The sequence below is a fragment of the Rhagoletis pomonella genome, unplaced genomic scaffold (assembly GCF_013731165.1).
Source record: "Rhagoletis pomonella isolate Grant_MI unplaced genomic scaffold, Rhpom_1.0 Rhpom_scaffold_00010, whole genome shotgun sequence".
In the NCBI taxonomy this organism is placed as follows: Eukaryota; Metazoa; Arthropoda; class Insecta; order Diptera; family Tephritidae; genus Rhagoletis; species Rhagoletis pomonella.
In genome coordinates this window covers 10,450,538-10,510,298 of record NW_023458564.1, presented here as the reverse complement: position 1 = coordinate 10,510,298, position 59,761 = coordinate 10,450,538, and the positions used below count along the sequence as shown (strand labels likewise).

The following is a 59,761-nucleotide window of genomic DNA, read 5'->3' as shown; positions in this document are numbered from 1 at the left end:
TTTGTACGTATGCAAAGCAATTGACGTTTTGGAAGTCAGCCATACTTGGAGTTATAAAAACTTTGGTTATGCAAGAGTTAAAAAAAAAATAGTAACTCGCGAATTTTCCGCGACATTTCGCCGCAAATTTTTTAATTTATTTGTGTCAAAACCTTCAAACAAGATGGATGCCAGTGACGCGGATGTAATGTTAATGCCTTTTATTTTCCTTGGCGAATTCTTCTCAAATATTATGTTTCTTTACATACAATTTTCTTCTTGAATGAAATGCATTTGAATATTCACTCACAATTGGAAATCCAATTACTTCAAGTTAAAAATATGGTACGAAATGTTATGTCGTTCCGCTAGGTATACCGCACTATGCGCACTATGTGTCAAAACCTTCAAACAAGATGGATGCCAGTGACGCGGATGTAATGTTATTGCCTTTTATTTTTATTTCAAGGAATGAAACCGAAACCCAAACCGAAACCGTATCCGTTTAAAACCGTTTCGTTTTTCAAAACCGAAACCGAAACCGTAACCGTTATCTTGACCTGAAAAGGAACTATACCGAAACCATTTCAATCACAGGTTTCAATCTGTTTCCAGAAATTTACAAAAATAATAAATAAAAATTTATTTGAAATAAGTGATTTACTTAACCCAAATCAGCAACATTTTGCTAAAATTCTTGTTAAGTAGTGAATAAGTATGGCAAGGTAACTTTTCGCAAAAATCTGCTGATGACTTTGTTGTTGTGAATCGATAATCGATTAATTATATTTAAGTAGTTTCTTTCCCGTACGCAATGCGAGATCCCGCGTGTGCCCAAAATAGCCCAGAAATCATGCCTGTACTCAACAAAAGGGGTAATAGAGAGCGAAAATTCGAGCGTATTCGATCGTAAGTGTATTCTTCTTCCTGCCCGAAACAGCCCGAAAATTTCCCGGAGTAAAAATGGATAAAGTGTCAAAGTGCATATCAGCTGTATTGTGTTTACATGTTGCCTGCATTTACTTGGTGCTTTTAAGGAAAAGTGAATGGCCTGTTGATGTATTTTCAATCTATGTACTTAAAATCAAATTTGTGAAACCAAAATTCAATTTCCAAGTGTTTGCATTTAAAACCATGTTCTGACCGACAACCAAAACATTTTTCCGTCATTTTCTTTTCATTTACAACCTTTAACTTTCATTCTTATTTTGCTTTGGTCAGGCAATTAACAATAAATCCGAAATGGCGTATTAAAGATGATAAAATATGACTTCCACTTCGATAAATAATCGAAAAAAACTAGTGACAACACCGATTGGAATGAGTGGAAAGTGAGTTTTCAAGTAGTTTTCAGCGAAAACTGGTTTTCGTTTAACAGATTTTATATGGACGAAAACACAAGTTTTAGGTCGAAAACCAGTTTTAGCAACGAAAACATGTTTCCGATGTCGGTCAGAACATGGTATAAGTGACAAAAACAAGAACAACGGGAATCAGCTGTTTCTCGACTTGTGGGCATGAAATGTGAGTTTTTGCGTTTCCGTACTTCTGAACTTTGTTTCATTTTTGAAAGAAAATGTTTCTCTTATTCTCTAATTACCAAATCCAGTGCGGATTGTTAGGGAAAGAACGTAGTGTTGATATTATCAGTGAACTGTAATTTTCGATTTTCTTTCCTCAACGTTTAAGACATTGTGATTTAAATAATATCAACAAAATTTCTGTGAAAAACCGGAACGAAACCGAAACCAAAACCGAAATAAATTTTGAAAAACGAAACCAAAACCGAAACCGAAACACTTGGCAAAACCGAAACCCAAACCGGAACGTTATTTTTAATCGGTTTCATTCCTTGTTTTATTTTCCTTGGCGAATTCTTTTCAAGTATTATATTTCTTTACATACAATTTTCTTCTTGAATGAAATGCATTTGAATATTCACTCACAGTTGGAAATCCAATTACTTCAAGTTAAAAATATGGTTCGAAATGTTATGTCGTTCCGCTAGGTATACCGCACTATGCGGCACCGGAACTGCGCGACACCACGCGGCGCGACATTTTTGCCTAGTTGATCAACTTTGCCGCGCAGCGTCGCGTCGCGAAGCTCCGCTGCAACGTAGTGCGGTATGCTCCATAAAAATACATGCAAAGAATATTTTACCGCGCTGTGTGGTGTCGTGTCGCGTCGCCTAGTGCGGTCGTACCTTAAGGCCATTAAAGTTTAAGAAACTAGTGTTAAGAAAAATGTCGCTTACAACGTTCTTCGCGGCGACCATTCAATTGCTGAGTATGCAAAATTGCACTATGAATCTGAAAGATACAAACGGTAGAGTGCAATAAGGCCCGCGGAAATAACACTGATGGGCTTTGTTTCCAAAAAAAAGAGAAATAAAGCCCATGGGCGTTATTTCCATTTCGAAGGGGAAATATCGCCCACCAATAAAAGGTAATAAATCCCGCGGGCTTTATTTCCTTTGCGAAAGAGCAATAATGGCCGCGGGCTTTATTGCCCAAAGAAACGGAAATAACGCCCGGTTGATTTGTTTCATACAGTGTACTTTTGCATACAGTGTACTTCTGCGTTAGATTTCCTTCTGCAGTATACACATATAAAAAAATCCCAAAATTTTCATCTTTACACATTCATGATTCTGGCATGCGGTGGACGATATGTACTTGCCGATTTGTTTTACAAAAATTATTTAAAAAGCAGACGTCTCGGTTGCTCAGCAAACCGGTTAATCGTTTCTGCAATTATTTCACATTGATTCTCTAAAACAAATTTACGATATATTCTTAAAATGCATAAATAGGGTTGCCAGATTTTTTATGCGCGAAATCAGTACATTAGACTTTTTCATGCTAAAAAAATCAGTACTTTTCAGTACATTTATATTCAAAGCAAAATTATGAATGTAAGTAACAGAAAATAATTTAAAACGCCTGAGTTCTTGTTTTTAACAATATTTTGGTATATAAATAAAATATAGTTAAAAAAAAATAAAAGTGTTATTCATTTTAACATGAGTGTACACATCATTATTCACAGGAGCCAATAAATTATTTTATTTTTGTGACTTTTTGAATAGTAATACCACTGTACGGCAAAATCAACTTTTTTTCTGGGTATTGGACCAAACTAATTTTTTTTGAGAGATTGAGTCATAGGTAAAAAAGTAATTTCTCCGTTTTTCGAAGTTAGCCTCCTAAATCGCGATATGGACCTTCAGAGTTCGAAATTGTACCTTTGGTAAAAAATTATTTTTAATTACTGTATGTAAACTACTAAAAAAAGTACAAACATAGTCGCCCTTTTCTCTTATTTAAACGATATATAACTTTTTCTATGTTACAGATACTATAAAGTGGTCAAAGGACGGGTCTTCGAAAAATTAAAAACCTTATATTTCAAACAAGTTTGAACTGATTTTTAAAAAATTAATATCGTCGTAAACGTGATTAAACCCGCTTTCTTCTGATATGCAATTTGTATACTTCGTATGTATAAATCTGAGAAAAAACATTTAAAAGGGAAAAATACCTTTTTTTATAAAAAAAAAAATATTTTAAACAAAAACGCCATACGGGTCCACTAGTAGTTCATAAAATATAAAAATGTTATTCATTTTAACATGAGTGTACACATCATCGTACACAGGACCCAATAAATTATTTTATATTTATGACATTTTTGAATAGCAATAATGAGATCATTCCCATTTTCGGTGTTTAAATAGTCAACGAATTCTATACATTTCATTTTAAAATTACTTTTAATTTGAAGTTCACTTTCAAAAATTTATATTAGAAGCCGGTTTCTCTCTTTGCGCCAGGAAACAAACTTTATTCTTAAGATCCTCTCACACTGTAAAATAGTACCACTTGTTAAGGAGTTCATCGATATTTCCTCATGGCTTAAATAATTTTTCAACTACGCAAAAACTGTGAAAGACTAAGAATTCGCTAAAGAGAGTATCTAACTATATGCCTTGTATGCAAAACTCTTTTACAGCGTCAGTAAATTGAGAAAATGGAGTTGTAAGTTATAGGCAAAAGCCATTGAAATATTGAAATGTATTGTTATTAAACTGAAAGTTATTTTCGAGGTAACTAACAACACTCGACAAAAATTTAAGCATTCCTTTTAAATAATTTAAGCTCCATCATATTATCGCAACTGGTACGTAACGACCCGGCGATGTGCCCATAAAACGATTGATCTTTTTGTTGTATTAATTTCTTAGGCATATCAAACTATATCTAAAACATGTCAACTATAACTAAATTATATTCTTCTTATTTTTTACAGTTCAGTTTAAGGAAGTTCCAACGTTATGTAAAAATCTTAAGAAAATACTAAAGTATTTTGTTTGAATAGAAAATTCAGTACAAATCAGTACAAATTTTGAAAAATCAGGATATTTGCGTACTGAAGAAATGAATAAAATCAGTACAAGAGTTGAAAAATCAGTACTGTACTGATAAAATCAGTACGTCTGGCAACCGTATGCATAAAACTAGAGGTTTATAGGAAATTAAACTAACAATTTATTAAAACTAGTAGTAACCCCCGAAATACTGGTGAGTACTTAGCTCAAAATTTACTTAAAGAACTTCGTGAAATTAATCTTGTACTGCTATACACCTAATAACCCAGGATAATTTTTAAGTTCTTAAAATACATTACTCTACTCTAAGCTTTGTGCAGTGGGTCATGAGAAAACCGTCATCTTTAAGGTAGAGTCCAACCTTTCACAATATCTGGTATTAGTCCTAATCTGAAACGCAATAATCATTGAAAATTGGCGCCGTTTATGGTGAAAAGCATTTAATATCACACTTTCAAACCAAAGCTTTCTTAACCCTAGAAGGCTAATTTATTTGGGAGTAACGTAAAGCCTCAACCTACGCCGTATAGGCTTATGTACTTAAAAGATAACCTGTGAGCTAAAATATACTTAGTCCTGGCTTATTTTTTTAAAGAATGTTGAAGTTGTGAGTTTGACTAATAATAAAACATAGTTTTATTAATAAAAACGATAACCACATTTAGTTAAAACAACAAAATAAAAAGTAAATTTTGTGTTAAAATTAAAAAAAAAGAACCATTCCGAACCCGAATTTTCGTAATTCGTAATTCGAAAAATCCACATGCTGCAACCCTTGCGGAAACATGTGCAGCATTGCCAGCTATCAGTTGTTTTTCGAAGATAGCTGAATGAAGGAAAACAAAGTGGAAAGGAATTAAAAAAACACTCATCATGTGCTTGTTTATTGTAAAATTGTTAATTTTACATATTTTGAGGAAAATTATGGATTCTGATGTATTTGCAATTACAGCAGCAGAGTAAGCGGGCGCTATGGCAATGGATTCACAAAGGTATGCGGAGCTGTCGGGCATAGTAACCATGGGCGCATCTATGTCAGCTTCTGGTTGAAGTGTTGAACCACAACTCAGAACTCCTCCTTTGCCTGAAGCTCTGGTTCTCAATCCAGTTAATGCAATAACAGCTTCTTCCAAGCCATTGAAAACACCACCTGTTGCGCTTGCTTCTGCCTTCGGCCGCGCTTAGGGATTATAACCCTTACTAAGTAGAATTCTCCTTTCTGTTACTACGTTTATACGCACGTATTATTTGCAAATAACAATTTGCAAAATGGTAAACTTTGCCGTATAAACGCTGAGTTAGTTTTTTATTTGCAAATAACTAAATCACGCAAACAAGTATTGATTAGTGGTACTATTTGCAAATAAGCGCAAGACGCCGCCATTCTTAGGTTTATTTTCTCTTTCGATGATAATTTTATTTACTTTTTATAATCAAGACATTGCCATTTTTAACTATGTTTTCTTTTTTCGATGGTAATTTTATTGCCTTTTATAATCAGGTAATATTAAAAAAGAATTTTGCACCATCGAATAAACAGTGGGGCTGACTTCCAAAACGTACCAATACAATGTTTGGATACTGTTCTACTGCGGTATTTAAACTGTTTGCATATTTGGAATCTATATATTAATACGCTAACATAAGTTTTGTCGCCGTTCGTTTGACGATTCTACCGAACCGATGGAAAGGCATTTTTCCGTAGTTGAGCAGAGTTTTTATGGTTTCACAATTGGTTGAAAATTACGGCCAAAACCGCCGTTTAAACATTTTCGAATTGTGCATACATGTTGCTGCAACATGTTCAATTTGACATGTTTCGCCGGTTGCTTCACTACACAATATGAAGATGAAGAAATAAATGATAACGATGAAGTCAAAAAAAAGAAGGCAAAAGTGAAGATAAAGTCGAAAATGGAGACAATGACCGATACATAAGAATTAGGGTAACTGAAATGGTAAGAACATTTCTTGAATTTATGAAGTGAAACCTCTTTAGCGGCAGTTGGTTGGGAGTAAATCGTCAAATTCGAGGGGAATAAGGCACATGGAAATGGTACTCAGCGGTTTAACGGTTTGAGAATAAAAACCAAACAAAGATTCCTAGAGGTTCTGGCAAAAACGACGATCAAAGTAAATTTAAACACTTTAAGGTAAAGGTGAGAGGAATATGCAAAAATAAAGATAAATATGAAGAAAAGGATGACATCATATTATATGGCATGACATCACATGAATTGACATCACATGATATGACATCGTATGGTATAACATCATATGACATGACATCACAGGATATGACAACACATGACATGACATCCTATCACATCACTTAAAATCACGTTACATCTTATCACCTCATCTCATCTACGTGAGAAGAAAAAGAAGAGGATATAAGCAAAGATGTGAAAGGTAAAAACAAAGATGAAGACCAAGGTAAAGTTACCGATTTCAAATCCAAAAACACCGTTGGAACAGTAATTTTCTGTAGATGACGAGAGTTTTTATAGTTTCGAAATTGGTTGAAAATCGTCGTTTAAAAATTTCCATATTTGATTATGGTTGTTTTTGCAACCTATTCAATTTAAGCGCTTTCGCATTTGGTTTTACTTCGTATTTGAAATTAAACTTTGAAATAAAGATAAATATGAAGATGAAGAAACAAGTGATATCGATGAAGACAAAAAAAGGCAAAGATAAAGTCGAAAATTGAGATAAATTCGAAAATGGAGACAATGAGAAATATATAAGAATTAGGTTAACAGAGCTGAAATTTTCGGATAGGAATCGAAATAAAATCAGCCATAAAGGTTACTAAAATTTATCGAATCATCGAAGTTTATAATTATCGAAATTTATCCATGCTTATTAAGTTATCGCACCGTATCGAATTATTCAAACCGATCAATGTTTACTGAGTTGTCGAAATTTATAGACACAGAAACTAAGTTGTCCAAATTTATGGATAGTTATCGAGCTATAAAAACATGTGGGATTAACGAAATTTGCCAAGTTAAAGAAATGTATGAAGTTATCGATATTTATTGAATGATCATTATTTATAGACTTAACGAAATATATAGAGGTGACGTAATGCATGGAGTTCTTTCAACTTACAGAGTTATCGATAATTATTGATCTACTGAAATTGGTTGGTTCAACGAAGCGAAGTTTATGGAATTTTCAATATATATCGATTTATCGAAACTTCAAGATTATATAAGCTTATCGATTTATCACTGCTTATCGAATTTTATCGTGCTAACAGAGTGTAAAGAGATAGCAAAATTTTTCGATAGCTTTCGAAAAATGTGGAGATGTCAAAAGTAAAAATTTATAAAGGTATCCAAAGTTTTTACATTTTTGAGTTATCGAAATTTATCGAGCCATCGAATTTCACATTTATCGAAATTGGTCGAGTTAACGAATTTTGTTGAGTTATCGAATTTTAGTGTTCTTGAAATTCATAGAACTATCGATATGTATCAAATCATTGAAATTTATCGATAAACTTGAATGTATCGGGTCAATTCCAAGTCCTGCCGAGGTCCTCCAAAGACCAACAGAAGATTTTCCGGTTAATTAATTTGTACCGTATAAGTTTTGCTACGTGTTAAGTTAGAAAACCTCTCCAAGGCTTCTAAAACTAGAAAAACTGTCGAATTTCTGGCACTCTACTATTTAATAAAACAATAATCACCATTTCGGAAATTTGCATTTTTAAAACACCAATGGTAACCAATAACAAACGAAGCATCAACTTTGTTTCTGATGCGCTGATTGCGCTAGCGATGCGTTTCGATAACTTTTCGGATGCGTTTTGGAAAAGTATACATTGTCAACCAATTGTAGTTCGGCGTTATGGAACATTAAACTTTGTACGTATGCAATGCAATTGACGTTTTGGAAGTCAGCCTGATTTCGGTATTTGCAAATTATTTTTATTTGCAAATAGCTTACGTATAAACGTAGTATGTGGTGCGGGGAAGAGGGGCTTCCGCATGTCAAAGGTATACATTTTTTGTGCATATCACTCCGGCTACGCCGTCAACAGTATTTTTGCGCAGAACCCACGTCGAAATTTTCAAAAAAAAGGGCATAGTGCAAACCGAGTTTATTAATAAGCTATGGTAGAAAAATTGAAACATTTGTCTTAAATAAAATTTGAATCCTTTGATTACACGTGTGTGTTAAAGTTTTTGGATTCGGGTTATGCGTTTGGACACAACAACCGAAAATCGTTGTACAAATAACTAAACCCAAGTTTCTCGATAAGGAGCAACAAAGATTCTTTTTTTGCTCGTTTATATAAAGCAGTGGATAAAAATATACGTATATGCGAAGGGCAAATTTATCTGTCTAAATGAACACCACTAATATTTCCTGCAAACACACATGGATTTACGTATTTTATCTCGCCTCCGACACAGAATTGTTTTTGTACAAAATTACGCAAAAAAGCGTACTCGTTCGTTTTTAGGCATGCCATTGTTACGAATTTCGATAGTTCGAAAATTCAGCAATAAAAAAATAGCAAAATCCGAATACGAAAGAGTTGCAGAATAATAATAATAATAATAGATTGGCGCTTACACATATGTTAGTGTTTGGCCGAGCTTCTCCTCCGATTTGTAGCGTGCGCCTTGATGTTGTTACACAAAGCGGAGGGACCTACAGTTTTACGCCGACTCCGAACGGCGATTGTATTTTTATGAGAAGCTGTTTTTCATGGCAGAAATACACTCGGAGGTTTGCCATTGCCTGCCGAGGGACGACCGCTGTTAAGAAAAAACCTTTTTTCTATATTTTTGCGATGTTGCTTTGACCAGGGTTTGAACCCAGGTGCTGCGGAGTGGAAGCGCGCACTTCTTACCACTACACCACGAGCGACAGAGTTGCAGAATAGGGGTGTATACTTTTAGGGTTAACCCTTTCAGTACAAAAATTCAACCACTGGTTCTAAAAAATTTTAAATATGTATACCGGCTAATTTTGGATCGTTCATTTTAAAAATCACATACAAAAATGTGTAATGCTTTGAGGTTTGCGGTCATTCAGGGTCCTTTTTAATGGTCAGTGATATCCTAGGTGTTTAAAAAAAAAAAGGATCTCAGCTGTTTTTATTTTTTGCTTTCGTGAAATATATTTTAAAACACTGAATAATACCTCATAACTTATCCGAATCTCAATTCCACGGAAATATGGTTAATATTTTTCAATATATTATATTACTCACTATCGACTTTTCTGCCGCTTTTTACTTTTTTGACAAACACGGTCAACTGTAACTGCAGCTTGCACTTTAGTTTGATATATAGCTCAATTCTGTGGCTGCTACAGATCGGCCTAACTAAGTCGTATGACTGAGCAATTATATATAGATACTAAAGGCTTGAACTACAAAACATAGCGACATGTAACACATCATGCAAGTGCCAGTTTATACCATGTCGCTTATACATGTTTGAAAGTGATATATGAAGACATTGCCGAATAAATTCAAATCAAATCATGCATCAAAATTTATGCATGTCAACAAAAGGAACACATGCGACATATTCAGTATTATTATTTACATTGTATATACGGGAAGAGATTTTCCGAATTTTGCAAGCCCCTACTATAGTAAAATTTATTAAACATTTATCTAATTAAAAACCTATATACCAACGGTGGGCAAACGTGGCTCTTTGAGCCAAATGAGGCTCTTTGCTTAGCAAAGCGCGGCTCTTTATACTTCCTCCTTGCTTAGAACATTTTTGCTCTTTTTACTTTTTAAAATACATATTACACATATACATATGTACATATTTTACATACATACATATTATACATATAAATACATATTTTAGCCCACAGCAATTCGCCAACAAGAAAACAGCTGATCAAGAGGAGCTGGTTGGAATTTACGCAAATCCCTAAATTGAATTTGATGGTTTGGAAGTTGAAATAGTAAAATGCGACTAATTAAACTTGTAAGAAATAAGTAACTATTCGTTTAGTCAGTGAACTGTGTCAGGATAAGAATTCAGGATTTGTTTTCTTACGTTTTCAATTTCATACTTTTTACAGGTCTATTCTGCGCTGGTAACATAAATTTTATAACCGGTAATTAAAGTGTCTGTCAATTTGTATACCTTTTACGCATTCTGTGCTCTCTTGTAACCGGTAAATTTGGTTACAACATATTGCCCTGTGAAATATGCAATACAGCTGAGTTGCTGAATATTTTCACCGCTCTACCAACGTACCTAGAATCGCGGTGACTAGAAGTGGTAACATTTTTATACCCGAGCGCACTTGTGCACAAGGGTATTATAACTTTGTTCACATAACGGTTGTTTGTAACAGGCAAAACGAATCGAGATAGATATAGACAAATGTATACATAAATGATCAGAATGAAAAGAGAAATCGATTAAGCGGTGACTGTCTGTCCGTCCGTCCGTCCGTCCGTCTGTCCGTCCGTCTGTGCACACGATAACTCGAGTAAAAATTAAGATATCTTAACGAAACTTGGTACGTGTACTTCTTTCGGGCGTAGGACGGATGGTATTGAAAATGGGCAAAATCGTACAATAACCACGCCTACCTTCCATATAACGGTAATTTTCAGAAATACAAAAACTGCGACATTTTAGTAACTACTCAAGATAATTCACTCAAGATTGATATTTATAATAAATTTCAGACGAAAAATAAGAATATTAACATTTTTTTGAAAATGGGCGTAGCCAGCCCACTTATGATTACATGTGTATATCTTGGTAACCGCTGCATCAATTTATTCCAAACTTGGCACAGTTGTTGGCCCTGGTACAGCATACCAAATGGCCGAAAATTTTTAAAATCGGACAATAACCACGCCCACATCCCATATAACGGTAATTTCGAGAAATACGAAATCCTCGATAAATCAGTAAATATTAAAGCTAATTTATTCAAAATGATGGTTGCAACAATTCTTTACCAAGAAATACGTTTATGACAAAATTTTGGAAAATGGGCGTAGCACCGCCCACTTGTGATCACATATATGTATCCCGCTAACCGTTCTAGCAATTTGTACCAAGCTCGGTATGGTTATTGTGCTTGCCACATAAAAGTAAACCATTGAAAATTGTTGAAATCGGACTAAAATTACGGCCGCTTTTCATATAACGGTAAATTTCAGAAATGCTTGAAATTTCAATATTTTGAAATTTAAGGGCGCTAGTTTACTTAAAATTTATACACGCCGGCTTATCATGTAGCGGTAGCTTTCGGAAAGATGGAAAACATATATTTAATACTTGCGCCGGGTATTTAATGTTCGGCTCCGCCCGAACTTAGACTTTCTTACTTGTTTGGTATAAAATTTTCCGGTCACAAAATCTTCGGTAACGTGCAGAATAGACCTGTTAATAGGTTCTTTCCCTAACTATCCGGACTGGATCCGGTAATTAGACAATAAGCGAAAAGTTTGCTCTCAAAAATGGAACATAATCCAGAAGTACAGGAACGCATAAAACATTTCGTGCCCAGAATTTGAGAAACAGCTTTTTGGCGCTGTTTTGTTTGTTTCACTTAAATGCAAACTCTTGGAAACTGAATTTTTGTTTCACAAATTTGATTTTAAGAATATAATACATTCACTATTCCTTAAAAGCACCAAGTAATGCAGGCAACATGTAAACACAAAACAGCTGATATGCAGTTTGACGCTTTATCCATTTTTACCCGGAGAAAAAGTCCGGGCTGTTTCGGGCAGGAAGAAGAAGACACTTACGGTGGAATACGTTCCAATCTTCGCTCTCTATTGCCCATTTTGTTGAGTACGGGAATGATTTCTCGGCTATTTTGGGCACCCGCGGGAACCCGCGTTGCGTACGGGAAGAACCTATTTTAAAAAAATTTTCTATCAGCTGTTCGTCTAACTTGCAAGTTTCTGCAAATTTTCTGTTTGGATATTTTTTCTAATAATAATTTTATTTAAAAATAAAATTTTTGTTTTTCTTGTTCTTTTTTGTGGCCCTTTGTAGCATTTAGAACTTAGATGTGGCTCTTTTCGACCTCGGCCTTACCCACCTCTGCTATATACATTTTCATACAAGGTGGCATTAAACAATATTAAAAATATACTGCAGAAACACAACAGCAAACAACAGCTGAGCTAAGAAGCAATGACATGATATAACAGTATGTTTGAGATGGAATGACATGGCATAGCAATGCATGAAATTTTTGAAAATGACATTTTAATAGATACGCTGGGAAGAAGTTAAGAAAATGTTTAATTTTATATTTTGTTACCTACTTCACGGATTTGAAATCTGAAAACTATACCTTTCATGAGCATGAAATGGTATTATAACTTTGGCCCGATATTTGAAAGTACCAGAATTAGAAGAGGTAGACTCATGAAAATGTGTACTTATGTATGTGACCAGAACATCGAGCGACTTATGGCAACGGAACTTCAGTTGGGTGGCTACTGGCTGAAATGGTTTTACAGATGGCAAATGCAAGCTGGCAACTGAGTTGCTATATTGGCAACTGCATTTTTGTGGTCGCTGCGGTAATAATCGAAGATTGTATACCTACATATAAGGTAAGCTTCAAAGTCTAGGGGGGGAGGGATCGATTTCCATTAAAGATGGTAGAAAACATTATGTTTTCTAAATGTATTAAAAATCACTACCAAACCGTGAAATTGAAGCATTTTGTTCTTTGTGAACGAAGAAATGAACATATGAAGAGATGCCACCAAAATAGGAATAAGCAATTGTTTTAATTATCTAGAAAGGGTGCTTTAAGAAACATCTTAATATACAGGGTGTCCCAGAAGTAATGTGCCAAACTTTAGGGGAAGGTAGGTGGGGGGTGAGCTCACTGATAAAAAAAAAGTTTCAGGTAAAAGTGTCACCGTTTTTGAAATATTTACATTTTTTCGAATTTTAAAAAAATCGTGCCTTTTCATGTGTTTTTTTTTAACTGCAACTACAAACCGGGCAATACTTAGTAAATTTTTTATGTAAAATACTTCCAGATAGTTGCCTCTCCGTACTCAAATGCAATGTAGTTAAAATATATTAAGGAACCATCATAAAATTAGGACTATTTCTGGATTTTTAACTTTTTGATATTTTCTTCCCCAACTTTGACTATCTCGGGTGAAAAAAATGTACTGAGCTATAACTTTACATTACATAAAAAATTGCTCATTTAATAAAGATTTCAGAAAGGTGCCACACTAACTCTTTTGAATAGAAAAAAAAAGTTATAGCCGCTTTTGTGGGTAAAGGACTGAGACACGCTAGAATGTATTTAATAGATTTAAATTGAATTTGCTCTTGTTACCGTCAAATGACATGCTAAATAGTACAAAGGTACATTATTACTTGCTGCTGACATTATTTCATGTTACTTACCGGAATTCGGAGTAGAGTCTATAACAAGGGCTATATCTATCAATATTTTGTGTGAAGGATGCGCTAATGTGAAATAAGATATACATGAGTTGTTTGAAGAAAAATTTATTCATTTATTGATAAAATATGCTCAAATTGGCGACCTTCTACTCCAATACAAGCTCGGCACCTTTTAAGAAAGGCGCTTTTAGAGATCTTAAACTCAATTGGGCTATCTCAGCAGCAGCTCCATTTATTTGTTCCCGCAAATGCTCTTCGTTTTGAATTGTTTTTGAATAAATTTTGTCCTTAAGACAGCCCCAGTAGAAAAAATCTAATGGATTCAGGTCTGGCGATCGAGCGGGCCACGTGATTGGCCCGTATCGTCCAATCCATCTGCGAGGATAAGTTTCGTCTAAATGAGCTCTTACTTCATGCCCGTAGTGAGCAGGGCACCCGTCATTTTGCAGCCATAGTCTTCGCAGCAGGTTTAAGGGTACATCTTCTAAAAGAGTTGGAAGCCTTTCCTGAAGGAACTCTAAATAACTATGGGAGTTGAGCGTTGGCGGCAGTTCCACAGGTCCCAGTATCTGACAATTAAAAATGCCGCACCATAAATTTATTTTGTACTGGTACTGCGAACGATCTTATCTAATTTCGTGAGGATTGTCTATCTGCTAACTGTGAAGGTTATGTAAATTAAAATAAGCATCACGTTTGTATGATGATTCATCGCTCCAAATTATTTTATTAAAATCATGCATTCGCAACATTTCACTGCAATATCTAACCCTCGACAGGTAATCTCTCTCTTGTAGATCCTGAACACGTTGAATGTGGTAGGGATGGTATTTTAAAGCTTTGTGAACTGTAGTTTTTGGTATTCCAGTCCGTCTTCCCATCATTCTCCCTGAAGTCGATGGACCTAGTTCCACTTCCTCTAACACAACTTTAACATCTACCATTGCAGAACGTCCTGTCTCGCCGCCACGCCTTCCAGGTATGCGACCTTAAAAAAGTTAAAAATGATAGTTAAAAGAAGAATGTCTTCAAACAAGAAAGGTGTAAAAATCACTTACCTTCATATATTTCTCTATGGTTCCGGGCGAATACTTCACAGCCCGGATGCCGACGATTGGGGTACCGCTCTGGATAAAGTCTTTGAGCAGCTCTGGCACTACAGCAAGCTTCACCGTAAATTAGGTGAATATCCGCATATTCATGCGACGTATACTTACGGTGACCATATTAACCAACGTAAAATAAAGGACATTTTTTCCAAATGATTTGGGAATACGTACATACAACTTGTATGATAGAAGTACCTTACCCATATCGTAATTTATATCAAATATTTATCAGTTAATTATATGATTTATTTGTACAAGTTCCGTGCTGTAGCGAAAAATGAAGCCAAACCTTTTTCAAGGACTTCGCAATCCTTTGTTACCAAAAGCGTTTATCATAATTCATACTGCGCGACGAAGCCAGCACACAGTGGTTCAAAATTGGAATTTAATGTTCATAATCCACCTGAGCCTTCATTTTTCAACCAATTTTTACTAAAAAGCAAAAAAAAATATTTTGGTGCACACTTTTTATATCATTTCAAAATCTTTTTGTTTTGGGCGAACCATAATAAAAACACTAGAAGGTAAAATCATTCTCTCAATTCGTCGGCCATGATTTTGTTCTGACGTTTTCAAACATTTTAAAATCATATAAAATTGTAAAAAAAAGGTCACGATTGTTGTTGTTTGAGATTAAAAATGAGAATGTGTGTGTGAGCTTGAGTTCGAGTTTTAAATTTATATTGCTGGCAAACGTCAACCTGCCTCTCAATGATTTTACCTTGTAATGTTTTTATCATGGGGTGAACCATAGGATTGTTTTCAACTAGTTTCTGTTATGTAACATTCATTAACCTCAACAGGAGAATACTTTTTCTTTAAAACTGGTACTTTTTCTGCATTTTGCACAAAAAAATTAAATATAATCAAATAAAAATTCAGAAATCAAGATTAACTGGTCTATTGCAAATATTGTAACCTTTCATAAAAAAAAATTTAATTAATCAAACGAAGTGAAAAATGCAGGCTCCGGGGAATTACGAACACTAAATGCCAGTTTTGAACCACTGTGCAGTAGGAGGCTTATTGTTCTCTTTCAGTGGAACTGGAAACTCAGCGTGCAAGATGATCCTGGGCACAACTTTCCCTGTTTTATAGATTGTACAAAGATAGCTGAGTAATTGGAATCCCATAAGTGGGGTGCGAAACAAACTGGCGAAGGTTGTCATTGTATTTTATAAGGGGCATTTTTAAAAATGAAAAATGCAGAGCCGATTTAAAGGACAGTTTAAGAAATAAAGGACAAAAGGCGTCCTTTATTTAAAAAAAAAATTATAAAGGACAGGGGGTTAAAATAAAGGACTGTCCTTTAAAATAAAGGACGGATGGTCACCGTACGTATACTGCGTGTTCTATGTCATAGTATTAATAACACAATGTTCGAAGGGTCCAATTCCACAAAATCCACTTTCATTATTTCCGGTAAGTAACACATAATAATGTCAGGAGCAAGTAATAATGTACCTTTGTACTATTTAACAAGAGCAACTTAAATTTAAATCTATTAAATACATTCTAGTGTGTCTCAGTTTTTTACCCACAAAAGCGGCTATAACTTTTTTTTCTATCCGAAATAGTAAGAATGGCACCTTTTTGAAATATCTATTAAACTAGTGAACCCGCACGGCGTCAAAACGCCAATATTTAATCAAATTTTTTAAACAGGTGAAACCCTATTCAAAACCTCTAAAAATATTCCTAATGGCTGCGTTTCTTTATACATTCCGGATAATCCCATTTCACAGCCGGAATAAACAGAATGCGTTTGAAATATACGTTGACATATCATCAGGAACGTTCTACAGAATAAGTAAACCAAAAAGTGTATTCCGAACGTTCAGAATGAATAAAGAAATGCAGCCAATGATTAATCTAAACCATTTCTCAGTGATGAGAGGTCTCGCATGGTGTCGGTTTTCATTTCATCAAATTTCAAATCTCCCTGTTACTTAAAAAAATAAAACCTGTGCACATCTATGTAGAATCCCAGTACCTTAATTTGACTTCTCATTTCGGAAATTCGAAATGATGGTGCAGATGTGATGACCTTTAAAAAATAGATGGCAACTCTAGTTAAAAATATTATCAGCCTATAGTTTTCTTAAAACTCTTTCGTTTTTCTATATTTCATTTATGTATCTTTCGTATAAGTAAAACAAATTCGACTTTTCAAACAGGTTTTAAAAGTATTTTAAAACTAAAATTTTTCGTTTGGCATTGTTATACATATTTCAATTAACTGATGAACTAAATTGAATTTAATTTTTTTAAGCACATGGCAACTCTCCTACAGTTTAAAAATAAATTATTTTCAAACCCATTTCGATTGATACCGATCTTTTGACAATCCATTTAACTTATTTAATAATTTGAGCTTAATTTTTTCAACAAAAAAATACCAAATGTTCGGCTTAAAGATTTCTTAACACTCTTTCTTTTGATAACCATATTTTAAAATTTCAAGTAACTTATGTATAATTAAACGAAATACCTCTTTCAAAACAGGCGGCAATCCTCTTAAAAATTATTTGCGAATTAAAATTTTCTTAAATATTTTTCGTCTGACATTGTTATAAATATTTCATGTAACTGATGAATTAAGTGGAAATTAATTTTTTGAACACGTGGCAATCCTCCTAAATATAGTTCTTAAATAAAGGATTTTAAACCCATTTCCATTGATAAACATCGGTTAGTAATTCATTTAACTTATTAAATCATTTTAGTTTAGCCCTTTAAACTGGGGCAGCCCTCAAAAACATCAAAAGTGTTCTAAATTGTCAAGTTAAGTATTTATTGAAGCTCTTTCATTTGACATCCATAGTTAATATTTCATATAGGTGGCATCCCTATTCAAAACCTTTTTTGTATGACACCCAGGAATTACCTAATTCCTTTAATTAAAATTTAGTTACATTTTTTTAACATGTGGCAACCCTCCTATACATAATTAAGTTATAAAGCCTTTTCAAAACCATTTCGATTGATACCCATATTTAATAATTGATTTAACTTTTTAATTTATTTGATCTTAATTTCTTAACAGGTGGCATTTTTTTCGAAAAAGTAAAACCTTCTTGAACATCCACACCCTAAGCCCTTTAATTTGGTACCTAACTTTTGAAAATCGAACGGACGGTGCCGATCTGAGGGCATTGATTAGAAAATAACTTGAGTTTAATTATTTAACAGGTGGAAATCCCTTTCAAAAAATAAAACCAGTTTGCACATTTATAGGCCAAGCGCTTTAATTTGACGCCCCATTTTTGAAAATCGAAGGAACGGTGCAGATCTTTTATGCTGCACAAAAAATGCCTTCGGATATTATTTTGGACTTAATTTTTCAAAAGATGGCAACTCTTTTCGAAAAAGGGTAGCCTTATTGCACACCTAAAGGCAGAGCCCTTTGATTTGACATCTCACTTTTAAAAATCGAATGAACGGTGTCGATCTGATGGCATTGATTTTTAAATTATTTGAATGCAGTTTTTTATCAGGTGGCAACTCTTTTGGAAAAAGTAAAACCTTATTGCACATCTACAGACGAAGCGCTTTAATTTGACATCTCATTTATGAAAATCGGGCGAACGGTACAAATCTTTTATGCTGCACAAAAAATCCGTTCGCGTATTATTTATATACATGAACAATTTTTTATGTAATGTAAAGTTATAGCTCAGTACATTTTTTTCACCAGACATAGTCAAAATTGGGAAAGAAAATATCAAAAAGTTAAAAATCGCAATATAGACCTAATTTTATAATGGTTCCTTAATATATTTTAACTACATTGCATTTGAGTATGGAGAAGAAACTATCTGAAAGTATTTTACATAAAAAATTGACTAAGTATAGCCTTTTTTGTAGATGCAGTTAAAGAAAATACATGAAAAGGCACGATTTTTCTTTAATTCAAAAAAATTTAAATTTAATTTAATTTTAATAAAAACGGTGACACTTTTAGCTGAAAATTTTTTGTTTATCAGAGAGCTCACCACCCCATCTGCCTTCTCCTCAAGTTTGGCAGGTTACTGCTGGGACACCCTGTATAAAGTAAATATATATTCCTTCTGTAGTGATCTCTTTCATATCACATATTTTCATTTCTTAATTAAACAAGTAACTTTTAAGCAAAAAACCCGACTTAAATTCTTATATAAAAATTTAAGATTATCGTTAATTTCTTTGATACAATGATTGGATTTAAACCAAACTAGTATGGGGCCACCTATGAGGTTACACCTTTCCTTTAAAAAAAAATATTGAAATCGGTTAACGTGGTCCAAAGATATGCGGTAACATATATAAAAAAAAAATTCCGACGAATTGATAACCTTCCCCTTTTTGCGAAGCCGGTTAAAAAGAAAAAAAGATCTGAGTGTTGTTTAAAATGCACTATTTAAAAAACTAAATTTGATTTATTTAAGGAAATTTGTATGGATTTTACCAAGTGGAGTTATCGCCATATCGAAAGGTAAATAATGCCCACCGGCAAAAGGCAATAAAGCCCACGGGCTTAGTTTATTTTTCGAGAAGGCAATAACGCCCGCGGGCTTAATTTCTTTTTTTTTAGAAAATAAAGCCTATGGCCGTTATTTCCGCGGGCCTTATTGCACTCTTTTGAGTGAGAACTTATGTATTTTTTTTTTATTTGAATAAAAAACTAATTAAAAAATTCCAAGAAAATCTCGCCGTTTGTGCAAAGCACATATAGCGTTGTAATATTGATGTTTTCAGTCCGGAAGGTTGAGGATCTAAGCCGAAATTGGACAGAGGTATGCAACAAAAGCGAGGGTTAACGCCAGATTTGAAAAAGCGAACACCAGAAATTAAAGAAAAAATAATAACAAAATCTAATTTTGCTTTCAAACATGAAGACGTCAGTTACCTGGTATACTTTATAGTTATTATTTCACTATGTCAAGCCCTATAATTTGACGCCTCATTTATGAAAATTGAACGAACGATACTGATCTGATGACGGGTTGTTAATATTTAGTGCAAACTTCTCCGAGCTCGATTAAGAAGTTTCATTAGAAACTTTCCAGAGTTTAAACGAGTCTAAAAATTTAATGCGGCTTCAGAAGACTAAATAGGCGCTGAGGATATTTAAAAATTATTTTAAGTATTTTTGAATCGTAGTTCATGGTCACACTGATGACGACGCCCACTTTAAGCCAATATACATACACTCAATGTGGCAGTCCGCAAAGTAAATAGTCATGGAGACATACATACATACATAAGCTCTACTCACACCGACTTCTAGAAAGCCGCCAACAGTCAAACATTCGCGGCATTAAGCAGCAACTTGTCTGCCGCAGCTTGTATTAGCAAGGAAGCAGCTCTATAAATGTCGTGTAAACATTTTAACGCAGATTGTAGGGTTGTGTAGTGGTTAAAAGACAACGATTCCTCACCTTTGGCCAAGTTAAACTTTAGGTCCTTATCGAATTTACCTCACACAATCAGAAGCAAAAACACTAATGGGTAAACATGGACTTCCCTTACTCGCAAATAGAGCTGCTTAACTGCTGGTAGTCTTCTTTTTTCGAACAAACATTTTACCGGCAAGTAGCTGGAATTTCGTACGAAATAGTATGATTTTTACTATGTATTTGCAATAACATCCGGTATTTGGTAATTGACATTTTTGGCTTGTTTCAATATTGGATGGTCTTAGCTTTAATTTGTATTTTAAAAATAGAGATAAATACATGCATACGTATGTACTACGTAGGTATATAAGGTGGGAGAAATTCACTTTGAGGCTTGTGACTCAAACTCTAAAACATTTTTAGCCAATTTACGTAGGGGAAAGTCGGAAATACTTTACCGACTCCATTTGGTGGTGCAGTGGTTAGCAGTGCGCGCTACCACTCCGCAGGGCCTAGGTTCAAGACAAAATCGCAAAAAAATAAAAAAAGGATCAGTCCAGCGCCTTCATCTTGACCTGCGAATTGTGTCGGAGTCACAGCCGCTAAACTTAAACGTAGAATACATAATATTATTAAGATCACATTCAAGTTAAAAACGGTACATGAAAAATTCGTTTTGATTGTATTGGATTGAATTTAATAAATCAATATGAATTGCAAAGTATTAATAATTACCAATAGAGAAGCAGATCCACATTAACTTCCAGGGATGTTGCGAATATTTGCATTAGCATTCGTTATGCGAATGATTCGCACCATTTTACACATTCGCATTCGCATCAAATGATACGAATGTTTCGCGAATGCGAATGTGTACATGAGCAGAGAGTTCACTCTAATTACGGTTGCCAGACGTACTGATTTTATCAGTACAGTACTGATTTTTCAACTCTTGTACTGATTTTATTCATTTCTTCTATCAGTACGCTAACGTCCTGATTTTTCAAAATTTGTACTGATTTGTACTGAATTTTCAGTTCAAACAAAACACTTTAAGATTTTCTTAAGGTTTTGACATAACGTTGGAACTTTCTTAAACTGTAAGTAAGAAGAAAATAATTTAATTATAGTTGACATGTTTCAGATAATGTTTCATATGCCCAAGAAATACAACAAAAATTTCAATCGTTTTTTGGGCATATCGCCGGGTCTTTACGTACCAGTTGCGATAATATGATGCGAGCTTAATTTATTTAAAAAGAAGGCTGATGTTTTTTTGTCGAGTGTTGCTAGTTATCTCGAAAATAACTTTTTTGTTTAATAACAATAAATTTGAATATTCGAATGGCTTTTGCCTAAAACTTACAACTCTTTTTTCACAATTTTTTGACACTGTAAAAGAGTATTGCATAAAAGATATAGATTTAGATACACTTTTTAGCGAATTCTTAGTCTTTCAAAATTTTTGCGTAGTTGAAAAAATTAGTTTAAGCCATCAGGAATTATATATGAAGTCCTTAAATAGTGGTATTTTTCCATACTTTGAAAAAATATGTAATTTTGTTTTTTTTTTCAATACTACACTCAAACGAAGCAACTGAGAGGATTTTAAGTATAAAGTCTGCTTGCTGGCGCGAAGAGAGCAACCGGCTTCTAATTAAAATTATTTAGAGTGAATTTCATATTAAAGTAATTTTGAAATGAAATGTATAGAATTCTTTAACTATTTAAACACTAAAGATGGAAATGAACTGACTATTGCTATTCAAAAATGTCATAAATATAAAATAATTTATTGGCTTCTGTGTACAATGATGTGTACACTCATGTTAAAATGAAAAACGCTTTTATTTTTTTTATGAACTATATTTTACTTACATACCAAAATATTGTTGAAAACAAGTACTCTGGTGTTTCAAAGTATTATCTGTTACTTACATTCATAATTCTGCTTGGAACAAAAATGTACTGAAAAGTACTGGTTTTTTGGCATGAAAAAGTCTAACGTACTGATTTTGCGCATAAAAAATCTGGCAACCCTAACTCTAATATTGTTGAAATGGCTCTAAGACTGTCTAACCAGGGTGCGGACAAAAAGCAGATTTAGCTTCAGGCGCTAAACGGTTAAGTAGTAGGTATATCAAGCAACATTGATGGGCCTTCAACAAGTACTGCTGAAAGTCTTATAAGTACGGTGACCATCCGTCCTGTATTATACTGGACAGTCCTCTTTTTTGACCCATTGTCCTGGTAATTTATTTATTTTATAAGGGACACCAAATATTCTGTATTTCTTTTAATGCCCTGTATTTGTCCCGTATTCGCTGTCTCGGTGCCTTAACAGCTCATTAAAATGGTATGCCTATGAACGAGTTTCAAGTGATGTTGGTAATGATCGTAATTTTCTTCATAAACATTTATTATTTTCTAATCTGACTGCCTCTGATTCGAATCGAAGAATACATACAGTGACCAAATTAGAAATTAGGACTCGACATTTTAGTAAGTTTTGGATATTTTGCCTAAGTTTATTTAATGTTTATTATTTATTTTATGAAAGTAAAGCTCGTTTCCAAATAAATGCAATATAATACCAAAATTCCAACTTTGTGCAAAAAGCTATAAAAATTAGTTCTGAAATGTTTCACCAAAACAACAGACTTTTTAATTATAATCTTTAGGAAAATATTTTATTTGCAGTATATAAAGTGCGAGTAGAAAGTGCTGCTCATTTGCTTTTATTTAAAAAAAATGGTCGAACATACTTACTTTGTATGAAAAAAACGCGTAAAACCGCAAAAAAAAAATAAAAAAATTGCCAAAATTTAATCATAGCCTTAGCGACTTAAAATTGCACTTTATTATACTAAATTTTAACGAGTTTTTTTTTAAACAAATTTTACGGGGTAAAAATCTAGGAAAATTATCCTACAAATTTGTGATGTTACTAAAAGGATACTATTTCAGGGCTAATATATCTAGGATCATTTAGAAGGCTTTATCTTGCTTTATATTTAATATCTATGAAATTTGGAAAATTACTTTTTTCCCCCCGTATTCGGCTCTCATAAATATGGTCACCGCACTTATAAGCAACCTAGAAATAATTATAGATTCCTCCAACGAAAGCGAAGGCTCGGATGTGGAATCCGGAGACATTAAAAAATATGAAATTAAAGCTCAATTCAAGGCCTATCTTAAAGAAAAACGAGCTCATCTCGGTTAAAATCCTCTCGTTTGGTGGAAAACTAAACTAAAATACGACAAATTGAATCCCACTACTATATAGGTTAAGCTTTCGTTCAATGTTCTAATAACTTACAAAATTTTTAAGCAATACAAACGATGACTTAAGTTAATTATAGCTTTTTTAATGTTATTACTAACATTCGCATTCGCGTTCCGAAAACTCGCATTAGCATTCGCGAATGTGAAAAATATGATATTAGAAACATCAATAATATGTACCCATCACCTTATAAATAGATATATGCCAACGGTGGGCAATTGCGGCTCTTTGCTTAGCAAAGTGTGGCTCTTTTATTTACAACGCTTTTATCAACTTGCAATGTTGTATGTCCAGCCCACCATATACTATAAATGTAGCAAAGCTATTTATGGCAAATTCAATATATCAACCTAGTCTAGATATGAACCTCGTTGTAGGCATCATAACAAGGAGATACAATTAGAAGACTCTAGATGTCGCCCCGCCAGAAGAAGTTAAATATTGCGCCTAAATATACGCACTATTTATATACGTCACAGCGGAAATGGACGACACGCCATTTCTTTATATGGAATAAATTGCTTCTATATGTATGTATGTATGTATGTACATATATATGTTTATACTAAATAGCTCTGACCCAATACTTTTCGTTAAAAATCCTGTAAAACTGTCAAACAGCAAAACTACTCTCTGAAGTGAGAGTAAAAAGTGAGTAACAACAAAAAGTACGGGAACAAAAAAAAACATTTTTCCTGTAAAAACCTCAACCAGTGATTGCTTGACACTTTTCATGATTTTACCAGAAGAAAAAGTTCGGGTAAAATCTTGCAACTTCATTCTCTACACAACTCTCCAAAAGTCGCTCTCATTTACAGGATTTTGGAGTACGGGAACATTTTTCCTGCAACTTCCTGCAAGTTTGTGTAAAACCTGTAAGTTCATGGAGTACTGGATCAGAGCTAATGTGAGCAAACAACATTGTGCTTGCATAGTCTTCTGTTCTCTTTCAGTGCAATTTCAATTATTTTAATATCTATTGTTAAATTTTGTACAGACAAGACTAAAAAGTAGGTTAGGTTAGGTTACACTGGCCGGCTGTTGCGCCTTACATAGACCCGTTGGTCCTTTGTAGTGCCAGATGGAGGTCCGTTTTACTGCGGTCTAAAGTAGTCGTCGTATAGGACGTCAACGCTTTTTGCGAAGTTCAAGAGTGCCTTAATATCCAGTTTTGAAACCTCCTCTAGTCCTTTAAACTGCGAAGCTCCGAGATAACTAAGACGATTTCTAGCTAAGGCCGGACAGAAACAGAGGAGGTGTTCCAACGTCTCACTCATGCCTTCCTCCCTGCACTTCCTGCATGCGTCACTGTTACTAATGCCCATTCTGCTTGCGTGGGATGCCAGTAGGTTGTGGCCCGTCATTAGGCCGACAACTGTCCTGCACTCCCTACGTGACCGTGTAAGCAAGAAATGGGTGTTTCCTTTGCTGCTATTGCACATGATCTTGGAGGTTTTGCATGTCGCTAATGCGTTCCATCTCCCCCTGATCCGGCACCCAGCTCTTTCGGAAATTTCATTGTAGATCGTTTTTAGCGACTTTTGTATTTCCCGTACTGGTTCGCTAGCAAGACGGATGGCACCTTTGGCAATCTCATCAGCTATTTCGTTCCCTAAAATGCCCTTGTGGCCTGGAACCCAGTATATATGCAGCCGTTTACTCTCGGCCGCCCTGTCTACTGCTTCCCTGCTTCTAAGGACATTTTCTGACGCAATACGATGTGAGATTATGGCCTTAATCGCCGCCTGGCTATCGACATATATATTGATATTTTTTATATAATTTCCTGCGTTGCTAGCTATTTCAGCAGCTTTCCCTACAGCGAAGACTTCCGCCTGGAAAATACTGCAGTACTCTGGAAGCTTGAAGGGTTGCCTGAGGTCTAGCTCGGCGCAATAGACTCCGGCGCCCACTCCATCAGCCATTTTTGATCCATCCGTGTAGATGTTATACGTTACGCCGGCGGGTCGCGTGCTCATGCGCCATCCGCCCTCCTTAACCGTAGCTTTAAACCTTCTTCCCCAGATGAAGCGTGGGGGTATGTGGTCTATTTTGTCCTCCATCCCCCTGCCTATCGAGCTGTGCCCGAAGGTTCTTGCGGAGAATTCACCTAAGGCCATCAATCTCGTGGCGGATTTCGCTGCAGTGCTCTCCACCGCGATGTCGATTGGTGGTAGGCCAAGTAGCCTTTCAAGTGCCGCCGTTGGAGTGGTCCTTAGCGCTCCTGTTATGCACAGTGCAGCGAGCCGCTGTAATCGCTCCAATGGTTTTCTATACGAAATTTTGTTTGCAGCGGTCCACCATACCAGAGCACCGTAGAGCAATATGGGCTTAACTACCGCTGTGTAACACCAATGCATGAGGCCAGGGGATAGGCCCCATGTGGTGCCCAGCATCTTTTTACATGCGTAAAGGGCACCACTGGCCTTTTTCACCCTTTCCTCCACATTTAGCTTCCACATCAGTTTGCTGTCCAAAATTACTCCCAGGTACTTGGTGTGATCCTTGATTGATAGCTCCGCCCCGTTGAGCCTCGGGGGTTTCCACGCGGGGATTTTGTACCTTCTTGTGAACAGTACCGCATCCGTTTTGTCAGCATTTACCTCTAAGTTGACTGTTGTCGCCCATCGATGTACGACCCTTAGAGCGCTTTCCATTACGTTACTGATGGTGTCTAGGAATTTCCCCGTAACAACTATAGCTATGTCGTCCGCATAGGCAATTAGTCTGGGTGCTTTCCCTTCGAATTTTCCCAGAAGCTCATTCGCTACGAGTAGCCACAGGAGTGGTGACAGAACACCACCCTGAGGAGTTCCTCTATGCGCTAGTCTGAGCAACCTGGCTTCGTTCCACTCCGCCTTAATTTTCCTGCAGCTCAGCAGGCTTTTTATCCATAGTAGGATGGCAGACTCTACCTGGGCTGCTTCTAGGCTTTCCATTATTGCCTCATAGGAGACATTATTAAATGCCCCGCTTATGTCCAGAAAGACCCCTAGGGCATATTCTTTATGCTCCAGAGCTTTTTCTATTACCGCGGTTAGTGAGTGAAGTGCAGTCTCAGTGGATCTACCCTTCGTGTAGGCATGCTGCGCCTTTGATATGCTGGCCGACGGCAGCTTATCCCTAATGTAGGCGTCCAGAATCTTTTCGAGCGTCTTTAGAAGGAATGAAGTTAGACTAATTGGTCTGTATTCTTTCGAATAGAGGGGATTTCCCTTGCCCGCCTTCGGTATGAATACGACCCTCGCCTCTCTCCAAAGGACAGGCACATAGTTTAGTCTTAAACATCCCTCGTATATTGTTTTCAAGTATGGTGTCAGCACTGCGGAAATTTTTTGCATCATGGCTGGAAAGATACCGTCTGTGCCTGGGGACTTAAACGGCCCGAAGCCATCGATTGCCCACCGTATTTTTTCTTCCGTTATGATGTCCGGGGGGACATTTTCCACGCTATCTCCTAGAAGTTGCAGATCTATGCTGTCTGTACACCCCGGAAAGTGTGTGTTGACTAGGTCTTCCAGTGAGTCCTCACTGCTTCCAGTCCACTCTCCACATTTTTTACGTAGTAACCTTGGATTAGTCGGGTTCTTGGATAGCAATTTCCTTAGCCTGGCTACCTCGGTTGTTTTTTCTAATTCGCCGCAGAAGCTCTTCCACGACTCCCGCTTGCATTTACGAATCTCTTTCTTGTATTCCTTAAGTACTTCCTTGTATTCCATCCAGCAGAACTCGTCATCGGCTACCTTGGCCAGTTTGAAGAGTTCCCTAACATTTTTCCTGAGTGCTCCGAGCCCCCTGTTCCACCAAGGTGGCTTTGAACCTCGCTTGGCATGTAGCGGAGGGCATGCGATGCAATAAGCTTTATTTAGAGTGTTGGTAAGTGAGACTACCAGTTCCTCCAATTCAGAGTGGGAGTCACTTACCCTATGCTTGGTTAAATTCTTCCTCACTACCCTTTCATACAATTCCCAGTTTGTATTCCTGTGATTTCTGAAGGTTTCGCTTTTTGTACGGGCTGAGAATTTTACCTGAAATCCTACATACCTATGGTCAGAGAACGAGGGTGTACTAAGCACCTCCCAATTCTGTACTCCGATTCCCCCACTAGTGTGGAGTGTTATGTCAAGGACGTTCTTCGAGGTAGGGCCAATATAAGTTGGTTCCTCACCCCGGTTAGCTATATCTAAATTACTTATTAATATAAAGTTTAGTAAAGACTCACCCCTTTCGTTGGTATCTCCACTCCCCCATACTGTGTTGTGCGCATTGGCATCCGCGCCTATGATGAGTGGGCGTTTCGCCTTCTCGGCCTCTCCCACCAACCTCCGGAGCTCGTTTGGTGGCGCCTCCTCGTCGTGAGGCATGTAACAAGATGCAAGGAGTATTGTATCATCCTTGCCATCCTTCACAGCTACCACCGTCAGATCATCTGAAGAGAAATTAAGATCAATATAAGAGTGTATACTTTTCTTTACCAGTATAGCTGTTCTTACCCTGTTTGTTGCACTCGGGATGTGCGTATAGTAAGTTTGCGACTTTAGTCCAGCTACCACGTTTCCCGACGCTATCCATGGCTCCTGGACTAACGCCGCATCGTAGCCGATCCTCTCTAAATTGAGGAGGAGCTCGGCAGAGGCGACCTTGCTTTTATGCAGATTTATTTGAAGAACCTTCACTGCAAGGATCAGGATTCTTTTCGGGGTCGGGTAGAATCTCCGGATCGCCCTTCTCGGTCTCCTGGAGCTTCAAGGTGGCCTCCAGGATCTCTCCCAGATCCTTCTCGACCTCTCGCTCCTCCAGCGTGTTGGCATTGTTATCGGCCAGGCTTCGCTTCTTCAGGCGAAGGTATACGCTACCTATGCCCCACGCCATCTTCCCGAACCTAGCGTATAGTATGTCTTCGGCCGGCTTGTTGATTTGGAGGATGTAATTTTGGCTGCCATCCTCCTTACAGGAGTTGGTGACCTTTAACACCCTCCAATCTCCCGTCGGCACGTCTGGGTTCTGTCTCTGCAGAAGCCGCAGCGCATTCTCCGGTTTTACCGTGCGGGGTATGAGCACCTTCGCTTTCGGTATGGATGGTATGCAGCTGCGGTCCACAACCTCCAAGACGGCGCCCTCCCACAGGCCTTGAAGCGTCGCAACAGCTTCCTTTACCCATAGTAGAGAGGGATCGTCCTTGCATTTTATTATTTTCACCCCATTTAGCCACCCCGCACCATCGAAAGTTGGCATGGTCGTGGTGGGGTCCCCATCCATTTTTGCGACAAGCGCATCCAGCAGCTTATGTTCTACTGCTCCCCAGTGCTCCTGAGAGATTTGTCCCAGCGGATTGCTCCGGTCTATGAGTGCCACGATAAGGTGTCTTCTGGCTACCTCACTGGCCATTGCCGCCGCTCTCGATGTAGTCGGTCTCTCTAGATCGAGCCTGACGTTTGGCTTTGCAGCGTCGTCTCTGCGCCTCGATTTTTTGGCTGGCCTTGCTGTCTCGCTTTCAGCTGACCGCTGCCTTTTAGCCGCGATTCCTTCCTCTATCCGGTTTGCGAATCCCGGATCCGTGGCAGTGAATCGTGGCCTTGCCGCGTAGTACGCCCGGCCTTCCTCCATTTTCTCCTTAGCCCAAGCCAACCTTTCCTCCTCTTCCTTCGTCCGGTTGGACTTGCAGCTAAGTCTCTCGTGGACTTTGACCGCCGCCTTGTATATTGCTTTTGCCTTCAACCCCTCCTTACTGGGTTTTGCCCTAGGCCTTTTCTTTGATGCCGAACAAGCACCTTTGGCATCCCCCGGAGAGCGTAGCAAGGCCTCCTCTTCTTGCGTGCAAACGCTCTCACCGCTTTCGAGGTCCGAGTCTTCGTGGACTGTGGCACCCCTGCGCTGTAGCGTCGCTTTGGCGGTAACACTACAACCGCTGTGAACCGCTCCCTTCACAGCGGAGGTGTGGCCGCTGGCGACACAGCAAGTAGACTCGCTGTGCCCGCCGGTGGTAGTAGCCACTTCTCCCACCGACGTTTGGGCTGATATCCCAGCCCGCTCTTCTTCCTTTCTGGCCTCCATGATGAGTTTTTATGTCAGGGAACCTCTACCCCTAGCGTTTTATACCTACCGCCAGGTACCTCGTTAGCAATGGCAGAAGTAGGCATACACCCCCCTCCCCCAGTTTCATATGCAGAGCAAAGCACTAGGAAGAGAAGGATGGATACGTATTCCTGCCTTCGCTAGACGCCGCCTGCTCCCACCGCCAAGACCCGCTCTAGGTACTAGCCTAGGTGCTAAGCTATCGCGGTGACAGCAGCGACGCCCATTGCCCAGTCGGCACCCGCGGGGAGGATTTAGCTAAGAGGATTTTTGCCGACCAAGACTAAAAAGTAGAAAATAAATAAAATAAAATAAAACATTTTAATATACAACGCTTTTATAAATGGACTAAAAAGTAGAAAATAATATTTCTCAGTCCCACAGAATTTGTTTTGATAACTTTTGATTTTGAAATTTTTAGCAAGTCATTATAAACAATTAATGACATTGAAAATGAACAGCGTGGGGCGCATGTAATACACTTGAATTGATATGAAAAGTAACATATGTATGTATGTGGGCATATGAATAACGACCGCTTAAAATCAATCTCAAATTTGTACTTTCGCTGTAGAATGTTATGTAGTTTGACTATTGTCAATGAAGTCGAATGCTTTGTCCTGCATGCGCTCCACGTTTTTCGTTTTCAATGTCATTAATTGTTTATAATGACTTTTGCTAAAATTTCAAAATCAAAAGTTATCAAAACAAATTCTGTGGGACCGAGAAATATTATTTTCTACCTTTTAGTCCATTTATAAAAGCGTTGTATATTAAAAAGTTTTTTTTTTATTTTATTTATTTATTTTCTTTTTGCTTAGAACATTTTGGCTCTTTTTACTTTTGAAAATAAATATTTCTTTGCTGGATATTATTTTCCATTGTGTTGTTTTCTTATTTAATCCTTTTTATATACACATAGGCAAATTAAGATCAAACATTACCTGCAATTTGGAGAATGAAAATAGCCTTTCTGGCTTAAGGTTCTTTAACGATGTGATGGAACATTTGCAAATCTTGAATTTGTCTCTACAAGGAGAAATTAAAAATGTTTTTGATTTGTCGCAAATTATTTTAAATTTTGAAGCTAAACTACGTCTTTTTATTCATGATCTCAAAAAAAGAATATTTCAGCATTTTCCATGGCTAGAAAAAATATTGCACATGATTTAAAAGTAGATTTTGAAACAAGATTTGCCGATTTGAAATTATTTGCCTACTTCATAAACCCTTTCTTATGTAACATAATTGAGGATGAATTTACAATATCCCAAATACTCTTTTTTACGGAAAGTGAAAGAAGACAAGTTGGAGTTTTTTGGAATTAAAAGAAGATAAGTTACTGGAAATGCAACATAAAGCTTTGCCATTGCTTGTAATCCGGCAACAAGTACCAGATTTAAAATATCCGCTGTTGAAAACAGCTGCGTGCCGTATATTTTAAATTTTTTGTACAACGTATAACTGTGAGTCTTTGTACTCTACAATGAAATTCGTAAAGTCAAAATACTGTTCACAATTAGTTGCATTCGCGTGTCTGCTAAGTATTGAAAGTTATCAAAAACTATCAGTTTTTGCGATCGCATACGCAAAAGCTTGCCATGCATGGAAAACTTTGACCGCTGTGAGCACTCCTTAAGTATTTTTTGATTTCAAAAAAAACAAGTAAGAAAGTCTAAGTTCGGGCGGAGCCGAACATTAAATACCCGGCGCAAGTGTTAAATATATGATTTTCACCTTTCCGAAACCTACCGCTAGATGGTAAGCGGGGTGTATCAATTTTGAGTAAATTAGCGTCCTTAAATTTCGAAATATTGCAGTTTCAAGCATTTTTGAAATTTACCGTTATATGAAAATAATAATTTTTCTACAAAAAATCATAACTCAGAAAAAAAAATCTTCGCTATTAGAGATTTGGGTTGATTGTAGTGTCTCTTTCCCGGTAAAAAAGTTTGAGAGAAAAAAAAATACACTTTTTGAGAAATTAAATTTAAAAAAAAATTTGCTCTTTTTGTTTATTGTTAAATAAAAAATTTTAAATAATGAAAATCAATAATTATATCATTATATCTTGCAGTGACAATAATTACTGACATTTGAGTAAAAACATTGTTGGAAGCTATTAAATTTTGACTTAGTTATGGGCATTTAAAAAAAAAATTCTCACTGTCAATTCGAATAATCAATTTTTGCCTGAAAAAAAAAATCGCGTTTAATTCGGCCGAAAAATTTTTCCGAGCCAAGAGAAAAAATACGTGTCTCATTATTTAGACCAACAAACAATGTATTTGAGTTTGATAGAAATTAAAAATCATGCTCGTACCTGACCGGTTGTCTGGAAATGGAAAGCATCAGCATAAATAGATAGGTTCTGCTCGTATAGGATAAATTAAAGCTGTTCAAAAATAGCAGATGTTTTAAGAAAAAAACGCCGGACTTAATATTTGAAATGTCTTTATTTGCCAATGTTAAAATAAGAAGAAGGAAGTATGTATAGAGATAAAAACGAAATATCAAAAAAGTTAGAGTTACCATGAATAAACAATATAATATGGGAATGTAATAAAGATGGTGATGCCATATTCGATTATTTCAGCACCCCACTTATTGAAGCATTAAAAATTCAGTTACAAAATGCTGTTGGTACAAGTTCAAGTTACAAATTCCAAGTTAAAGTTGAATTTCAAATTATTAATGCAATTCAATATACTGAGTAAATTAAAGTTTAAATTTTTAATCTCCAATATTAATTAAATCCATTGATTTCGCGCAAAAAATATTTTTCTCAGAAGGCACGGTTTTTTTTAGGCTGTTAGCCACCATTTCTTCAGTAGCGATGTAGCGTAACTTTACCGATTGGTCAACAATGCGCTCACGAACGAAGTCATGGCGGGTGTCGATATGCTTTGACCGCGCTCGAAAATAATCGGTTTCTGCAACAGCAATTGCTCTTTGGTTTTCACATGCATTCTCTGTAGCCTTGTTCACGTTATCTGGCTCAAAATCCTGACCAAATTTTTTAAGCCAGATCGCCTCCTATGCGGCCGATGCCGTAGCCATAAACTCCGCTTCCATGCTAGATAATGCAACGGTAGACTGGCGTTTTCTTGCCTCCAAGATATTGCTCCGCCACAAAGTGTAAGAACAAAACCTCTACATGAACGTCGTTTGTCAACATCTGATGCCCAGTCTGCGTCTGAGAAACTTCGGACGTCATCGTCATAGGGATAAAATAGTTTAAAGTTATTTGTACCCATAGTTATTATTGAAACAGCTTACATCGTTAACAGCAACAGCGATGTCTGGTCAAGTCCCTTGCGCCAGATATAAGAGACTGCCAACAGCTTCTTAGTAGGGTACGTTATGTAATTGTTTCCTTTCAGCGCACATACTGGCCGATAATTTTTTATTGGGATCACTCAGTCTTGAAACAGCTTTCGCATTACTCATGCCGAATTTCTCCAGGATTTGACGAGTGTATTTTGATTGATCTAGCCATTTACACACACAGTTTTTAACGACGCCAAGATCCTTCATCTTGAAATTCTCACATAATGCCTTTTTTAATTTATCACGTACTTGAGCATCCTTCCAAAAAACCAGTATATCGTCTACATCAGAGCTGCTCACTCCATAAGCACTTGTTCCACATTTGTTTTTTTTTTGCCCTGAAGTATAGGCACGTATACAAATTTACACTTTAAATATAAAAGAAAAATGTATTGCCCTCCCGTATGCCCGGACATATAAACACAATTTATACGAAAGTGCCTGAGTTTCATATGGGAGGGCAAAGCAAACGCCCTCGCATATGAAACTAAGGCAACTCCAGTAAAATGTATAAATTTACACAAACAATTATAGAATGGAAAAATAATAAAAAATATGTCAGCACTGAAAAAAATTTATATTACAAATTGATTTAATATTCGTATTTACTGAAAGTGAAAACGAAACTTATTGAAAAAAAACACATGGCTTTCATTAAAGTGTGGAAGCGCGAGATCTTTTTTGCAATTTTGAATGCAAAGCGTAACTAGTGTATGTTGTACTTTGTTATTATTAAACGAATGACGAAATATTACTTGCAACGTAATTTTGAAACTTGCCATCAAAACTTTTTGGAAATTTTCAAAGGGGAGATAGAAAATGATTGATTTCCAATCTGAATTCAATGCATATCCCTGGGAGCATCACACCGCGTAAAATTTATAGGATTGCAGATATTCTTCCACCGTCGGATTGCAGAAAAAATAAATTTCGCGACTTTGACGGAAAATGCCAACGAATGTCCGGCAAACTTCGCGCAAAAAATAAAATAAAATTATAAATTAATGTTGGAGAATCTCTTATCTCCTGTCAACCCTCGATTTAAGGTGCCCTCCTTAAATTTTATTGTATATTGCTTCAATGGTGCTAGCATTTATTAACCCTTTAAAATGGGACTTTTGTATGCGAGGAGTATCCCTATGATACGAATGAAAATGTAAAATTTGAGCTTGCGATATGTTTTAAATATGTGCAAAGATTCCTCCCACTAAATTTTGGGTCTTTTAAGCCACTGGGTCGCTATCATTTGTTAACTGTATTTTTCACAAATAAATATGTATGTAAAGACTCCCATTGCTAACAATTTTCATTCACTAATCGTACAATAAAAATAAACTTGTACTTTTTAGCTTGATTTAAATTATAAAAAAAATCTCGGTGTACACATAAATTTTGTAGATGTATGTGATTTCACTTCAGTATAAAAATTTTTCGAAGCACTGGTCTACATAAATAGTGATAACAAGTCACGTTTTGTACTGAAAACCCATTTGGACTTGATTGCCTTGCGACCTGTGGGCAAACTGCACAATGTCCACGTTTGGTTAGCAATGTGTGAATCCAGCTCGCACTTCATAGCTAATTTCCATTGGTTGTAATCTGGGCTTCCTAAGGCGTCGGTACATGTGATCGGGTCGGTGGATCTCTGCCAAATGAGACACATAAGCCTGGCTCGCGAAGTCACGTGGTAGCAGAGTTCGTGATGTTTTACGTATTTCAGGTTCAGGAGCAGTTTCGACTTTCCCAGTTAACTTACTGTCTGCTGCATTACCCTTATTGACATCAGTGCAGGGTGGGCAAAAACTCGGAGTTCGAGCGAGTGAGCGAGCAAACTCCAACTCAATGCCTCGCAGACAACGAGGCGCTCGCAGTTCGTACTCGCAGCAATGAGGCGAGGCACAATAAGTTTGGCTCGCTCGCCAAACGAGCGAGCGCTGCTTGTTTGCTCGCGCTCCTATTAAACGAGCGAGGCTGTTGTGTGTTGCCTCGCTCGCAGTGCGAGCCGAGTAGCTGTCTGCATACTCACTCTGCTAGGAAAGACGAGTGAGCGACGAGCGAGCGCTCCGAGTGTACTATACAACACATGCATTTTTGTGCATAAAAATGTGGGAATGTATGTCAATAGATTATGTACGAAAGTATGTTAATAATTGTATGTACATATGCATACATATATGTAAAGTATTATATTAGGGCAGCATTTAAAACAACAAATATAATTGATTACATACATAAGCATATATTATGGAATGAATTATTTTTTAGAGTTATATTCATACATGTGTACACACCTCACATGCATATTTATATATGTTTGTATGTACGTATTTATGTATATATGCATTTATGCTTGTATGAACATATGCATGTATTTTGTCTCTACATAGAAAAGTAAGTATCGAAGATATTATAATCGTTTGTGCCGCAGAAACAAAAAACAAGTAAGCACATGTTAACACCCCCAAAATAGTTTGCTACTTGTAGCAGTTATGCTGTATACCTGAATGAAATATAGTCCTTGGTGAAAAAATTTATTTGTGGCCTGTTGTTGAAGGACATATGTACATATGTATGCATGTATATATGGATGTGTAGACATGGGAAAATTTGCGTAAACAAAGAATAGAGACCGGTTCGCATACAACTTTGGCGTTGCGTTGGCGTCGAATTTCAAAGCAGCCGTCCACATATCCAAAATTTGGCAACGCTAAGGCCAACACAAAGCAGAAAGATCGCTGCGTCGGTCGCCAGCTGTTGCAAATAAATAAAATTAAATGGAATGTTTCTTTTTTAATCAAATGAAGGTAAGAAATATAATTTTTCATGCAATTATTGATATGAAATATTAATTTATCTCTCGTTAATATGTTAATTTAGTGCCCAAGGTAGTCTCTGCCAAGCTTCATTGTAGAACGCATACTTTTAACTTGCGTTCTGTCAAACCAACGCCAACTACAAAGTCAACGCGAAAGTTCTATGTGGACCAACCTTAATTATCAAATAGTAGCTTGTATTATCCTACATACATACATATGTATGGGGGCTAAACCACGAATATTCATTTGAAAATGCTGATGTCCTACTCATTTATGAAATGAAAGACAAAATAATGATTTTAATATATATTATATTCTCATTTATACATATGTAACATAGTTACTTAGTCAAATTACTTAGTAATTACTTGTATGTAAGAATACAAAGACAAATTATTTATCAGCAGCATTGCCCCTTACATATTGAAAAAAAGTAATAAAAGCTCCCAAAAAAGCAAAATCGCTACAGCAAAAAAAGTGTTTGAAAAACCGCATAAATTCAAATCCGCATAAAAAAGAACCGCATAAAAAGAGACCTAAGTGTATAAGTTGAAATTTTATAAGAAACTATTGAACATTAAAAACATTATACCTACATAAATATGTATGCACATATGTGCCTACCTAGTAGATAAAACTGGTCAAAATAGCACGAATCTATTCTTCTGAGCATGAGAATATATACATAAATAAATACAAAAACATATGTGTATGTACATATGTATTTATATAACTACATATCTGCATGCGTGCATACAATCCTTTACTCGAAATTCTTAGTTGCTGCAATTTTTATCCCATACATTTTTGCCGACCAAACAACGCGTTTGCCTGTCTAATCTGCTTGCCTTATTTGCCTCGCTCGTTTGCTCGCCTCATTTGCCTCGCTCGTCTGCTGCTGCAAATGAGTGCCTCGCTCGCAACGACGCCCTCGCGAGAGCAGAGCTAATGAGGCCCTCGTTTGCTTGCCGCTCTACTCTTGCGCTGCCCTCGTTTGCTTACTCGCTCGCTGGCTGCTCAGCGCGTGCGCTCGTACTTAACGAGTGCTCGTTTGCAAACAGCCTCGCGTGTTACTCGTGAGTTGCGCTAGCTCGGAGTAAACTAACGAGCGAGCGAGGGGCTAAAATGAGGCAAATCCGAACCCTGCATCAGTGTCGTGAAGTTTGTGGTATATTTCATCACTAGACATTGATGATTTTGTAGGCATCTCAGTAGAATCCATCGGATAAGCTTCGAGCTCTCCCTCTGATTCAGAACCCTCCAAATCGCATGGGACAGTATCTATTGTTTTGCTGACGTTTCCATAAGCACTACATTTCTGCTTGTGATTACCTTTTTCGTGGTTGGGTCAATGCATCCATAGACTTTGTTGGGTCACTGTAGCCCACGAATAATAATCTTGTAGATTTTGGGTCCCACTTTCGCCGCCTCTGTTTTGGTATATGAACCGTAACTGGCGAGCCAAAGATGCGAAAGTTTTCAATATCAATTTCGGAGTCAGTCCATAACCCCTCAGGTACACATTTCGTTAATGATGAATTAGGTGAGCGGTTGATGATATAAGCAGCAGTGTGAATAGTCTCGCCCAGTATGGCTTGCTTAAGCCAGCATCAAAAATAATACACTTGGCTTTTCTAAGTTGTTTGATGTATAATACCAGGCTGCCGACAAAAGCTATTAAAACCCTGCAAAAAATTGTGCGATTAATCTCTAAAGAGAGTATTCCGAGATTACTCTCAATCGGGTACAATTGGGCATTAATTAGTTCCAACTAGTCTCATACGGGTACTAATGGAGGTTAATTAGTCTCGACTCATCCCTAATGGGTATAATTAGAGATCAATTAGTCCCCAACTCATTTCTAACGGGTACTATTAACAATTTAATGATATGTACGCTCTTAGTCAATGAAATTTCTTGTGGGGCGTTGGCACACAGAGAGAGTATTCGCCTAACAAAACTGAGCACCCCGGTTCGAATCTCAGCTGGCGAATTTTTATACCCGATAGCACTTGTGCACAAGGGTATATTAATTTTGTTCACATAACGGTTATTTGTAACAGCCAAAACGAATCGAGATAGATATAGACAAATGTATACATAAATGATCAGAATGAAAAGAGAAATCGATTAAGCCATGTCTGTCTGTCCGTCCGTCTATCCGTCCGTCATGTGTACACGATAACTCGAGCAAAAATTGAGATATCTCGACGAAATTTTGTATGTAGGTTTCCATTTATCCAAGGTAGGTTGCTATTGAAAATGGGCGAAATCGGACTGTAACCACGCCCACTTCCCAGATAACGGTAATTTTCAGGATTACGAAAACTGCGATATTTTAGTAACTACAGGAAATTATTCACTCAAAATTGATATTTACAATAAGTTTAAGACGAAAAATAAGAATATTATAAATTTTTGGAAAATGGGCGCAGCCACGCCCACTTATGGTTACTTGTATATATCTTGGTAACCGCTTCACCAATTTCTTCCAAACTTGGCACAGTTGTTGGCCTTCGCACAACATACCAAATGGGCGAAAATTTTTAAAATCGGACAATAACTACGCCCACATCCCATATAACGGTAATTTAGAGAAATACAAAATCTTCGATAAATCAGTAAATATTAAAGTTAATTTATTCAAAATTGATGCTTGCAACAATTCTTAACCAAGAAATACGTTTGTGATAAAACTTTGGAAAATGGGCGTGGCACCGCCCACTTATGATCACATATATATGGTTATTGTGCTTGCCACATAAAAGCAAAACATTGAAAATTATTGAAAGCGGACTAAAATTGAGGCCGCTTTTCATATAAGGGTAAATTTCAGAACTGCTTCAAACTTCAAAATTTCGAAATCTAAGGACTCTAATTTACTAATTTGAAACGCCCCGGCTTACCATGTAGCGGTAGCTTTCGGTAAGGTGAAAAATATATTCTTAATACGTGGGCCTGGTATTTAATGTTCGGCTCCGCCCGAACTTAGACTTTCTTACTTGTTTATTTTTATTTTTTAAAAGTGACTAGTCGCTTTTTATACCCGTTCGGGTATAAATGTAAACAATTAGTCTCTTCATAGGACATGCCCGAACAAAAGCGATCAGTTCATTCCATATAAAGAGATCAAAAGTGGTATTAGTCGCATGCTCCTTTGCGATTGCTCCCGGAGTCATCCCGGATTAGTTCCATTTTTTGCAGGGAATGTTCACCGACTACCGTTATCTGTGCGTGTGTGTGTCTACCGTTATCTGTGCGAATAACTTAAATTTTCCTGCCAGTTGAGCTTCAACCATAGTTTTAAACTCTTTGAAGCGAACAATGACATCTCTTCGATAAATATTTACTGATACTAAACTAAAGCTAAGTTATTCAAAATTTATGTTTGCAATAGCTCTTTAGCAAGAAATGCTCTTATAATAAAATTATGGAATATGGGCGTGACCCCGCTCACTTACAACCACATATGTGTATCTCGGTAACTGTTCGATCAATTTGTATAAAACTTGGTATGCTTATTGTGCTTGTTACATAAAGGCAAAACGTTGAAAATGATTGAAATCTGACTAAAATTACGGCCTCTTTTTCATAACGGTAATTTTAAGAAATGCCTGGAACTTCGATATTTCGAAATTTAATGGCGCCAATTTTACCCAAAATTTATACTAACAACAATTCTTTGAAAAGTAGTAACATTATTATGGAAAATTTCGGAAAATGGGCGTGATGCCGCCCAGATTATCTCATAATCTATATAAGTTTATCTCATTATATCTAACTGAACGTTCCATCGAAGATGTTTGAAATAGACGTAAACCACTCCTTTTTACTACGTAGCGATAGTTTTCGGAAAGGTGAGAAAACTATATTGAATAGGGTCACACAAGTCGGAGTGTATCAAGTCTAGGACACCTTTAGCGCGCGATGAACTGTGTATAATAGGCACCCTTGCATGCTTTCCTTTGCAGCAAATCTCGCAAGATTGTAGCTCCGATTTACCACCCGTGAAAGATAAGGTGCCGTAAAGGCACCGTCTCAAATTTTTTGTAAATCTGCATAGTTCAGGTGACCTAAACGTCGGTACTACGTCATGATGTTAGTTTCGCGCTTAGACAACATAAGCGACACTTGTAGGTTATCAAATTTATACACACCCAGTGACCACTTCGTTTCGGCGAATAAATTATCATTTTCATCATTTATTCTACAGCCATATTTATGAAACATTACTACAATTTCTGCGACCGATAGCAAGTTTGTTGCCAATTTCGGAACTAACAGCGCGTTATTTACCTCAATTTCTTTATCATTAATAGGAAGATTGGCATTTCCAACACCTTTCACAGCCATTCGCTCATTATTCAGAACACTTACATATGTCTTTAATATTTCATTTAACTGGTTCAAGCCCATTTAACATGTTTAGCTCGTCAATTTGAACGTAGTATTACTTTTGATGTTACATACATATATTCAATCATTTCAATTGGGGCTCTTTGGGGAATTTATTTTTAGCTAACATTTCAAAAGCAGTAATTTGGTTTACTGGGTTTATTTTTTTCATTGGGATGTACATTGGATCCTTGGCTAAAAGCTTCTGTGGTAAAACTGTCCCTCGAAGTCTCCCTTCTTTGCTATTTAAAGTCAAAGAGTGATGGGGATTTCCAGCAGAAATGGTCAGCTTCTGTAAAGAGAATCGATGCTCAAATAATTAAAAAGTTATCGGGACTCTTAATTAGGTAAGAATTACGTAACTATCTGAGACCCTCATCATCCGTGATTCCAATAATTCAAATGCTTATAAAAAACGGGGTGGTTTAAAAAAAATAAGAATATTCTGATCCGATTCCGCTGGCAGACACGACTTTGGAAACAGAATTTCGCTCAAAATTTTCATTCCTGGAAAATAATTATTAATTTTCCATATCCACCTAGGTATTTAGCTCGTTATAAGAACAAATTTTCCTAACGAGTCGCAGAAGAAAGTGTTAAAAATTAATTACAAAAATGATAGCGTTACAGGCTCCCCAAATTCCTAAACAGCCAAAGGCATGAGAATGAAGAATTATTATTAAAAAGTTTTAGAAAATCCTGACACATCTGGTTTCGCTTGTGAGTGGTGTTTAAACAGCGATCTCGCCATTATGCTAGATTCTTCAAGTGAAGATGAAAGTCAGGAGGATACATCCGACATTTTCAGCCCCGATGCAATTCTCATTACTTTTTATTAAATACTAGCAGACCCGGCGGACTTCGTCCCGCCCAAAATTTTTATATATTTTATTAAAACTTTCTGGTCCAACATTTTCACCAACAATTCACGTTTACGATTTTCATTGGCACATTCGTCTGCTAAGATTATGGTTTGGTGGTCATTTGCCGCTTTAAATAACCTAATAAATATCCGTGAAGAAGTTCTTGCAATTCTCCAGTTGTGCGGCATTTCATAGCACGGTTATTCGCAAAGCGAAATAAATTATTTTCTCTTCACTCCCTGGTGGGAACAATGACCCGGTTCTATAGTAAGTGTCCTAGAACAGTGCTCGTCAAAGTGGTGGTCCGCGGACCGGTGCCGGTCCGTAAGCCATAAGTCGCCGGTCCGCAAAGGGCGTCGCGAAATGGACAACGATTTTTTGATGTTTTATATTACTGTTTAATGAGGCTATATACAACTTGTATAATAAAAACAACTTAAATTTGTTAAACATTCATAAAAAAATCGCTAATATCTGCTATCATATATAGACACCCGGCTAATAAAGAAATTCATTTAAACAAATTTTAATACATATATGAGATGATCGTAAACGAAAAATAATCAATAAAAAAAGGTACCGGTCCCCGACGTAATAGAAAAACTGCAGCCGGTCCGTCACACTCAAAAGTTTGACGAGCACTGTCCTAGAAGCTTTACAGTATAGTTGGTGGCACTTTCAAAATGGGTGCGAATCATTGTTCTACAGAAATGCAATATACATATACTTATTTCAGACGAAATACCTTAAAAGTTTATGCGTTCAAATAATATTGGAAAATCACATCCATTGGGCCAATCGCAACGCAGGAGCGTTCGATATACTCAATGGTGCAACAGGTCGATTTAATCTGACCTTCACGGCCCCTTTTCTCACTTGGCTATTTTTAGTAATAGCTCGACTTCAGCACCACTTGGCAGCACGTTTTTGCAATAATATTGCATACATATTTAAAACATTATCCAAATAGGATCATAAATAAAATTTTTAGTAATAACTCAACTACAGCGCCAACTGTCGGATTAAATTGTGAAACTAAACCATCCAGAGACCCACTCAAACACACAAAAAGTTTCGTTAAAATCCGTACAACCATTTAGGAGGATTTCACTCACCAACACACCTACAAAAGAATTAAAAAATATATTCAAAGACACACCCCTTTTTCAAATAGCCCAAATTTTCTCCATGAGTATAGGCTTGATTTCAACTACATACATATCTGAATACTTTCAGAGATATGCAGTATAAAAATTCGATTTATATAGGAGGTGCCACGCCCCCCTTTCCAACAGCTGTCCTCTTTCTTCATGAGTATGCGATTGATTTCGCATATCCTTACCAAGTTCCAGAACTCTACCATGAACACTTCCAAAGATAGGCAGTATGAAAAATTCGATTTGTATGGAAGATGCCACGCCCCCTTTTCCAATAGTTCCACTTTTTCCTCAAGAGTTGATTGCGTATATCTCCGTACCAAGTTCCAGAACTATACCATGAACACTTCCAGAGATATGCAATATGAAAAATTTGGTTTGTATGGCAGATGCCACGCCCCCTTTCCCAATAGTTCCAATTTTTCTCCAAGAGTATGCGATTTATTTCGTACATCTCCATACCAAGTTCCAGAACTCTACCATGACCACTTCCAGAGATACGTAGTGTGAAAAATTTGGTTTGTATGGGAGATGCCACACCCCTTCTTACAATAGCTTAAATTTTTCTCCAAGGGTATGCGATTGATTTCGTATATCTCCATACCAAGTTCCAGAACTCTACCATGCACACTTTCAGAGAAATTCGGTTTGCATGGGAAGTGCCACTCCCCCTTTACATATAGATTTTTATTTAGCCTAAAACCATCCTTGGGACACGTGCGGCAGCTGGCAGTTTCAAAAAAATCGGTTTAGCCGCTCTCGAGCCTTGCGAAAACTAAAAAACGGCTTTCAAAATATATATTAGCTGAGATATATTATATATTATAATTATATTTTGACAGTATCCGTTGTTTCTGATTGGCGCAAAAAAATCTTGCCAAGTGACGAATTCGCCCCTTGATATGGTCGTTGCTCAAAGCTATTTATATTCGAAATTGCATTAAAATTGGAAAACAGGAATCTATATGCTTATCCAGGTAAAAGGCTACCTAAGTACCGAATTTTAAGCAAATCGGACCATAATAAGATTGTTTCGAACAGATCGGTCCCTGGTCTACTTCTCGGAAAAAATGGATCATATATGCTAAAAAGCTACCTAGGTACGGAATTTTAAGCAAATCGGACCGTAAATACAATTTTTTCAAATAGATCGGTCCCTGGTCCACTTCTCGGAAAAAATGGAATTTTAATCAAATCGGACCATAATAACATTGTTTCGAATAGATCGGTCCCTGGTCCACTTCTCGGAAAAAATTGATCATATATGCTAAAAAGCTACCTGCGTACTGAATTTGAAGCAAATCGGACCGTAAATACGATTTTTGCGAATAGATCAGTCCCTGGACCACTTCCCGGAAAAAATGGATCATATATGCTAATATATGCTAAAAAGCTACTTACGTACCAAATTTTAAGCAAATCGGACCATAATAAGATATTTTCGAATAGAACGGTCCCTGGTCCACCTACACGAAAAAAGTAGTAACATTATTATTATCCGCGGATGTTAGCTGTTAGAAATCCGCATTCGCATCCGCGGATGTCTAAAATTCCACATTCGCAACAACCCTAGTACATACATATGTGTATATACACATAAATACAAGTCCATACTTATTTATGTGCATGTATACTTCCCCATAAGTTTATAGGTAAATATGTGAACGTTTCTGCTTCAGTGGTGATGGCCGCATCGGTAAAGATCAAACCAGCAATACCGTTTCCCATGTCAATAAAAAGTCATTTGCGTAGTACATACGGTAAGGTTTCAAAGGTAATGGCTCTGGCATCGTCGTCATCACCGCATTTTATTGTCGGCGACTATGGCGTTTACTTTAAACGGTAGCTTAACAGTTGCTAATGGCACAATTAAGCGATGCTTATTTGCATAAATGAGGTGAAATTTGATTTTTGTTTGCATTTCAGATTTTAAAATCATTTATAAACATTTTGAAAATGCGGACGATTACTTAATGCCATTGTTTAAAGCGCGCATGCCCTGTTAGGAAATTCTGAAATAGTGAACTCAGTTTCTGCTACTTTTCTACGGTTACGAATATTTTGGGTAGCTAGAAATTGCTACGAGTATGAAGAGACTTCAGTTTTAAGCATCAAGAACTCCTTTCTTCTCGCAACAAAAATTCGAAGCTAATAACTATTTAAATTTAAAAATGTGGCTTTAATAATAACTAGTGAACCCGCATGGCGTTAAGACGCCAAAATTGAGTTTAACATTTTAAACAGATGGCAACACTATTCACAAACCTTAATAAATATTACAAATTTTTCAAGTAAATTCGTCCAGCCCATTTTGAACGAAGAGAGGTCACACATGGCGTCGGTTTTTCATTTCCTCAAAATTCAAACCACCCTGCACCGCTAAACAAAGTCGCAACTGCAAAAAATAAAACCTTAATGCACATTTAGAATGACGGTGCTGATCTAATGATCTTCACATAAAAGATCTGATGACCATAAAAAACAAATTATTTATATATAAAAATTAACTCAAACTAATGTTTTCGGTATATTATAGGTTTATTTGAAAGAACATATATTCCCATTAGTTATGGAACCCGATTTCATTATGTGACTGTCTTCGCAGTAGTGCATCCTGTTAACCCAGTTTACGGTTGCCAGACGTACTGATTTTTCAACTCTTGTACTGATTTTATTCATTTCTTCGATAAGTACGCTAATGTCCTGATTTTTTAAAATTTGTACTGATTTGTACTGAATTTTCAATTCAAACAAAATACTTTAGAATTTTCTTAAGGTATTTACATAACGTTGGAACTTCCTTAAGCTGTCCTGTAAAAAGTAAGAAAATAATTTAATTATAGGTGGCATGTTTCAGATAATGTTTCATATACCCAAAAAATTAATACAACAAAAATTTCAATCGTTTTTTGTGCATATCGCCGGGTCGTTAAGTACCAGTTGCGATAATATGATGGAGCTTAAATTATTTAAAAAGAAGAGTGACGTTTTTTTTTCGAGTGTTGCTAGTTATGTACCTCGAAAATAACTTTCAGTCTAATAACAATAAATTTGAATATTCCAATAGCTTTTGCCAATAACTTACAACTCTTTTTTCACAACTTACTAACGATGTAAAAGAGTTTTGCATACAAGACATAGAGTTAGATACTCTTTATCAAATTCTTAATCTTTCAAAGTTTGTGCGTAGTTAAAAAAATAAATTTTAGCCATGTATATAATTTTTTTATTTATTCCAATAATACATACAAGACATAGAGTTAGATACTCTTTATCAAATTCTTAATCTTTCAAAGTTTGTGCGTAGTTAAAAAAAATAATTTTAGCCATGTATATAATTTTTTAATTTTTTCCCCAATAATACACTCAAACGAAGCAACTGAGAGGATCTTAAATATAAAGTTTGTATCCTGGCGCAAAGAGAGGAACCGGCTTCCAATTAAAATTATTTATAGTGAAGTTCATATTAAAAGTAATTTTAAAATGAATGTATATAATTCTTTGATTAGTTAAACACTTCTATTATTATTGCTATTCAAAAATGTTATAAACAGGGAACGGATTTTATGGAAATTGCCTTTTTTCTGCTAAAGAGATAGAGTATATTCGATTAAGAATGTCCACGATTTAGCTTTCCCTGATTCCATATATACACATTTGATGTTGCCTTTTTTTGCCTTTTTTAAGATAATTGCCTTTTTTTGCCTTTTTTAAAATATTTGCCTTTTTTGCCTGTCCTTTAAAAAAGTGTTTATAGCATTTACAATTTGTTTTAAGATTAAAAAATATACACATGCCCATGCGGCTTATAGAAGCGCAGGGACCTCTTGCCAAATTGGTGTTGGAAAAATTCAAAGCCGTTTTCTCAGCTAACGTAGGCTTGGAGACAATAACGAATGTGGCTAAAATTGTAAAGGGCGAGGAAAATGCCCTTATTCCTGATAATATGAACGTTTCAAACGTTCCATATTTAAATTGGGCTCCATTTGTACCAACTTACGTCGAGCGCACATTTAGTACATTCAAGGCTTTTCTTCGCGAAAATCGAATGAAAATGCTGCCAGAAAACTTCAAAATGCATCTTCTGGTTCAATGTTACTACAACTATTCAGATTAAAGTTTTATGAGTTAGAAACTCGAAAGGATAAAATAGTCAACGATTCAAAGTACAAATTTTTCATATAATGAAACTAGTTCATAGTTTTTCTCTTTTTACTTTTAATATAAACATTTCTAAAATAAATGTATTTTTTGATTGTTCTTCATATTTTCTGTTCTTTTATTAGTGCCTTATTTTCCTTTTTTTGCAATACCTAGTGCCTTTTCCGGCCTTTTTCGCTATTTTGTTTTGCCTTTTCCAGCCTATTTCGTTATTTTACTTTGCCTTTTTTATAGGTTTTTCGGTCCTAAAAATCCGTTCCCTGGTTATAAATATAAAATAATTTATTGGCCTTTGTGTACAATGATGTGTACACTAATATTAAAATGAATAACAATTTTATTTTTTAGGAACTACATATATTTTATTTATATACCAAAATATTGCTAAAAAACCAGTACTCTGCCAGTTTAAAGTATTATCTGTTACTTACATTCATAATTTTGCTTAGGACAAAAATGTACTGAAAAGTGCTGATTTTTTTAGCATGAAAAAGTGTAGGTACTGATTTCGCGCATAAAAAATCTGGCAACCCTAACCTAGTTCTCCAACACCTTGGTGACGGTTTCTGGCTCTATCGCAAGAAATGCCCGACATACGCCTTAAGGGCGTGAATCGTTAATAGATTGTTCGCATTATATCGATCCTTCACGGCATGGCACAAAAAAGTCTAAGAGCGTGAAATCGCGGCTCCGAGGGGGCCAATTGACTTCACCGAGACTGCTGATAACACAACTACCGGAACTTTATCGCTCAAAACAAAAATCGAATAGATGGCAACCCTAACAAAAAAATATTTTCAAACTAAAGTTGTATTAAAACATTTTCTTTTGCCACTCATATTTTAATATTTCATTAGAATTGTGTAAAATCTAAATAAATTAGGCTTTTCAACAGGTGCCAACCCTCTGCGGAGCATTTTCAAACTGAAATTTTTTAAAGCTCTTCCGCCTGATACTTTGATACATAATTCAATTATCTGAATAATTAAATTGAATTTAATTTTTTTATCACCTGGCAAGTCTCCTAACAGTTGAGATATAAATCCTTCTCAAACCCATGAACGATCAAGTCACCTCTTTTAGAAATTTATTTAACTTAATAATTCATTTAAATTTACAATTTTCAACAGCTGGCAACTCTCTTGAAATCATCAAACAAAATTTTAATGTTTAGATTGAAGTTCGGCTTTTAAAGCAGGTGGCAACCCTTTTCAAAACATTTTCAAATTACTACCATTCTAAACCCCTTTAGTCTGGACCCCTGTTTGGGAACATTTTTAAATTACCTATGTAATTTCCCTGTTAAAAATTTTATTTGATTTCAAAACAGGGGGCAACACTCTCACAGTTAAGCTAAGAAGCAAAGCTTTTAATAACCATTTTGACTGATACCTATTTTTTAATAAATGATTTAGTTTTTGAAATAATTTTAATTTAATTTTTTAAAGGTGGCAACTCTTTCAAAAAGTAAAACCTCATTGCACATCTGCAATCAAGCCTTTTAATTTGACACCTCGTTTTTGAAAATCGAGCGCAGGATGGGGATATGATGGTATTGATTTATAAATAATCTGAACTTGATTTTTTTTAAAGTGGCCATTCTTTTCGGAAAAGTAAAAGCCTACTGCACATCAAGCCCTTTAATTTGATACCTCATTTGGGAAAATCAAACGAATGGTTCAGATCTGATGACCTAGACAAAAAGTCCTTTCGCGTATTATATCGAGCCCTAACCGCCAAAATAACGGAAGCGACAGTTTTTTCAAAATTTTCTTTTTGATGCAGAAATGCATCTAGATTCTCTAGGAATATTTCTGCATCAAAAAGAAGATTTTGAAAAAATGGCGCTTACGTTATTTTGGCGGTAAGGGCTCGATATGTATATATAGATATAGTTAACTTCGACTTTTTAAACAGGCGGCAGCCCTTTTGAAAAGTAGTTTCGCGCTAAGATATTCTTAAATATTCTTCGTCTAACATTTCGATACATATTTTAATTAACTGATGAATTAAGTTGAATTATATTAATTAAACATGTGGCAACTCCGCTAAATAGTTCAGAAGTAAAAATTTTTCAAACCCCGTTCGATTGATATCCATATTTTAATAATTAATTCAACTTATTTAATAATTTGAATTTAATTTTTAAACAGGTGGCAACCCTCTTCCAACACCTCAAAAATATTTTGTGTGTTCGAACTAAAGTCTTCTTAATATTCTTTCGTTTGACATCATTATTTTGACATATCATATAACTTGTGGATAAGTTAATTAAATTCGGCATTGCAACCCTCTTCAAAATATTGTCAAACGGCTACCTTCTGAAGCCCCTTTCGTTATGCACCCATACGTTGGAACATATTTCTTCTAATTAATTTTGTTAATTCAAATTGAATTTAATTTTTTAAACAGGTAGCAACCCTCCTAAAGTAAAGTTAACAAACAAATATTTTCAAAACCCTTTCCACTGATACCTATTTGGTTATAATTGATTTGTTTTAGATAATTTGAATGTAATTTTTTAAAAGGTGGCAACTCTTTTCAAAAAAGTAAAACCTTATTGCATATCTGCAGTCCAAGAGTTTTAATTTGACATCTTATTTTGGAAAATCAAACGAACGGTGCTTTTATGACGGCATTGGTTATTAAATAATCTATATTCAATTGTTCTACAGGTGGCAACTCTGTTTGAAAAACTAAAACCAGTTTGCACAACTATGGGCCAAGAACTTTAATTTGACACCCCATTTTTGAAAATCGAGCGAACGGTGCAGATCTTTTATGCGGAACAAAAACTGCCTTCGGGTATTATATATATAGATTATCAGCCCGATTCTGTCCACTTGATAAATTTAAAATCTTTATAATTTGTCAATTTTTTATTATTTATCAAGGATTGGTATTCTAGCACAAAAATCAAAAGCTCCTTCCTGGTAAATTATCAAGATTGAAAATGCTTTGACAAATTGAAATTTCATGTGAAATGTATAAATTTTGTATATTAATAAATTTGTTTCTAACAATTAAATACTCCATGTTCCGGCATTTGAACCTGCGACACACGTAATTATAGTCGACATCTCTACCTACTCGGCTATGGCAGTCAAAAGCTTTTTTGCTTTCAAACTCATATTTTTCCTATGTGACAATGAAATCAGTTCCACTAATGTGGAAATCGTAGAGCTTTTTGTTTTATAAATATTGGCACAGAATGCCAAGGAAGCTTTTACTTGATAAAATTTCTTTATAAAAAATTTATCAAGAAAACACAGAATTGATCGGTAAGTGAGTTTAAAAAGGTAGTAATTTGGAAATGTTTTGAAGAGTGTTGCCACCTGCTTTAAAAGCCGAATTTAGTTATATGCAGTATTAAAATATGGGCGTTAAACGAAAGAGTGCTAAGAAATCTTCAGTTTGTCAAAATTTTTTTTGATGGTTTGAAGAGTTGCCAGCTGTTGAAAATTTTAAATTTAAATGAGTTTAATAAATTAAGTTAATAAATAAGTTAAGTTAAATAAATTACTAAAAGAGGTGATTTAATCCTTCCTGGGTTTGAGAAGGATTTATATCTGAACTGTTAGGAGACTTGCCAGGTGATAAAAAAATTAAATTCAATTTAATTATTCAGATAATTGAATTATGTATCAAAGTATCAGACGAAAGAGCTTTAAAAGATTTCAGTTTGAAAATGCTTCGCAGAAGGTTGCCACCTGGTTGAAAAGCCTAATTTATTTAGCTTTTCGACAATTCTAATGAAATATTAGAATATGAGTGGCAAAAGAAAGAGTTTTAATAAAACATTAGTTTGAAAAAATTTTTTGTTAGGGTTGCCATCTATTCGATTTTTATTTTGAGCGATAAAGTTCGGTTCGGTTGTGTTATCAGCTGTCTCGATGAAGTCAATTGGCCCCCTCGGACCCGCGATTTCACGCCCTTAGACTTTTTCGTGCCATGCCGTGAAGGATCGATATAATGCGAACAATCTATTAACAATTCAGGCCTTTAAGGCTTATGTCGGAAATTTCTTACGATAGAGCCAGAAACCATCAAGAAGGACTTGGAGAACTCGGTTAACAGGATGCGCTACTAATTCTAAATGAGCTTTAAGGTTTTATTTTTTGAAGTTACGACCTTTTTTAGCGGTGCACGGTGGTTTGAACTTTGACCAAATGAACCGACGCCATTTGAGACCTCTCCTCGTTCAAAAAGTGATGGACGAATTTTACTTGAAACATTTGCAATATTTATTAAGGTTTGTGAATAGTGTCGCCATCTGTTTAAAATATTGAACCCAATTTTGGCGTCTTAGCGACATGCGGGTTCACTAGTTCACATTGATTATTCATTAGATCCAGAAAATTATAGGAAAAAAGTGTTTGAATTAAAAGATCCTTCAGGTGCATATAAGTTCCCCATTTTAAAAAATTATGTCTGCTTTACTAATATAGCCCTTTTCTAATGCTTCAGTAGAACGTACATTTAGTAGTTTAGAAATGTGTAGGACTGACTTGAGGACCATATTAAGCACTGATATAGTTGCAGCAATATTATATATAAAGCAAGCCATAAAAAATAACGGTGATACTTTGTTTGAGCCGCAAGAACAAATGTGCCAATTGAATTGGAGAATGTAATTAATTTTTATACTAAGTACCTGTAAATAATATGTAGTACATAATACTCATGTCTGTAATAAGAACATTTTGAGTAATTTGTTCGGTTCTTGAGAATTCTTCATTTGTTTTTGAGGAATATAGTATTTTTTGTGGCAACGCTGGCCCAAGGTTAACTTTACATTTTTATATAAGGTGTGTTCGATTACAAAATATGTACATATGTTCATTAAAATCCCTTTACTTTCTTGCCGCAAAATATTGGTAGATTTTTAGCATTTGTTGGTAAAAATGGTAGAAAATTTAATATAGCTAAAATGTTGGTTGATCTACCAATAAAGTGGTGAAGTCCGTGCACTGACAAGGTGGTTGCGGCAGCTCAAACATAAAAACTACACTAACTACACGCCCATTGACAAACAGCAGCCACCTTATATGAATACGCCCTGTATGTACAATACTGTTGTGCAAAATATAAAGGTTCCCCAGAAATGAATGCTTTCCAGAATATATTCACTATCTTGTAAATTTACGAATAACGCCTTTAAAATCCATCCTTCTTAATTTATAACTAATTGTCATATGACCACAATTAAACACACAATTTAGTTAAGGTACTTAAGTGTGGACTTAGGTGGTGCATTTGATTTGCAATCAATTTCAGTAAATGCCTCTGTAATGTAGCTGCACACAAAAAGTATCACTTGTAGGCGAATCGCAAAATCAAGTGCATCCATTGCTGCTAAAAAGAGGGTTAAGGAGTGACGGGCATTTTGCTGGCGCGCCAAGTGTTTAGTGTTGCTTAACACCATTCGAATATTCTTTAAGTACATGTGCTAAGTATAATTAAAGCTTCCGCAATAATAAGTATATAGTAATTGAATAATAACTGTGCTTAAATATATTTATAATTGTTTACAATATTCACATACATACATGCATAGATATTTGTAATATTGTTGATAAGCCTATTTATATTTATAGCACCCACATCGATACTTATTGCGATAAAATATTGTGTGCACAACTAAAATTCACGTCTTGCCCATAAGGTGAACCTTTGGTAAATCAAACTGAACAAATCTCGCCAACCAATGAGAACCCAGAAACGTTTGATAAACCCTTCATCCTGAAATTAAGTTTCAACATTCATTTGCATTTGAGATTAATCATTTTGCCATTAAGTTGAAGAATATTTGAGAAATTACTCTACGTAACAAAATTTAAAGAAGTCAAAAAATTTGGAATGCCATATAGCTAAGGTGACCAGAACTTTTTAACATTCCAGGAGGACAAATTCTCCACATTGAAAACACAAAATTTGTATTTTCTTTAAACATAAATAACGAATAAATTAAGAATTAAAATTTTCTCTAAACACAAGTCAGGCAAGTTAATAGTACAAAGCGTTGCGTAATTATAAGACCGCCACATATTAACAAGTTTTGACTATTTATTTTTAAATTATTTAATTTTCATTGTATTACTTGCAAAAGTAATTAATTGCTGTTGTTCTTCGCCTTTCGTCAAAGTTCGATTAAAATTTTGTATCAATGCTATACCTCGTTCAGGAATATCGTTATTATATTTAATACTCTTTATCGTCTCTAAGACTACCAGCTTGAGGGTAATTTTTTAGAGAATTTAATGCCCTACAAGAATATGCCCAGAAACGACGTGTATCCCTCTGATATAAATTTTTTAATGGTCCAAAATTTATAACAGTTTTAATGAAAACAAATTTTGTTTTACATGTTATTCACATATAAAATTTCAAATGGCCACCGACACCTTTTAAAATTTAAATAAAATTGTTTCCAAATGGGAGAATTTCCTTCTCAGTAAATATGTCATTTTAAGGCCATAAATTCGTTAGGTTAGTTATTTTGAATCGTCCTAATATATATATATACATATATACTCGTTTAAAGTAATAAGTATAAGTGGCAAAATTTCTCGGAAAGCCCACCCCTCCTCAAAAAAAATCTGCATCCGCCGCTGGGCCTGTGTTATTTTGGATTATGCACTTTGCCGTGAAATAACACGTTCTAAGATTCGACAATTTTTATTGAGCTTGAGGCCGTTTGTAATGAAAAACTGTTGTGGAAAAGCAACAATAATTTGAAAAAATGGTAGAAGTGATAGCTATATTTCCTCATCAGACTTCTTCAGGCGGGATTCGAACGGACGACCCCAGCTGACTCAGTCAGTTGCCTACGCACTGTGCTAAGTTCGCCTTATTCTTGTTGGTGAAAATAATTGTTATAAGGCCATAAATAACAAAAACAAATTTTCTAAAGTTGTTTAACCATATTTGCGCTCTAATGCAACGAACATACTGTTTGTAAGCCATCTTATAACTGCTTTTATCAAGATAAAAAATCCCCACACAATTATTACCACCAGGGGCGCACTCAGGAACATATTTTGGAGGGGAGTTATACTTTTAAAGATATATTAACGGAAGATACTGAAAATCCGCCTCAGATAATATGCTCTTTAAAATACATTGATGCAAGTTTCATGTACAGTTTGAAATAAATAAAAAAAAACTGTTTAAAGTTTCATAAATTGCACTTTACTTACATAAAATTAACAAAGAACTCAAATATTTTTAACGAACTTCAAAAAAGGGGAGGCTCCCCCAATCATTTCAATTATCAATTTGTCGTAATACTTTTTTTTTATCGAAAAGATGGAACCTGGGATGAGTCTGCTCAATTTTCACAGGCGGTTATTTGAATCCAAAATTTACATCATTTAACTGAAAGATGAAAAATGTAAACGCCTTTTATGTAAGTACAATGATTGTGTACGATTAGGAAACATGTAATAATATTCTGAACGAAATTCTTTGAAAATTTCATCACTGCCTTAAAACTTGAAAAGGAGGACAAGGAGGACATTTTTGCTCAAAAGGAGGACAGAGGACAATATTTTTGAGGAGGACAAATCACTTTTGAGGAGGACAATCCTCCTCAAAGGAGGACGGTTGGTCAGCTTACACATAGCACATGTTGTGCTCCTGGTCGAGTTATGAAAAACTGCATAGTTGAAATCTCAAATATACCCTAAAAATCTTGACCAATGGTCAAAAAACAGGTTTTCAAAGGTTACATTTTCTTTTTGCTTATAATTTCAACATTTCTGAACCAATTTTAAATTTTGATGTCTCACTGAAAAGCGAATAAGAAATGCGATGGTAAAGGTGTGTAGCTTACCGGAACTCGGAATAAAGAGATGGCGTACTTACCTTAATTATTAAAAAATAATAATACTTTTTACAGATTTTTCCGATTTAATCTTAATTTGAAATGAAACCGTCAATAACTGCAAACAAACTATGAAACTACATTTAAATTAGATTGGAATATGATACTCCACTAATATATACGTTTTACATTGACTTTAAAAATCAACATTGAGAGTTAATAGTTTCAATGAATATTTATTAAGAGTAGCAAACATATTTTTAGTGTCCCTTTTTTTTGTACACATCGTCGCATGTTTCTCTTTTCAGCGACCAGCAATAGTCCGCTAGTATACTGAGGGAAAAAAATTTTAGAATTAAAAAAAACGTGCTAAATTAAAAAAAAAATACGCATATGAAAGAGCCCAACTCGTTTTAAATTTGAGTATGTACGTTATAAAATATGTCGTTGTGAAGTACACAGATGCTTTTTCGTAACTAAGAAGAAAAAAATTAATTTTTATGTTACGTCTGATGGTAGTTGAACCCGGACCCTCCTCTTTGGCAGCAACCAATCGTATTAAGCGTCTTTGCACACTCAGCTACAGCCATACATGTAAATTTGTTTTCAAATGGTGAGTTTGAACACAGAATAAACAGTATACAGAAGACGCACCACATACAAATTTACTTTTCTTCGGCGGACGTAATATTACAACCCGGACCAAAACCATTGTGGAAGAATACAAGTGAGATATCTTAGGGTTGACAGATAGTTGACAGGGTGTTCAATATGGCGATGACAGTGTGAACAATATGGCAGCCAATATGGCATACAACACCGAATGGCCCGAAGTAGCCAAACTACGACCCGAATGAAACGCTTCGTGAAAATCCAGGGTTGCGAAGTGGTATTTTGTTGGAAAATATAAAAGCCAGGATTTTGTGCAGCGCCGAATTTTAACAAAAGAGGGTTTTGTGTTCTCAAGATGAACAGAAAAGGGTTGCTGTGCTGTTTCGTTTTAAGCTTATTTTAATCTTAAGGTATCTAATTAAATATTAAAAGGAGACAAAAATTAAAGCAAAAATTTAAAATATATGTACATATCTGAAAATTATAAATAAAATATATATTTTCACGAGAGGCAAATTAAATAAAATGGGTTAACTTTAGGGGAAATATACTTATCAGATTGGGACAGATAGCGCTTTTACGTTATAAATAAAAATAATTCCTACTTAAATTTTATATAATTTTGGTAACGTACTTCTAAGCTGACCCTGAGATCTGTGAAATAATACATATTTATGTGCATATATTGTGTTGATTATGCTCTAAATCGCTAAATAATTCTTGCAGCAATCAGCACCATTGGAAAGTGAAGTGACAATAGGCTGGTTTTCTTTATACAGCCCGTTTTAAATTCGTATTATTGTTATAATAAATTACAATTATTGTTTGTTTCCATTTCGGTCAACCGCGCAAATTATTTGTTAAAAAAATGTCGTTTCAAAATAGCAATTTTGTTTACTTTTGAATAAGACTTTATCGAGTGCGCTATAAAGACAGGGGGATAAATGCTGTAAAGAAATATATGTTGAGTCCAATCGGTTTTTTGCTAATCCGGTTTTTGTGTAGGTATAAACAAGGTATATTAAAAAAATAAATCTCCATGAAAAAATATCGTTATTTTCGTATTTAAAATTAATCGGAATTTTATGGGGGGTTATAAAAACTCGTTTTAATTGAAACTTTGTTTTTTTCGGCTGTATTTGTTATTATTTATTGGCCCAGATGCAAATATTGAATGAACTAACATATTTTAAATATTTACGGAACTACCATTTGTATGCAACCCTGCCTATCCTGTATTCAAGTAGATGTAATTCGAAAAATTTAAACGGATTTCTTTAAATCAACCTGAGCTGCGGACATATTGCGAATTCATTTTAAAACATTAACCACTACATTATATTAGTATTAAATACTTTCAATTAAGAAACAATTCTTACTAGAAAATAAATATGAATCGGTTTATTTTAAATATTCCAATGTATATATTTTGTTAATGCAGATAGTGCGGATTTAACGTATTTTATAACCGTTACATGGGGAAAAGAAATTTTAGGCAGATTGTTATTGACAATTTTTACATAATTTACGATTGCAATCAATTTCTTTCAAAACTATAACCTAAATGATTGCAAGTTATATTTTTTACGATCAAAACAGATTCCAATATTAGGTATATTATGCAAATGCAATCCAATTTGATTTGAGTTATTCAGTTTTAGATACATTTATATTTCTGTGTTCGTATGGAATAGTAGTTTATGTCGGGAAGCTGGCTTTAGTATAATCCGGCATTCCCTTTATTATTTACAACACATGGAATTTTTTGATGACCCTTAACAAGAATATGTACGTGCTAGTATCGGAAATATTTCTTGCACGTTTATTTATCCAAAATTTCTTCAACGGCTCGGCGTCAGTGAGGGTATGCTGCGAATGCCGCATTATACTAAAACCAGCCTTTCGACATAAGCTACTATTCCATACGAGTGGAGCACGTGCGAAATGCGGATTTTCCCAGTTGCAGTACAGCAGTAACTCGACACCTTCCTCACCAACCGCTCTGTCCTCTATGAGCTTCTTAATGTAACTGCAAATAAAAGATGAAAATTTGAGAAAAAATACTATCACAGCGTTTCACTTGTAGCGTTTCACTCTTGTAGTATATTGGCTATCAAGCACCAGAAAATTTCCATCACGCATGCCATATGCCACCGATTGTCGTGGATCAATTAAAATACTGTCATCACAGCTTTTTGGTACTCCAGCAACTGGTGTGTCTATGGCGGAGTTATGTGGAGCTGTTGCATGACTAAAATCAATTTGGGCTCTTTGAGAACTGGCTTGTTTGTTGCGCGCTATTGGCATCAAATGTATGCAAATTAGATTTCCAAACGGGCAACTGTTGAATACAGGAAAAAATGTATTTTATATGGTTCCGCTAAAGTGCACTACTACCGTGTATAAATTGGCCGACCTTCTAATAAATCATGCAATCCTATTGTATAGTCATCGCCGCCAGTCACCAAGAAATTTCCACTCGGGTGAAATGCAACATCATTCTCCGCGACGAATGCACTGTATTAGCTCGCCTTCAGCTTTGTCAAATATCTTAACGCGGTTCCAACTTAATGCTAAAGCCATCAGATTGCCGTCTGGATGCCATGCCAGCTGTCGTCCCATACCTCTTCCCCCGGTGAACGTTCGCATACATTCGCCTGAAAATGTATCGCAAATTCTTAACTTGTCGCCGCACGATGAAATGAACTTACCATTGGGGTTGAATTTTGCTGCGCGCACCCATTTGTGTGTATTTTGAATCAGTATTTTGATGGCTGTTCGCCATTTTTCTAGTCTGCAAACGAATAAGCTGACGAAGAAGCAAACAAATTCAAGCACATTGTTGCATTCTACCGTACATTTTAAAAGCTTTAAAATCTTAAAACATATGTGAAAAACTTTTATAATCTGAATATTTCTAATGTCGCAATCAAAACCAAATTTTATAAATAGCATTTTTAAAAAGCAATCATCTAATATTTTTCAAGTTTTTGGGCATATATGTTACCATTTGAACGACTAATACTACCAAGTTTTAAGAGACTATTTAATGCAACTCAGGTCATAAAAGCGCACTTTAGACCAAAATAAGCAACTCTAAAAAACAGATGATCGCAGCTGTGGCCCAGGATGACGTCTATTGCTAAGATGTCTCACTTGTATTTGTACACAATGACCAAAACAGAGGAGTTAACATCACGTCCGCTATGAATAACATAAAGCTGATGCCAGATAAAACTTTGTAGCTTTGCGTGACATTTATAAGTTTGCTAGCAAAGCGCCAGACGCAAAAGGTATGCCACAATGAACGCCAAGAAAACAATGTTGTACCGCTTTTTTACTCATCAAAGTTGCTGTGGATTTTAATTATTTTGATTTAAAATTATCAGCAATGTAATTAAGTTTTATGTTTCTGCATGAAAACCCGAATTTGGACGAAACAAAATAAATATTAAACCGGCTGATTGTCAAAGCGCGCAAAAAGATGGGAGTTGACCATCTTTTCGCTTCGCGCTGCCGCTTCAACGATTTATGTGGCATGCTTTGTGCATTTTCATACAATTCATCTTATCTGTCAAAGCGAATCTGTCACGTAAAGCGAAGCAAAAGTTTTATGTGACATCAGCTTAAAGTTAACATCTCGCCACAAACACACATCGTGATCAGCGTTGCCGCGAGCTAGAAAAATGTATCAGTTGCCAAACAGAAAAAGTATCAAAAGCAAAAAAAACGGTTGTTTGTGAAACTATTATTTAAAAAACAAATAATAAATACAATTTTATAATTAAATCCATATTTATAAAAAAAATGTATATTTCTTGCTTCTGTCTGCTTATTTGCATAACGAAAAACAAACTTATAGGGCCCCTAAACCACATAAAAGCCTTGCGCAACCCGAGACTTGTACAAGTCAATATTGTGGAAATTACTACAGCATAAAATAATTTTGAAGAAACGTTGCTCAAGTAAATATGGGCATGAAATATGAATGTGTGTTGTATATTTTGACAGCTTCAGCTTAAAACCTAAAAAAAATAAATTTAAAAAAATTCTACGCTTTTATCTATATTTTACAGCACGATCTGGACACCATAATCAAAACTAGACTAAAAATTTCGCAGTTGTCGCCATACGCAGCACATAGTTGTACAATAACACAAGCATGAGCAAAACATCAAAATAATTTTTATTTTAGCGGGATAACTGTGCAATTTAGTACAAACGACCCCATACACCACACAAACGACCGACGCAAGCGCAAGTGGTTTAGGGGCCCTTTAACAGCGGCGTGAGCAAATAAATTTCGGATTTTGTTTCCCTTATAAGAGTTACCAAATCAAACTTAATATAAATATCTATATATAAATTGTGAGACTTTAAATAACAAGAAAATAATATTTACATTTAGACTAGTAATACTATTCATAGTTTTCAAAAATTCATTTCTGCGAGTCCAAAGCAATCAAAATACGGCATATGGGAACAAAAAAGTATCAGATATTACAATTTAGAAAAAAAAAGTATTAAAAACTATATAATTATATCAAAACGGCGACGCTAATCGTGATGGAAGCCCAAGAATGATAGAATACAAGATTGCGCATTCCTGCGGGTGATGACGTCAAGATAGCACCGAATAGTGTAGATAAAGGAAAGAATAATTGGAGATGGAGGGAAAGAGCGTTAACTGTCAAGCCATGGAGGTCTCCATATTTACATACATATAAACATCTCTGCAACCATACAAACAGTTTGCTAAAATGACGTCACACGAACAGCTGATGCTGTCAAATTCGCCAAGAACAAAGTAGCGGTACTGCTGATTGGGCCACCTCTGTCTCCCTACATCGTGATGGAAACCGAAGTTAGTGAACATCTTGGCATGGAATTAACAGCGTCATGATTCAATAATACAAGGTTAGATAATTATTGACAGCTGCGGTTTGACACTCCCTTACAAAAGGTTGCATTT

General features: G+C 35.6%; 1 protein-coding gene across 1 annotated transcript; it reads right to left on the bottom strand.

The window, feature by feature from the left end:
* Window positions 1-27,780: 27,780 nt before the first annotated feature.
* Window positions 27,781-29,860, bottom strand: LOC118746037. The gene is made up of 2 exons (XM_036479763.1): window positions 28,049-29,860; window positions 27,781-27,984 (listed from the first exon to the last, which is right to left on the bottom strand). The coding sequence occupies exon 1, from the start codon at window positions 29,607-29,609 to the stop codon at window positions 28,203-28,205; it is 1,407 nt and encodes a 468-aa protein (XP_036335656.1). The 5' UTR covers window positions 29,610-29,860; the 3' UTR covers window positions 27,781-27,984; window positions 28,049-28,202.
* Between the last annotated feature and the right edge of the window lie 29,901 nt (window positions 29,861-59,761).

Coding starts and splice junctions, on each gene's coding strand:
- LOC118746037 (XM_036479763.1), bottom strand. CDS start 29,609: ATGGAGGCCAGAAAGGAAGAAGAGCGGGCTGGGATATCAGCCCAAACG.